The 65,413-nt window shown below is 37.7% G+C and overlaps 4 protein-coding genes and 1 long non-coding RNA gene across 5 annotated transcripts; 1 reads left to right on the top strand and 4 right to left on the bottom strand.

The window, feature by feature from the left end:
* Window positions 1-13,885: 13,885 nt before the first annotated feature.
* Window positions 13,886-16,748, bottom strand: LOC114309464 (uncharacterized). The gene is made up of 2 exons (XM_082908876.1): window positions 15,564-16,748; window positions 13,886-15,464 (listed from the first exon to the last, which is right to left on the bottom strand). The coding sequence occupies exons 1-2, from the start codon at window positions 16,108-16,110 to the stop codon at window positions 15,394-15,396; spliced, it is 618 nt and encodes a 205-aa protein (XP_082765002.1). The 5' UTR covers window positions 16,111-16,748; the 3' UTR covers window positions 13,886-15,393.
* Window positions 14,417-15,156, bottom strand: LOC145812883 (uncharacterized). Its single transcript, XM_082908109.1, has 2 exons — window positions 14,809-15,156; window positions 14,417-14,767 (listed from the first exon to the last, which is right to left on the bottom strand). Exons 1-2 carry the CDS (start codon window positions 15,154-15,156, stop codon window positions 14,417-14,419), a joined length of 699 nt encoding a protein of 232 aa, XP_082764235.1.
* Window positions 16,749-18,907: 2,159 nt separating the features above from the next.
* On the bottom strand, window positions 18,908-36,091 carry LOC114307038 (uncharacterized). The gene is made up of 12 exons (XM_082908108.1): window positions 35,894-36,091; window positions 35,695-35,829; window positions 34,133-34,222; window positions 30,173-30,244; window positions 29,710-29,960; window positions 29,363-29,478; window positions 22,711-23,685; window positions 22,562-22,630; window positions 22,378-22,488; window positions 21,554-21,616; window positions 20,030-20,214; window positions 18,908-19,087 (listed from the first exon to the last, which is right to left on the bottom strand). Exons 1-5 carry the CDS (start codon window positions 36,089-36,091, stop codon window positions 29,805-29,807), a joined length of 651 nt encoding a protein of 216 aa, XP_082764234.1. The 3' UTR covers window positions 18,908-19,087; window positions 20,030-20,214; window positions 21,554-21,616; window positions 22,378-22,488; window positions 22,562-22,630; window positions 22,711-23,685; window positions 29,363-29,478; window positions 29,710-29,804.
* Window positions 36,092-42,443: 6,352 nt separating this feature from the next.
* On the top strand, window positions 42,444-44,513 carry LOC114282963 (uncharacterized). The gene is made up of 6 exons (XR_003636450.2): window positions 42,444-42,572; window positions 42,704-42,794; window positions 42,916-43,011; window positions 43,670-43,887; window positions 43,992-44,119; window positions 44,205-44,513. It is a non-coding gene; the product is annotated as an uncharacterized LOC114282963 (long non-coding RNA).
* A 1,737-nt stretch (window positions 44,514-46,250) lies between these two features.
* LOC145813659 (uncharacterized) lies at window positions 46,251-49,321 on the bottom strand. The gene is made up of 3 exons (XM_082909408.1): window positions 49,073-49,321; window positions 47,272-48,340; window positions 46,251-46,776 (listed from the first exon to the last, which is right to left on the bottom strand). The coding sequence occupies exons 1-3, from the start codon at window positions 49,079-49,081 to the stop codon at window positions 46,376-46,378; spliced, it is 1,479 nt and encodes a 492-aa protein (XP_082765534.1). The 5' UTR covers window positions 49,082-49,321; the 3' UTR covers window positions 46,251-46,375.
* Between the last annotated feature and the right edge of the window lie 16,092 nt (window positions 49,322-65,413).

Below are 65,413 nucleotides of genomic sequence, written 5' to 3'. Positions count from 1 at the left end.
AAACAAAATATGAGAGAGAGGAAGAAGAGACCAAAAGGGTTTGAGATCAAAACTTGAGGTTGGAAGGAATTTGTTAGAGAATTAAAGGGAATTGACTTGGAAGCTTAAAGATATAACAATCTAGAGCCTAATTAAAGAGTTTATGTAAGGATTTAAGCCTTTACTTGTGTAATTGAGACTTAACACATGAATTCAAGAGGAATTAGAACAAGAATTAAGCTTTGAAAGGTGAATTAGAAGTTAAATCATACATGTATGTTCATTTCCTCATATGTTGAGTTGATTTCTAAGAAATTCTCTCATGCATGCGATTGTTCTCACTTAGTTTTGGGAATTCATCTTACTCTACACCATTTTATCTAAATTGATCATGGTTTGGACAAGTTTGAGTTCATAGCATTGCACACGTGTCATATACATATAAGTTTCAAAGTGGTTTGAATAATTGACTTTCTTTTGGGCTTTGATTTTGCGAAATGATTTTAAATTCACAATGTTGTACAAGTTTACACACGTTTCTTCAAGTTTTTGGCCCCAAAGAATATGTTTTGCAGCTTTGAATTTGAGTTTTGAACTTAGGAGTGCAATTTGAAAATTCTAGAATTATGCTTCTTCGCTTGAGTGACAAAACCTGCGCTCGAGCGACCACTTTTTACTTGGCACTTCTGCTCGAGCGACCAAAAGTTGGCTTAAGTGTAAAATGCATGCTCCCAGAAGTTTACAAGTTTTGCAGACCACTCGAGCGACCAAAGTTGCGCTTGAGCGAAGACTTCGGTCTTACACTCGAGCAACCGTCGAGCATGCGTCAGGCAGAAAAATCTAGCAACCAGTAATTTTGCAGAGTTTACAGACTGCTTGAGCGACCAAAGTTGCGTTGAAACGACCACTCTTATTTTTAACTCTCTGCTCGAGCGAAGAAAACTACGCTTAAGTGAGGACCTTTTTTCCAGCAAATTTGACCAAGTGTTTTGAATCACATTTTGGCATCCTCATTGCATCCTAGGCATTCTTAAGCCCTAATTAAGATATCATAATGAGGATAAGGCTTAAGAAACACACTAAGAACGAAAAGAATTAAGTTCAGTGCCTTCCGAATGTATGTTTCAATATGTATCTGCTATGTGTTTGTGTAGGTCACGCGCCATAGACTTTCTGAATTGCCCGCTTTCTCTGTTTTGCTACAGGAGCCATCTGTGAGTAATAACTCTGTAAAGTTATGTTTGACTTCAATTATTTTCTAATGATATGAAATAATCAGTTTTCTGAAATGCTATGTTTTATATAAATGAATGATTGTCCAAGTTTCTGAAATGTATTCATGGCATCCTTAGCATCATATTATATGCATCCTTTTATGGGTCCTCGGAATGCCTTTATGGGTCATCAGAAACGTCTCTAAGCATATGAGTCATTAGAATGCCTTCATAGCCATCCCTCTATGGGTCATTGGATTTGTTAATGCTAATGGATGTACTACGCATGATCATGAGAAATGTATGAATTGTGAATATGAATATGAATCTATTTTTGATTTGAAATCTGATTATGTATAAGACTCTATTTCTATTACAAATCTATTACGGACATCATTCATTAAAACCTTTACTCTGTTATTATTCACTGGGCTCCAGCTCACTGTATTATTTATATATGTAGGTGAGTAGGCGCATGACTAGGCCTAAGCTGCCGCTTGAAAAGTCTTGTTTTTGTCAACCAACCACAGTACCTCCCGAGGAGGTACCGTTTTTGTGAAGTGGTCAAGTTTTGTGAATCAGTTATAAGTTCTAGACTTTTGTTGTTTTAAGGGAACAGTTCTTTGTGTTGTGTGTTAACGATGATGTGAGATGGATATGTGTATGACGTCACATGCAAGTTATGTGTATGAAAGTTTTAAATTTTCTGTCCCATGTATGTCTACACAACTCAATGGACTATGTATGTTTTTATATGTATGCTTTTGCTAGCCCCTTAATATGTGATAGTTTGTTCAGAGGCCTTTGGTGATCCCAGGATTACTAGCAGGTTACGATGCTAAACCTATAGGACGGGTTTGGGTCGTGACAGTGTTAGATCACTGGCTACATAGTTATGAGATTATGGTTCATAGTAGTGAACAGATTACTGAACACATGTCAAGATATGATGGTTCTTAGTAGTGGAGAGGCTATTGACCATATGTCAAGAAATTATGATTTCTAGTAATAAAAAAGTCTACTGATCCTATGTCAGGACGTTGTGATTTCTAGTAGTAAAGTAACTACTGGTCACAAGTCAAAACATTGGGATTCTTAGTAGTAGAAAGTCTACAGACCACATGCTGTGAAATTAGTGATTTCTAGTGATATACTGGCTATGTTATGAAGTTGTAAATAATAGACTATTGAACACTGGGTTTGTGTTTCCTAATAGTAAGACTATTGGCTTCAGAGTGATAGGTTGGGCCAAATATGTTTGGTGCCTTGAATTCGGAAAAGACCTAATTCGGTTAATGATGATCTGTGAACATGTTTTATGTGATATGATTTTGAGAGTTTCATAATCATTGTGACATAAGGAATTGTTTAAAAACCATGTATGAATTTTGGAGAGGCCGAAAGCCTTCGTATAAATTCTACAAATGTGGTAACACCTAAACCCAAGAGGGTTAGAATAAGCCTAAAAATTTGTCGATTTTGTATTCAACAATTATGCACAATATAGTAGTGCATATCGATTTTTTTGTGGACAAATCTGATATTCAGATTTACACAAGAATATTATCATGAAATTGAGGAAGTGATTTTCATGAAAAAATAGATGAGCCTAGAAGATGTTAACATGTTAGGACTTTAAAGTTCTTCTATTTAAATCTTTTTAAACCTATATGGTGGCTAGTGAGGCTAAAAGCTTCTTTGAAGCTGTGATTTCTCTAGAAAGAAGTTATTAGTTTAGTTTTATCTTTCATAGGTAGTAAGCCTTGGGATGCAAGTAAATGAAAGCCGATGAGATAGGTCTGTTATTAAAGGATACCAGCAAAGACAAGGCCTAGATTACTTTGGTACATGATCACCAGGTTATGGTGGGTGTAATCGCAGTTGTGCGAAATTTGGAGTTACATCAAATGGGTGTTAAAGACAACTTTCCTAAATTAAGATTTAGATAATGGAACAACCTAAAGGGTTTTTCATTTTGAGGATAAGGAAAGTTTGTAAGCTTGAGAATCATTTATGATTTGAAATAAGCACCGAAATAATGGTATGAGAAATTTGACAACACAATGTTGTCAAGAGGGTTTTAAATAAACAAGGATTGACAAATATGTATATGTCAAAGACACTGACAAATAGATATGTCAATTTGTGTCTGTACGATTGGTAATTATGAGATGTTCAGAATTATCAAGAAGTTGTTAAATTCTAAGTTTGACATGAAAGATATGGGCTTTATAGATGTGATTACTAGAACATCTAGTAGTATTGTACTTTCTCAATCTTATTATGTTGATAAGATATTTGAGAAATTTAGTAAATTAGATACAAGTGTATCGAGAACACCAGTAGACTTGAGTTTACATTTGGCCAAAAATAATGGTGAGAGTGTATTTCAACTAGAATATTCTTGGGTCATTAGAAATTTAAAGTATCTGATGAGATGTACAAGGCCATGTATAGCCTACTCAGTAAGCAAGCTCAGTAGATACACGAGTAATTCTAATGTCTATCTTTAGAAGGCATTTGTGCGGGTACTAAAGTACTTAAAATGAAGCCGAGATTATAGGTTGCATTATCCTAGATATCTGGTTGTACTAGAAGGGTACATTGACGTCACCTGGATATTTGATATAAAGATTACAAATCTATTAGTGGATTTGTTTTCACTATTAGAGGTGCAACTATGTCTTAGAAATCTTCCAAGCAAATGTGTGTTATGAGATCAATGATGGAATCAGAATTCAGTGATTTAGATAAAGCTACTGAAGTAGTTGAAAGACTTCGTCGTTTTCTTGAGGATATTCCATGTTGATTGAAATTTGTGCTAGCAATTTTGTATACTTTACGACAACTAATCTAGTATTGGTAAGGCATAGAGTAATAGTGTAATGGAAGGTCTAGACATTTTTAGCGAAGACATAATTTCATACGACGACTACTCTCGTATGTTGTCATTATAGGCTATATACAGTTTAAGAACAATATTATGAATCCGTTAACTTAAGGGTTAAATTGAGAGTTAGTAAGAAGTCGTCAAGAAGAATGGGGTTAAGGCCTTTAACGAATGTTCCCAGAACGGAAAACCCAACCTAGTTGACTGAAGATCCCAAGATCTAGGTTCAAAGAGACAACCTAATTGTGTGTAATGAATGAGTCACTGTGGAGGTAAATCCTCCTGCCCATTCCTTTAAATAGTGATACCCTGCGAGATGGAAGGTTAAGCTGATGTTTTTAATGACCTATGTGCTGTGAATAGTCAACTATGGTATAGTGAAAATACCTTATGTAAGTCACAAGGCTGGATTCTGTAAAAACACTCATTGAACGAGGCTAGTGTTCCAGGGCCAAATCGGACACACCAGTGAGAACAAGAATAATGGTTAGAATAACTTCTGCGTAAGGTTTATTGTCTCGGTTTACAAAAACGTCAGAATAATTCAAGACATCATGTTCGCTGGTCAGCCAGTAAATCTAATAAGCTTTCACTACGAAAGGTTCAAGGTCAACAACTACTTTTTCTAATGCAAGGTTATTTTGTGTGCTCTCTCTTTGAGTCATTGTTGTTAAGCATTGTCCATTTTTCTTTATTCAACCAATTTTATTCATGTGGGGGATTGTTGAAAAATAATGGTTTTTTGACAACTTTAATTTGAAATTAAAGTGGGACCCAACCGCCCGTTGAGATGGGTCTGAGTGGTTTTGTATTCTCTTAAATGAAAAGTTTGCAATACAGAAATAATGAGCCGAAATCATTAAGTTGTGAATGAGAATTGTTTCATAAAATGGGCATCAATAAAGTTGGGTTTAGATTTGGACTTAGTCTTGATTTGGACTGGGCCTAGACTTGTACTTGTGTATGTGCTAGGTTTGGTCTTAGACTTGGACTTAGACCTAGTCATGAGCTTTGGGCTGAGTTGTGTTGGGCTTAGTTTGTGCATGTGTTTGAGATTGGGCTTGGATTGGGTTGTGACCCAACACCCATATCCAATTTTCAACTCATCTAGTTTAATTATCAAAACTTATGCATGATATACACATTATGATTTATATAATTGTGGGTGCTGATTTCCGACCACACTGCCAAACAGGAACTCAGCAGAAGAACACAAACAGAATAGATTACGCCCGAACAACCTGTCAAGAAAGATAAGACTCCGGCGGTGGTTCGTCCACCCAGGGGCACTCCGACGATCGAGTCAGTACTCAGTTATCTCTCAAGGATAACAAAAAGTGCTTAACTCACAAGTCAGAATACAAAAAGCGTACCTTAGACCCATGGTGTCTCACTTTTATAACCAGCACTAACCTGATCCCTGTAGAAGCCTAGCTTCAACGAACTCTAGTTCAATGCTCATCTTGGACTTAGCCAGATAGAGATAAACTCCCTAACAGCCTTATCTTTATCTAGACTAAGGTCCTCTCCCATTCTAGGACTCTTGTTCCTTATCTGTTCATCTCAGATTCCAGTATCTCTGTAGACAACCTCGGCACCATGACCAAGACACGTGGCACCTCGGCTGACACTTTGGTGTCACCTTGGCCACGTGTTGTCATTCACAAAATATGCCCCCACAATAATGATTTTAGAGTTTTGAACCTTTGTAACTCTAGCCCTAATGTCTAGAGTTGATGATATTTGATGGCCCTATTGATGTTAGCATTTATGGCTAAGGTTCTCCTCTACTAATATAAGTAGAGACCTTTCTCCTCCAACTTAGTAGGTTGGTTTTAGAGAGGTTTTGTGATAGAAAATGTGATGGTATTTTGAGATAAAAAGTTGGAGATGATTTTTTACACCAAAGAAATTTTTTTTTATCTTCTTTTGTTAGTCTCTTCTTTGGTCTTTATTAGAGAGAATGCATCTATTGTCAAGTTCGCCGAAGCTATTTAGAAGGTGCTTCTGCATTAGTTGGTTTCGATCGTCGTATTATGGGAGACAGACGTCGGCGTCCTTCCAGCATCCATTAGGAGGCGGTGAATCTGTTTTAAGGAAACTATTTAGTGCAGGCTTTGGTTTGCTTCTGTTCTTATAATTTGTTCTTAAATTTTTCAATATTTAGTTTACAAGGATGAGTTCTAATCTTTAGTTATCCATGTTAATAATTTGTTCTATTAATAACGTAATCTGATTCATTTTTTTTAATTGTGTCGTTTATTCTGTATTTCATCCTTTTAGTAAAAAAATTATTTTGTCATTTCTATTTAATTTATTTTATATATTTTTAATGTATTATTATAGAAAAATATCAACACTTCCGACTATCTCTCACCAACTGTAACCACCTTCAGCCACCATTTGTAATTTAAAATAAACCTTTGACGACTATCTTATGCAGCCATCCAGCCATCAACCATTGGCACTTACTTTCAATAACAACTACCTTCAGCCATAAAGGCTATTATCTTCAACTACCATTTTTAGCCATCAATAATTATCTTTCATAAGCCACTTATTTCACTTATTTTCAAAACACATGTATCCAATAGTCATTTTATTTTATTTTTATAAAAAAATAAAGGGTAAATTATAATTTAACCCCCTGTGGTTTACCCCAAAAACACGGAACCCCCCTTATAGTTTCATTTGTAACACTTAAACTCCTAGATTTTATACCATGTTGTAATTTTTTACGGACATAATAGAAGTACACAAAACGACGTCGTTTTGTGCACTGCCTAATAAAAAAAAATTAAAAAAAATAAGAGAGAGAGAGAGAGAGAGAGAGAGAGAGAGACAAACACTCACCCTTTTCCCTCTAATGGCCAAAAACCAACCCGACAATGCCTAAAATCACAAAAAACACTTTCTTGGTAAGTTGAGAGATGCCCCATCCTTTGAGAAAGTTAGAGGAAGGGAAGAAAGTAGGAGCTTCTCTCTAGAATCTAGAGAGAGAAAGCTCCCCCCCTTAGTGTAACAATGGTGTATTTGCTGTAATTAAGTGAATCTGAGAGTAAGGGTTGTTCGACTGATTATGTGAGATATCTGTTGATGTCTAGCACCTTAGTGAGTTTCGTAAGATTGAGTGTGGGAAAAAGATTTTGTTTAGTTTTTTGTGTTTATACCAGAAATTACAGATTATGTTTTGGGTAACAGACTGCTCTTGGTTTTGACTATTGGATGTTTAGTTGGTGAATACCATTCCTGTGTTATGGTTTTCGCTGGTTTGTCGTTGTTCAGGTGGGATTTAAAGCTCTGTCAAGTTGCTGATTCATCACATTTGCCGACGGGAATTAGATTGGCTGGGTTCATCATCTTGCTATGGTGGAGCTCCAATTATAAAGGTTGCTGGTGTGCTAATCCGATAATACAAGTATGTCTTCTCCGGCGTCAGCCATGTCAGGCGTCGAAAATGGGCTGGTTTCAGCCACTAGAGATAGGATGTGGAGGATGTTGCAAGTGTGTTACAGGTGTGTGTTGGGGGGGAGAGTGTTTTGTCTCTCTCTCTCTCTCTCTGTGTGTGTATGGTTGTAATCTCTCTCCCTTTCTCTCTCTTTCATTTTTTTTTATTTTTTTGTTTTATTTTTTATCAAGCGGTGCACAAAGTGCACTTCTATTACGTCTGTCAAAAATTACAACATGATATAAAGTCTAGGGGTTTAAGTGTTACAAATGAAACTATGAGGGGGTTTCGTGTTTTGGGGGTAAACCACAAGGGATTGAGTTATAATTTACCCAAAAATAAATATAAACACATTTAATATTTTTTATAAACTAAAAATAATAAATATAAACTTTACCAAACCAAACTACACCTATACTTGTTTTTCCAAGTATGACCCCCTTTCCCAGGCCCGGTCCTGAGATTTTCGGGCCCCAAAGCCGATAATCAACTGATAAATTTCTGGGGCCCTTCACATTTTTTTTTTCATTGAATGAATTTTTTTTTAAAGGTAAATGACAAAAGATTTGTGTCAAAATCACAAAAAATACTTAGTATTATATTACAACAACTAATAAGTATTGCTTGATTCTCACTCTTCTTACATTTTTAGAAGCAAATAAATCGATCATACTTGCATAATCTAGTTTTTTTTGCAAAATTATTTTCAATGGATAACAATGCTAATTATTTAAAATGGGCCTTTAAATTTTTTTAATAAGTCGATTTATTTTAAAGGGGAACTGACCCAAAGGTCCAAGCCCAACATATCATGCCCATTTAGGACCAAAACAAATTTAATATTTCATTAAGTCCTCAAATTATCAATCAGATGAAAATACCCACAATATATCATCCAATTTACACGCGCGCAACCATCCCCACGATCATCTCAGTCTGATCAGTACACTGTCATATCTCTGCCGCTTGAGATTGCATTCTCAGTCCTCCATCTCTTCTCCGTTCGACTTCATTCCCTCTGAAACCCTACCCTAATCACAAAACGAAACCGTTCATCTTCAACACAACACTAAGCCGTTTATATTCTCCAATCGACGACTCTTAACAACACGAAAAACCATCACCACTCTGAAGAAATTTCATAGTTCCTGACTTCTGATTCACAGAAATGCGGAAAAAAAAGTAACATCTCTCTTCACTTATCCATTATTTTTCATTCAAATTTGTACATTATTCTTTCATATTTCGTATGTACCGTTTCAATAACACTTTCATAAAAAAACCCTTGTAAAACACATTTTATATACTTCAAAATGTATAAACCCTCTTTTATATATAATCCTCCGTTTTAAAACATTCTAGTCCTCTGTTTTTAAACATTCTAATCCACTGTTTTTACACATAAATTCCTGTTTTTACACATTCAACACCTTATTCTCATTCTTGTTGTTCCTGCTTCTTATTGTTGTTCAATATTGGCTTTTCTTCTTCGTATTGTTGCTACATTTTGTTGAATACTTAATCTTCTCGTTGTTATTATTGATGTTTACAAAATACAATGAGTTGTTCTTATTGTTGATCCTGTTTATAAAAACTGTAACATCATACAGTTTCATTTCATCACTTTACAAGTAACATATCTAAATTTATTCAATCTGCAAATGAAACTGCAAAATTACATAGTTTAATCACTATTCAAAACAAATAGGTAACTTATTATAAAGTGCAAATCAAACTATCAAATTATACAGTTTTGTAACTATTAACAACAAATAGATACAACTTCATATTAAACTGCATATAAAACTGTAAAATTATACAATTTTGTCACTATATTACTCATGCCCTGCTGTCACTTTCATTTTTTCAGAAATAACTGTTGAAAGATATTGGAAGAAACAAACCCATATGCCCAAAAATCCAATTAGGGATTTAAGTATCTTCCCTTTTGATAGTCTTTCGCCTGTATCCACTAAAATGCCACCAACATCTCACCCTCCACAAAAAACCCTACCACCACAACCAAAAACAACCAAACACCACAGACCCCACCAAAAAACCCACAAAACAACCACACTGCCTACAAGAAAAAGCCCAAGAACTACACCACAGACCCCATCCACACAACAAACACCAACCACATCTCCAACCACAACAAAAACAAACAAAAGAAAGCCAACAAAAAAACAAGAAGCTCCTCCAACCAAAAAAAGAAAGCTCTAAGAAAGCTAATCAACTCCCAAAACAAAAACCAGGGCATCAAAAGGGAAAAAAGCAGCAGTCCCTGCAAAGAGAGTCCAAAAGTGTAATTACCGTTCCAACATCGGAACAGTAATCAAACTGTTGAAGGGGGTCAAATTCACAAAAGCCCAACAGACAGAGCTGGAAAAAATCATTTTTTGGCCCATTATAAATGCTCTCTCCTCAACACAACTGAAGGCCTCTTGGTGCAGATTCTACAATTTCATTGTAGCAGAAATGACAACACTCTACAACAAAAGAAAAAGAGCATTTATACTTGGCAAAAAGGAAATGAAACTCAGAAACAGTGATGTCAAGCTCATTTTTGGTATCGACTGTGGAGAAGACAGCATCATCACCAAATCCTATGCAAGACCAAAGGATTTTGAGCTTGCATTTTACAAATGAAGATGCAAATCAGTAAAGAGATTGGATGCCAAGTCTTTGACCAAAATGTTTCAACCAAAAAAAAAAAAAAAATCAACTAATGATCGTCAAGATCTTGCAAGGGTCATCACCCTTTACTTGTGCTTGAAACTTCTCATGCCTACAGCAGGCCATACACTCAGTTGGAGTTTCCTTAACTATCTTGACAATCTCAACAACATCAAGAAGTACAATTGGGTTGAGGCAATAAAAGACACACTGATGAATTCAATGGCAAATGCAAATAACAACCCAAGGCATGTCACTGGATGCGTCATGTTACTCTTGGTAAACACACTACTCAATTACTTCACACAAAAATATCAAACATCCACCTATTTCTAACTATCTAACATATTTCAATTTTTTTTTTTACAGTACTGGTGCTGTGAGTACAGTAAACTCCTCCGACCATCCAACAAAGAAGGCTTCCCAAGGTTTATGAAATGGAACCTTGGAAAAATGTACTCAAAGTGAAAACACATCAGCCTTGCTCACTTTGAAAAGATATTCAAACTCTTCTATACTATCATAGCACAAATCTATTCAACACTCCTTTCATAGTCATTATAGTTAAAATCATGTTTTGAAATTGTCAAATTCTTTAGTTTTGAACAACATATATTCAACACTTAACTCACATTTTTCACAGTACAAATCATATTATGAAACTGTAAAAGTTTGCAGTTTCAAAGCACACACTTATTTAACATCACTCATGTTATGAAACTGCAAAAGTTTACAGTTTAAACGCACAAATCTATTTAACATCACTCATATTATGAAACTGTAAAATTTTTCAGTTTCAAACAACATATTTCGACACTTAACGTACATTACTCACAGTACAACTCATCTTATGAAACTAACCAATTTTACAGTATTACTGATATATGCCACATTGTTCCAATACAGGTTGACCAAAGTGCTTTAATCCTAACTGAACAAGAAATACAGTTATTGCATATCAATCAAAGTATATCAACAGACTCTTCAGCAAAGAAACATGACCATAAAAAGGACAATAAGTGGAAAAAAAAAAAACAAAAGCAACAAAAAAAAAGAAGACTTCTAGACAGTGATGAGGATGACTTTCTCGAAAAAGAGCATCAATCAGAATCAGAATCAGAATCAGAATCAGAATCAGAGTAAGAATCAGAAGATCAACAAAAAAAAGAAAGAAAAGAAAGCAAAAACCACAAGAAGAACCAGAAAGTGATGAATAAGAAGAAGAGAGTGATGATGAAAAAAAACAAGTGACTGATGAAGAAGAAGAAGTTGATGAACAAGAAGACAATGATGAAGCAGAAGAAAGAGAAGAAGAAAAAGTTGATCAACAAGAAGACACTGATGAAGAAGAAGGCCAACAAGAAGAACAACAAACAAACTAACAACAAGAAGTCAATGAACAAGAACTGACAGACCAACAACAACAACATAAAAAAAGAGAACAAAGGACAGAACAACAAGAAGAACTCCAAAGAAATCTGACACATTTCATGCACAAGGTAAACTCTTGTGTAATACTGAAGCAAACTGCAAAATTTAATTAAACTAACCAAAACACAATCCAACATTTTTATATGTCATGACCAAGCACAAACATCAACCAAAGAGGACAACAAGGACAAGCTCATATTAGCTATGAGAGCACAAATGTAAGAAATAGAACAAAAATTCATGGTTGAATTGCGTAAAAAAGAAGATCAATTAAAGGAAATGTCCGCCAAAAAAAACTGGCAGTCCCCAACAAAGATCAATGGTCAAGAAAATCAAACAAAAGTCAAGAAAACAAGCATATGACCCAGATTTTGAATATCAACCAATGACAAAAGCCAAAAAAGATACAAGGAACAAGACAGAAACTGCTGCTGATGTACCCAAACCAACAGAGGGTACCGATGAAGAAAAAGAGAAGAAGAATGAAAAGAAAGAAGAAGAAATCCAAGCAGAGAAAGAACCTGCTACTGAACCCGAGCAAAACGAGGTGCTCATGAAGCAAAACAACAACAGAAAGAAAAGATGCAAAAAGATATTGGCCAAGAGAAAGAAGTTGATGCTGAAACCAACCCAAAAGAGGATGCCAATCAAGAGAAGACACAACTTCAAGTATTGGAAAGCGATGATGATTTCAAGGAAGCATCAATTCAAAACAAGCCACTCGCCATTTCATGGGGCAAAACAAAAAAGGTTTGGCATAGCCTATCCAGAAAAGACCAAGACCAAATTCAACTCATCAACAACACACAATCAAGTGCTTGTGTCTGGTCTGGCAGCGAAGGTGAAAATTGCGTATACTTTTCAGATATATGTAGATTGACCAACAGGGAACCCTTATATGGGAATGTAGGTCTCCAACTGTACAATTTTATATTTTCTGTTCATATTCAATAACCTATTCCACAAACCTAACACATTCTCATATATAACATGTTTTAGGTCATTAATGCCTTCTCAGAAATGAAATTGGCACTCCAACCATCCATTGAAGAATTTGAGAAACATGATCTAGCCTTTGCAAGAAATCCATACGCGGGAAGATCTTACGTTTTCTCGACACTCATCAATGTAAGCAAAACTTAACATACCTTTCAATATTATTCAAACTGTAAAATTTTCTACTTTCTTAACATCTCTTACTACATAGTTTTATAGCATATTTCAAACATATATATAAATTACAGACTCCACTACAAAACCAAGATCAAGCATTGAGAGAAAAAATGATGGACAACCATTTTCCAGAAGCAATAAAAAACAGATATATCCATTTCTCAATCAATCACGACAACTATTGGACAATTGTGGTCTTTGACAATGCTGATGGGATATGGAGGCACTATGACTCTTTGAGACCAGCAAAAGATTGCCACAACAAGCACTTTGAAATTGTAAAGGAAATTGTAAGTTAAATAAAATTTCCTACTTAGTTCCATTCTTTTCAAAACATCTTAACTCATCACTATAACTAAAAAAAATACACACTAACTATTTTGTAGCAACAACATCAACTAGGATGGAATAAAGCATTATTCAGCAATCAAGGAAACATGTTATCATCTCAAGAGTGCGAGACAGTAATTGTATCAATTAAGGAATGTCCACAACAAACCCCACACTCGTAAGATACAAAATCAATAAATTAATGTTCCAATATGCTAAATTTTGCAGTTTTACCTAACTAATTAACTTCATCTAAAACTTTGCAGGAATGATTGTGCAGTCGTTGTCTGCAATGTTATCAACCAATATATCAACTGGCAACCTGTGCAGAAATCACTTCGACCAACTGAGTGGGTCAAATTTCGAATAACAATCATCAGTTAATTCCTCAATGATGAGAACCGATCTTGGAAACTCGAGCACTACCAAATGTTGACAAAACATACCAAACCATAGAAACAATGAACAAACTTCTTGACAATACAAATATTCAAGTAAACATATTTTTGTACTTTTTTTTTTTTTAACATGTGACATGTGACAAGTACTTTATATGTTTTTGGGAATGATCTTCTTCTGGTTATTATGGTGAAAATGATTGTTGTCATTGATGTTGTTGTTGCTCTTCTTCTTGTTATTATTATTGTGGTTGTTCTTCTGATTGTTTGTGTACTTGTTTGTGGTTGCATATATTTTCATACAGTAAAGGTTGTTTCTAATAATTCTTCAACCTGCAAAAATATGCAGTTTTATCAAGTTGTTTCTAATCATTCTTAAAACTGCAAAATTATGTAGTGTCATCAGGCTGTTTTTCATAATTCTTAAAACTGCAAAATTATACAGTTTTATTACTCAAACAAAAGTTATGCTACACAATTATGCATCCAATTTCATGACCCAACAAATAGATGAACTGCATTTCAAAATTGCAAATAAAATTGTAAAATTTTACAGTTTCGTCACTACGAAATATGAAATAAATAAATCATGTAATAAAACTGCATTTCAATATTATACAGTTTCAATAAGAAATTTTCAACAACCTTCTCAGTATTCCATAAAAATAAAACCAACCAAATCCACAAAAAAATAAAAATAAAAAACAAAACAAAATTGTTACAAAACAACTTCACTAACTAAAGAACACATCAAAAAACAAAAAACAATTCAACCAACTTTATTCATTACTTCCATAATACCAAGTATCACATTTTTTATTATCATAATTCCTCAAATTCAAATACAAATACAAATCACAAAGAATAGATTGTGGCCTCAAATAGCAGCCTTGCACGCCTTTTTATTGTGATTCCTATATTTCAAGCACCTTCCACACTTGATTTGCTTCACATTCTCACTCCTAGAAGGTATCCTCTTCTTCTTGTTCGGCCCGGGCTGCTTCTTCGTTATAGGAGGTTTGATAATTGAACTACCGGCACCATCAAAGTCAAATCTTTCACTTGAAGGCACTGGATAAACAGATTCCTTGTATGACTCTCTAAAACAATTTACATGAAAAAAGGAATGAATGAAATCAAACACATCCCTACTACTACTACTACGCAAAGCATGCACAACATGACAACAAGGAAAACCATTCAATTGCCATTTATGGCAAGAACAAGTCTGTCTACCAATATCAACATAAAAAAAATAGAAGAATGAACCTCAAGCACAGTATCACTAGCAATAATCACATCCCAAGACTTAGCTAGCTTCAAAGAGTCTGCCAACTTCTTTTCCATAATTGAACACAATTTTGTAGTCCATCTTTTAGATTCAGCTCTTCTATTAGACAAATGAGTCATGATTTGAACCCTAATCATATTAACCATACAAGTAATAGGCAACTCACAGGCCCCACCAATCCAATTATTATAAGACTCGGCAGCATTAGATGACATCTCACCATATCGTTTCCCTCTAAAAAATGCATTGACCCACGTATCATTTTGCAAACCATCCAACATACTATCAACTCTACCATTCCCAGCAATACGCCTCAATTTCTCCATATAATGTTGGAAAGAAGCAACAGTTGACACATAAGCACATTTAACTAATATTTTCATCAAACTCAGCTTATAGTTGGTATGAAGTCCCACCAATTTGTCAATCAAATTTCTCTTCAAATAATTCAAGCAATATGCATGATGTGCATTGGGAAAAACCACTGAAAGAGCGTCTAGCAATCCATGTTGACGGTCAAACTTAAAGGTTAATCTCCGGCCTGAACCAATAGCCTTTAACAACTAACTTAAGAACCACATCCAATTATCTTGATTTTCAACGTCAATAATCGCAAAAGCCAAAGGAAACAGACCTGCAAACAAAATAACATGAAACTGCAAAAACTAGCAGACTCACAATACAATAACACACTGACAAACCAAACCTATACTAACTGCAAATAAATACATACCTTGATTACCATCATTTGATGTTGCTGCAAGCAAATGCCCATTGTAACGCCCCTTTAAGAATGTACCATCAACAAACAACGGACGACAAAATTGAAAGCCATACAAACATTCATGAAATGCCACAAACAACCTCCGAAAACAGCCACTACTTTCATCCACATCTAATTCAAACACACTTCCTAGATTTGTTCTTATAGCCGTCTCAAGGTACCATCGAAGTTGGTCAAAAGAAGTTGCAAAATCACCAAACAACCCACCTCTTGCCTTATCAACTCCTAACCATGCAACCCGATAAGAAACATCTATACCATATTGCTTCTTCAACTTTTTTTTAACTTCAATAGGACGAGTCAATGGATTATCACTAATATCATTATGCACAATATCAGATACAAGTCTAGAACCAACCATTTTGTTACAAGATTTACGAGCGACAACCCCATAAGTATGCACATTATCCAGCTTCATTATAAAAAAAATACTGGAATTCATCAACACCCTTCTATGCACAAACCATTTACAACCCGTGACAACTTCATCATACATTCAGTAGTTACTCTTGTTGCATCGTTCTTCAAATAATTCACTGCAAAAGCACACTCAACTGCATACTTAGCCAATGCAATGCGGAACGCCGGCACTACACCTTCAAATTCTTGACCAACACTATATATAATCCCCTTCCAACTAGCAGACAACAAAACTTTCTCTGGTTCTAGATAAAAACTAGACAACAAACCACCAAAGTCATCACAATCGTTTATCAAAGAACTCTCACAAATTACAGAATCAATTCTACAAGAATTATCATCATCAACTTCCACAATTCTCTTATCACCCACAACAACATCAACAACATGAGAACCACTACAACCTACTATTGACAGCATATTCCTCAAATCATTATCACATTCAACAATACAATTAGAATATCCAGGAATGGAGAAAAACAAACAAAAGTTACCAACACTCAACGATTTGAACTTCGCAGATATTTTTTCAACAACTTCATGAAAATACATCCCTCACTAATCTTAATAGCAGCACAAGAATTACTGTATTTGCACATTAACATGAAACATCCCTCCATACTACAAAATCACAAACCAACAAACAATTGTTCACAATTCCAAATTGTAAAATTATACAGTTACAACATATCAGTACCAACAATGCACAATTCACAATTCACAATTCACAATTCCAAACTGTAAAATTATACAGTTACAACATATCAGTATCAAAACATCAAAATTTACAATTTCAAACTACAACTTCAAAACACATTACACTATACAACAAACAAAATCAACAAAATCAAAATCATTACACTATATTACATACAAAAATTACAAAATAAGTATCAAACAAACAAAATTTATCACAAAACAAAGAACCACTACTACAAAAATAGATAAAGATCATACTTTTTTGTGTGATGTATATTATTTAATCACACCTTTTAAGCTTTATTAAAGTGTGATCTTTGGGAGTGTGATTAAAAATGGTCATTTTTAATCACACTTTTTTTGTGTGATGTATGCTATTTAATCACACCTTTTAAGTTTTATTAAAGTGTGATCTTTGGGAGTGTGATTAAAAATGATCATTTTTAATCACACTTTTTAAGTGTGCTTAATAACATTTAGTTCACACCTTTTAAGAGTGATTAAAAATATTTAGATCACATCTTTTAGGTGTGATTAATAACATTTAGATCACATCTTTTAAGTGTGATTAATAACATTTAGATCACACATTTTAAAATCACAAACCAGCAAACAATTGTTCACAATTCCAAACTGTAAAATTATACAGTTACAACATATCAGTACCAACAATGCACAATTCACAATTCACAATTCCAAACTGTAAAATTATACAGTTACAACATATCAGTATCAAAACATCAGAATGTACAATTTCAAACTACAACTTCAAAACACATTACACTATACAACAAACAAAATCAACAAAATCAAAATTATTACACTATATCACATACAAAAATTACAAAATAAGTATCAAACAAACAAAATTTATCACAAAACAAAGAACCACTACTACAAAAATAGATAAAGATCACACTTTTTTGTGTGATGTATGTTATTTAATCACACCTTTTAAGTTTTATTAAAGTGTGATCTTTAGGAGTGTGATTAAAAATAGTCATTTTTAATCACACTTTTTAAGTGTGCTTAATAACATTTAGATCACACCTTTTAAGAGTGATTAAAAATATTTAGATCACATCTTTTAAGTGTGATTAATAACATTTAGATCACATCTTTTAGGTGTGATTAATAACATTTAGATCACATCTTTTAAGTGTGATTAATAACATTTAGATCACACATTTTAAAATCAAAAACCAACAAACAATTGTTCACAATTCCAAACTGTAAAATTATACAGTTACAACATATCAGCACCAACAATGCACAATTCACAATTCCAAACTGTAAAATTATACAGTTACAACATATCAGTATCAAAACATCAGAATTTACAATTCCAAACTACAACTTCAAAACACATTACACTATACAACAAACAAAATCAACAAAATCAAAATCATTACACTATATCACATATAAAAATTACAAAATAAGTATCAAACAAACAAAATTTATCACAAAACAAAGAATCACTACTACAAAAATAGATAAAGATCACACTTTTTTGTGTGATGTATGTTATTTAATCACACCTTTTAAGTTTTATTAAAGTATGATCTTTGGGAGTGTGAATTTTTAATCACACTTTTTTTGTGTGATATATGTTATTTAATCACACCTTTTAAGTTTTATTAAAGTATGATCTTTGGGAGTGTGATTAAAAATGGTCATTTTTAATCACACTTTTTAAGTGTGATTAATAACATTTAGATCACACATTTTAAGAGTAATTAAAAATATTTAGATCACATCTTTTAAGTGTGATTAATAACATTTAGATCACATCTTTTAAGTGTGATTAATAACATTTAAATCACACATTTTAAGTGTGATTAAAAATTTTTAGATCACATTTTTTAAGTGTGATTAAAAACATTTAGATCACATCTTTTAAGTGTGATTAATAACATTTAGATCACATCTTTTCGATGTGATTAATAACATTTAGATCACATATTTTAAGTGTGATTAAAAATATTTAGATCACATCTTTTAAGTATGATTAATAACATTTAGATCACATCTTTTAAGTGTGATTAATAACTAATAAAATCTGTAATAAAAATAGGGTTCAACATATTGAAAAATAATCAATATTATTTTTGTATGCACATTTGCATAATGTAATACACACTATATACTATACTTTGAATCATAACCACATATTGAATGGAATAACGTTATATATTTCATAAATGAAATTAAATGTTCAAAAGTATATACAAAAGAATTAAATAAATAAAAAATTAATTGTTCTTACATATATTAAAAAATGAAAAAACTTAAAAAACTAAATTCTTTAATTCTTTGACCCATATTTTGCATCTCTCCAAAAAATTTCTAACCTGAAAAATGAAAACACTAATTAATTCAGAAACCGCAGAAGCATATGAATAAACTAATTATTTATAAAGACTATTTTAATCTTACAAAAGATACAGTTGGACTTTTTCTCATCACACTGACTTTTCATCTCATGCTTCAATAGAAAAAGAATAACCACTTTGATTGAATAATCAATTCTCATGAAAAAAATGAACCAAATAGCTTAAGATAGCTGAGTATGAACTATGAGGGCAACAATGCTCAGGAGTAGGAATAGGGTTATGCAAACATTTTATCTGTGCCCTTAAATATAGGAAAACTCATGTGTTAAAAGATTTCAGTAGTTAACTCATCATCAGACATGAGCATGCAGACAAATTAATAGCCAGAAGAGAGTTGTATAGTTAATAAAACCTTATACAGCTAAGGAAATAAAAGTATCAAGCTGTTAATAAAACCTTATGCTCAAATATAAACCAAATCTACATGTTCATATGTATGGTTAGGTATTTCCATCTGACTTATGATGGTGTGAGTTCAGCACAATATTGACACCTATAAATGGTTGCCTCATAGGATGGGGTATATACCCAAAAGAAAAGAATCCACACAGACCAGGAAGAGGGACAGACAAGCAAATCCGATAAATATACCAAAATGAAAAGGGGAAAAAAAAAAAACTAATATGCAACTTACTAAGTGCAACTATAGCAAGCGCTAATGCATTACTTTCTTTTACTTCAACAGCTTTAGGATTTATTTCATTTAAACCCTACACTCAAAATGTGCAAGAATCATGAATATACTAATCAGAACAACAAACACAATTGCAATTAGAGCAAAAGGAAGCTCCCATTGCTGTGAATCCAAATTTGATCCAATTAGAAAATCCAATTCAACCCAAATACAACAGTTACCAGTTTTAAGGAGATTACACAATAATTAATTTTAAAGTCACTTACCAACAGATCCTCATTTTGGTCAGTTGATATCAACGGTGGAACTTCCTCCTCCTTAGGCTCAGGCTCAGGCTCAGTCTCCTGTTGTGTATCTACCAATGTTTCTTTATCTTCAGCTTCTTCAACTTCTTGTTGTTCACTTTTTTCAAGGCAGCTTGCTCAGGTTCTTCACTTGTGTCCTCATACTCCTATGTTGTTGTTAACAACCGAATCAACACAAATATTCCACAAATAAACAATGTCAATACCGTGCTCATTCTGACATCAACATTCAACTTACACAAAATTTACAAATCAACCATACAAACTAGGCCTCATTTTAACACAAATACTTTGGACTAGGAAGGACAAGCAAAAAAAAAAAACATTACAAATTGGTCAATAACATATTGTAAACAACTGTGCTTCATAATACCCACATCCATGGTAACAAACAAAAAATTCTGAGCACATGGTGCCAGCACTTGAAATATTGGAACATTATATGTTGAAATGTAGTTTTATGTAAAAATAAAATAAAACTAATAGAATTACATTACATAGTGCTTGAACTAACAATTTGCCAACAAATTCTACCAGTTGATGTCTGAACATTGAAATATCATAGGAAATCAAACCTAAATGCTCCAGTTTATTTTACAAGTTTATTATTAATTTGGGTCACTCTAATCCAAGGTCTTAACAAAACATGAAATAGTTCATATTCATCTAATGCAAAGTGGATATACAAGAGACCAACACATTTTAAAATAATGAAGACCTTGACAAAGCTAACATATAAAAGTCAAGTTGACTACTTTTTGGTCACATAAATCAATGAATTATATAAAAATAAATAAAAAATAAAAATCAAACAAAATATTTTCAAGGATCATAGAAATCTAAGTTTGGCTTAGGCAGTTAAGAAACCAATCACATATCAATAAAGAATCACCGTGAAGATTGATAAAAAATTATAATAACTCGGCAACTAACATTAGTAAGATAAAAAATAAAAAATAAAAAAAAAAGCCCCATTTGCTAGAGCTAAAATGGTTCCAACTTTCAAGATAAATTGATTTCCTTTACTCTTATTTCTCAAAGAATCAATATATGAAAAGACTTAGAAGAGATTAAACATTCAAAATAAACTTTCTATTTTCAGATTATGAAAATTGAAAACAAAACCAAGTTGAGTATCAAACCTTCCTTCATTTATGGAATTTTAAGATATACACCAAGTAATAATTTATTCCCATGGTATGTAGGGGGTTGCATCAACATGTTTAGACTTTAGATAGCACCAGGAAAAGTTTGATGATCTATTCTGACATTTTCACATTGTCATTTAGTTATATATAACAACCCTTAAAAGAATAACAAAAAATAAAGTGAGAAATATAAAATGCACCTAAAAGAGAGGGCCAAAATGAAAGTGATGGCAGGAACAAGATTGGTCATGGCAATAGCAAAGGTTGTTAAGGTTAAAACCATACTACCCATGTCAGATTACCGTAATTGCTTTATTATAGAATAAATGCAGCTTACCCAAGTAATCCACAAAGAAATGCTTGGCAAGCTGCTACCCATGTCAGCTTTGACATACTTTTCCTGTAATAAAAAAAATTCAAATAACTGTCAAAATGAAATTTTAAATCAATACATTACCCACCCATATATATATATATATATGAATTGTAGATAATCTTAACACCTATATTTGTCCTCTTATTATAATTTTCTTCCCTAGACCACTGGTTTTTCCTATTCTTGAGATGAACTGTCAAGGAGCCCAGAGAAATAGGAATATGATTTACTAAACTACCTTCTCACCCAAAAAATTAAACCAATCAAACAATTTTTCAAGAACACATGATATCAAAATTTTCCTTCTTCATCATCATTAAATAGGCCAATGTACAATAGAATTTATTACTCTAACATATACTGTAATTTAGTTGACAGTATGTAAAGACCAAAAGCTAAGCTCATGAGCTTCCTGATTTACAAAATCATTACTTCACTCAGGTATGCATAAGAAATAAAAGAAGGTTCTAGCCATATCTTTATATACAGGTTTGAAGCAATTAAAGAATGCAAAAGAAACACTATGCACCTACAAGAATGGCTTTGAAAGCATTGCAACAAGAAGTTTACTAAGAATCTGCAAGACTTGATTTCTGATATACTATGATTAGAAACCCATCAAAAGTAAAACCAATATAATGAAAAATAATGATCGACCATTTAATTTTAGCTTCCATGATATATAAAATTATATGAAATCTATCCAAAAGTAAAGCAGTAGAATGAAAAATAATGATTGAAAACTATATGTTAGATGCTTTGCCTTTGGAAATTTGAATACATACCAAAGCAGCATGTTCCTCCTATATGCGCATCAAATACTGTCGTGATTCTCCCTTGCATTCTGCAAGCTTTTGGTCACATTTGCTTTCCATTTCTTGAACAGCTTTATCAGCCTGAAGGTGAAGCATGCAAGCAACATGATTCACAACAAAAAGAAATTGCAACTAACGAAGATTATGACCATACCTTTTCTTTCTCAATATTGACACCCTCCAGCTTCCCAACTTCAAACCTCTTGCGGATATCATTAATGGCCTGATGGAAACTCCACCAGAGTCAATCAAAGAAGCTCGCTCATTGTTTACAAATATAAAGTACACAGTGAAGGGTGGCACCTGGTCATTTTTCTGAGATAATTCTTTCAAATGCCTTGACAATTCTAATTGTTTACTTTCTAGCATCAGATCGTATTGCTTCTTTGCATCTGCAAGTTGCTTCCAAATGCTTGATCATAGCATCTATGTGAAAAACAAGAAGCAAGTCTACTAATAAAAATTTAGATACCAGAAAGGAGTAGAAACTTACCATAACAAACCGCAGCTAAATCAGGAAATTTGTAATTGATAAGTGAAAACTTTCCTAAAACAGAAAATACACAAAATTGACAGCCTAAACAAATGCATTTGCGCAAAAGCCAACTTAGGTCACAACAAAGTTGTGTGTTGTTCGTTGGGACATTTTCAGTCAACAACCTCCATAAAATTGCATAAATATGGTTTAAAGTTAAGTTCCCATAAGAACTGTTATGGACAAAGATATAGAAAACAAGATTTTATGTCAAGTCAATATTATGTTGAGTATCTCAATGAGAACCAGCTTGAGTCATGACAAACTATTAAATTGATCAAACTTCAGTGTACTTATCTGGAGCAAAAAGAATACAAACCAAAAGATGGTCCCCAATTCCCAAATCAATCTTTTTGGGAGCATAATAGCTGGAGATAACCAATACATCAAAATCAAGTTATATTGTAAGATCATATTTAGAAATACAATCCAAATGAAAAGTAAACCATAGATGACACCCTGGATTCGAAAGATGCGTTACTAGGGAAGATAGCCATAACCTCTAGAGAAGTATACTCATCTTGTTGACAATTAGCATCCATGTTCATTCCATGTGTAAAATCCATATTCTCCCTTCCTGCATATGTGGCATGTAATAATGAAATTTTAAGGATAAATTGATCATTTGAGTGGAAGAAGTTTATTATGATATGAATCAGAACTGCATCACCACTTGGAGAATCAGTACTCTTGCAGCCGACATTTATTATTCTTCTGAACTTCTCGTCTCACATCCATATAACCTGTAGAAATTTAATGTATAAAGAGAAATAGAGAATTGTATTATTGATTGATATAATGTTGTATATATTACAATGATTCATGATTCCTATATATAGAAGAGGGTGAGTGTGTAGTAGGTAAGGAGTAGGTGAAGTGGAGGTGGTAGTGGTGTAGTGGGTTAGGTTTAGTGGAGTAGGTGAGGTGGTAGTGGTGTAGTGGGTTAGGTTTAGTGGAGTAGGTTTAAGTGGGTGAAGTAGGTGATAGGTTTTAACAGCCCCCCGCAAACCCAAGGGGGATAGGAACTAACCAACTTGAGTTTGGAGAGAGTTACAAAACAAGAAAATACATAAAAATAAAAGAGGATAGGTGACACTGTATGGTCGTGTCAGACCATTGGTGAAGACACTGGATGGTGGTGTCATAACGTTGTAGAGGACACGGTATGGGGGTGTCATAACGTTGTAGAGGACACTGTATGGGGGTGTCATAACGTTGTAGAAGACAGTTTATGGGGTCATGTCGGACCGTTGAAGCAGACAATGTTGTGACAGTTGTTGTGACAGTTTACAGAGTCTTGCTGGACCCTTGTAGAAACTAACCGGAATCAATGTCGGGACAGTTTACAGAGTCTTGTCGGACCCATAAAGGAGCTAACCGGAATCAATGTCGGGACAGTTTACAGAGTCTTGTCGGACCCATAAAGGAGCTAACCGGAATCAATGTCGGGACAGTTTACAGAGTCTTATCGGACCCCTAAAAAGTCGCACCCTCAAAAGGTGTTGTGACAGTTGTTGTGACAGTTTACGGAGTCTTGCTGGACCCTTGTAGAAACTAACCGGAATCAATGTCGGGACAGTTTACTGAGTCTTGTCGGACCCTTGAAGGAGCTAACCGGAATCAATGTCGGGACAGTTTATAGAGTCTTGTCGGACCCCTAAAAAGTCGCACCCTCAAAAGGTGTGCCCAATCTTTCAAAAGGCGTGTCATCAAAAGGCGTGCCCAATCCATAAAAAGACGTGCCATCAAAATGCGTGCCCAATCCATAAAAAGACGTGCCATCAAAAGTTACGCCCTCAAAAGGCGCGCCCACTTCATCAAAAGTCGTGCCCGACAGAAAGCGTCGAGCCATCAAAAGGTGAGCCGGAGACGCGGCGAGGCACGTGAGCGACAGAGCGGCGTGTCGGCCGCGTCGTTAGTGTCAATATAAACCAATGCGGAGGCGGAGGAAACCAAACCAGACTGAAACCTCTGAACTTGTCATTCTGAAACAATCTGTAAATACTCTGTATCCAACCCTTCTCGGAAACACTCAGCAACCCAAAAAAACATGGCCTCTTCTTCCTGTTCAACTACCCAGAACATGGCCTCATCTTCCCGTGGTCTGCTCACTCTCTTTCCCGACCTCAACGAGTCAACAAGAGAGATAACTGGTGCGGTGGCACTGGAACCTCAACCAAGCGCCCCGGAGTTTGCTCCGTTGAACTTTCCGATGCGGTCTGTGGAGCAGAGAATGGCAGTGCAGTCGGATGTGGAGGCCAATCAGTATACCTTGAAGTCATGTGTGGAAACCATGACTGCGGTTACAAATTTGTCGAACCGGCTGCAGAGTAGGACAAATGAGGTGCAGCAGTTAAACGCCCAACTGGCTCTGCTCCAGCGCATGTATAAGGATGCGCGAGCAGAGATAAGTGTGCTAAAGGCAGAAAATAAGAAGCTGAAGCGGAAGGCCACCGTGATGTTCCGATTTGGAGGGCCGCCATATGCTGCAGTGGAGGAGCAGGGTGGAGTGATCGTGCCCAGTGGAGTGGGAAACACGGAGGCAACACCGTCAAGGGCCGCCCAGGACGGAGGCAAGAAGAAAAGACCTGCAGCAGAGTAGAGAAGAAAATCCTGCCTGTGGATGTGGTTGTTTTTTTTTGTTTTTGTTTTTTTTTTTTTGGTGTAAAATTGTGATCGGGGTTGATCCCCTGATATGAATAAAATGAGTTTGGTGTGCAGTTTCGTCTTCTTCCGGTTTTTTTTTTTTTTTTTTTGTGTAAAAATAAAAATAAAAGGAAAGAAAACAAGGGATAAAGGAAATAGATAAAAAGAATTGGTAGATGGATTATATGAAAAACATCAGTGTGGGAAATGAAATAAAATAAAATAAAGAGTTGAAAAAAGCAGAGGTGGGTGAATAATATAAAAATAAAAAGAAATGAAAAGAGGGGGACAAAAGTTGGTGTCTGGTGTGATGATAAAGATATTAAAAATGTTCTCCTCATAAGAAAAGGAAGTGAGTGGGTCTAGTGTGTCTTTACCTTTCAAAACTCAAAGCTTCCGAAAAAAAAAGAGAGAGTCAGTGCATAGAGAGAGAGAGAGGTTCGTAGCCCCTCTCCATTTGTGCTGGGTTTGCTGAGAGAGAGAAGAGAGAAAATCAGTTTGTGTACTTTAGACACAAGATGTTGATGCTAATGGTCAGGCTTAGCTTCCAGATCCATTTGGAATATTCTCTTCTTGTTTCATGGTTGCAACCAGTAGACAGAATCACTATCATCACTGCCAAACCAGCGCATGCTGCGTTCTCAATCAGTGACTCTACTCCGTTGTATTTCTGGTTCACGATTGGTCCTCCTGTTGCCGCGAATATCAGTATGAATGTCCCCACGAACTCTGCTCCCAGCTTCCGGGTGAGCGAGACATCGGGAGCAGGGAAATCTAAGAGGCAGGTGTGAGGAGCACCCCAGGAAGGAGCTTCAACGGGCAAGCACTTGCATCCCGGCCTTAACTTCCGATCACTATACGATAGCGAGTCCACTCGGATCGACGATATCAATGGTCCACCCGGCGTCCCTGGTGTTGCCGTGTCGTCACCTTTGTCAATGTTCAGAATGTGTAGAAAAGAAACGGAATAGGTTAAGGTCCGGCGGACGGCTAAGGTGAGGTTGCCGCCCGCCGGTGAAGCGAAAATATTAGGTTCTAAACCTGCTCTGATACCATGTAGAAATTTAATGTATAAAGAGAAATAGAGAATTGTATTATTGATTGATATAATGTTGTATATATTACAATGATTCATGATTCCTATATATAGAAGAGGGTGAGTGTGTAGTAGGTAAGGAGTAGGTGAAGTGGAGGTGGTAGTGGTGTAGTGGGTTAGGTTTAGTGGAGTAGGTGAGGTGGTAGTGGTGTAGTGGGTTAGGTTTAGTGGAGTAGGTTTAAGTGGGTGAAGTAGGTGATAGGTTTTAACAGAACCTATTCCTGTACAGTTGGCATGGAGATATGAATTATATTTACTGATACCATTTTTGCATAAACTTCAAAGTGATGCTCTTAATAATCCTCTTACAATGTCTTACAATTTTGTTGCCCTGACATGCATTCTGGTTGCTTATTCTATGTCTAGAATGACTATCAGTTTATGAGTCCTATGAACTATCTATCACTACAATATGGTCCTATGAACTATCTATCACTACAATATGGTCTAGATAAAAACTGATACATCGTCAATATTATTTTAAAATGTCTTCCCAAAGCTTATAAGAATAATATACTGATATGAGACCATTCCATATTTACTCTGTTAAATTTCGTTAAATTTTTTAAATGTACATAAGAAATTCAATTTTTAAAGTTATGGGCAAAATTCTGGTGTTGTGTTCTGGGTTTGTAGACCCACTCAAAAATAATTGCATGAGAACAATCCTGTTCAATATATGTTAGCTCCTCTTAATGCCTTTTTCATATCATAGGCCTTTTTTGGCAAAGAGGTTAAAAGTAATATTTTTTAAAAGTCAAAAAATTAGTTTTTAATCTACTTCCCAGAACAAATATATATATATATTAATTTTAATTTTCATTGGCAAAGGAAATTGAAATTCTAATATTAGAAAATAATAAAAACAAACGGATTACAAGGAATGGAACACCAAGAACCAAGCTAAGGGAGAGTAGCTCCATCATAGCTTAGCAAACACATCTCAACCAGATTGATATCCAAAACCAAACGAAATCATATGGGAATTTCTAGATTTTTGTACTGACATTTTCATTTCTAGTTAACAAACAAACAAAAAATTTGGGTGGGGAATCTTATCGTGCATGCTCTGCTTTTAATGGAATCTCTTCCCCATAAACTACCAAACATTACTAATACATCCCCCTCTCCTCTTTAATATCTCTATATGGCAAAAAGGTTGACCAAATGATAATTTAAGATTGTAGTTTTGGGTGATTAATTTAACTATTGTCATCATCATCATTGGTAGGTAAAATTGGCTCTCGTTTTCTTGAGAACCTCTACCTACCTTATGTGCTCTATGCAAAGTAGTATCATGTAATTCAGGTTCAGTTGTTTGTTGAATCAGTTGGCCTCAGTTTGTTCTAGTCTGGTTTGGTGTGATGATGCAAACTCAATTTCCAAATTAAACTACTAATCCAGTCTAGTTGTAGGGTATTGGTGGCTCCAACACTGCTTTGAACCCCTACCCCCACCACACCACACCACACCACACCACTTACAAAAAGCAATAGAGGAGGTTATTTGGTGGTCTTACCACATTGCTACTAGGGTTCAAAAAACTAACAAAAATAAAAGTGATAGGGTTTAACTATTTATTTTAAACCAATAAAAATCCCAAGTTAGAGTGCCACATGCCAAATCAATTAATGAGGATTCATCCATTCTGTGCTAAAAAACACAATTTAGGACAGACAAATCAATTAGGTTGGATAACTTGTTATAGTTTCCATGGAGAGCAAAGCTAGACGAGCAAGCGACAGAAAGGCAAAGTTGAAGGTACCGGCTCTTAGGTTTTGCTGGCATAGAGGCTGCATTCCTTCCACTACACTCCTAAATGTGAAGTCATACCTTAGTTTACCCAGAATAAGTGACATTCGGAACTTTGATCGCCAGTGTCATTAAGTCTAACCTTTTTAGTATTCATTTTTTTTCCAACTCTTTCTTGTTCTCCATGGATATATATATATATATATACACACACTTCTCCAATTGTGCTCAAGTCAAAAAAGTTTTTTCCAAAATCAAAACCTCATCATACTTGACCATAGAATAGAGAAACAACAGATATCAAACACTAATCATGAATAGAAACACCAGGAAAAAAAATTGTAAATGCAAGAATGTGAATTAGATCAAACAAAATCCTTTTCATGGACACATCCAAATGAGCCAGAAATAGTAACAGACAATACCATGCCAAAACAATAAAAATTACACCAATAAAGTGTTTGAATCAATGAAAAGTTGAATAATTATCATATAGTCATAAATGAAATGCTTAGCAAAAACATCACAAGTTGATCAAACCTACACCAGGAACACATGTAGCTGATGATGAGAATTTGGGTCAACTGTATTAGGAACCATTAGGTATGTTAACCTCAAAGTGTTTTCATGCAGCTTTTTTGGTCAAATCTATCATCCTAGCACGCAGGAAATTCAGAAAGGCGGCAAAGATGAGATGTTTTGAAGCAAATTCATGCAGGATGATGTGAAAATTCTTAAATGAAGAAATCGTATAGACACATTTTAACCTCTTTGGGGTTAAGGATCTATTTTCAATGAATTCATATTTAAGTTCTAAACCTGTTTCCTTCCAACAAGAGAGAAATTTGACCGAAAAATTTAAAATTCTGAAATACTGATGACAAATTGAGTAAAATGATATCAGTGAACTAGTTTTCAGAGGTTACTTCATATTAGGAAGATCAACGAGCAATTGTAGGGCACCAGAATCCCCACAGGCCTCCCATGTTACAGCTCGAACTTCTCCATTAGATGGTTGCTTCTCTCCATCAGAACTAACAAGCTTTAGAGAAAAAACAAAAAATTTGATTAGGATTCAACAACAAAGAAATTAAATAGCTGAAGCAAACGAATTATAAAAGTAACTAATAAGAACCCCTTTATCAAAGAAATGTTCACATCCAACCAACTGAATACAAGAATTACTGAGACACAACTGAATACAAAAAGCAAAAGGCAACATAAACATCCAACCATAGATGAGAATAGGTACTGCTTAAGAAGCCACACACACCTCTTGCAGCAATGATGAAACTTGATAAATTTCATCTTCCTGCTTGGCTATTGTCCTCAAGTTAGTGAAGAAATCTTTAGGGAAAACAAGCTTTTTTACGTAAGAAGGCATCTTGCGCTGCCCACACCAACTATAGTTGCAAAATCGATCAATGGCGCATTTATCATTACTTTCTTTCTGTGGTGAGGATGGTGGAAAAAAAAATCATGATCCATCAAGCTTCTAGGTAAAAGACACCTCAGTTCAGCCTTCTGCAGAAACAATCAAGTTTGTTAATGAAGCAAATATTCATATGTACAAACAGATATATACACATAATATGCTGATGCATTAACATACTCATATACAAAACTTGCATCACTTTACTATAGGAATCAAAATAATCCTCAAAAAGGCATATATTATTGAAAAAATTACAAAAGAAAAATACAGAGAATAAGTTAAGATTGTTTAAACAGTTAACCTCTGCTTCAAGAAGCTGTACTTTGGATTCAGAAAAGGGGACACTCTCAATAGCCTGTAAAGGATAATGAACCTGTAGTTCATTTATGTCAATAAGATTTAAATCAACTAATTATAAGTAAAAAATAAAGTAACAGTTTACACAAATAAATAAATAAATAATACATCTGAGATATAAATAAATAAATAAATAAGTCAAAAATCCTTCTGATCTCCGTAGCAAATTAGAACAAACCCATCAAACTTTTCAGTGTTTTAATCAGAAAAAAAGGGTACCAAATTAGAACATACCCATCAAACTTTTCAATGTTTTAATCAGAAAAAAAAATCAAAAAAAATGCAAAATTTACAGTACCTTTTGGGAAAAACACAACAGATTTATTCTTTTGAAGAAGCTTTCTATCAAAACAACCTTCATATTTCTAGTATTATTTTCTATCATTCTTTCTTATGAACTAAACAGAAAATCATATACATATATAGAAGAGTAAGAGCATATATGTATATGTTACCAAGTGAAGTTCCATCAAAGCCATAGAGCTCATTCATTATCGTCGACTTCCCTACCCTAGGTAGTCCGATCACCCCAATCACCGTGAAATCAGTATTATCTGTCAGAAACTATAACCAATCTCAAATTTCTCAGATTTTTATAGAAATAGAAAACCCTAGAATTGGAAAGAGAACTATTAGTCTCTGAAGTAACCTAGCCAGTCTCTATACATTCAGATAAGTTAAGAGAGAGAGAGAGAGATTACGGGAAGGATGCGATCGGCGTGGAAGTCCCAGGAATCAGAAATTAGGTTGAGAGAAGCGATGGAGGGGAGACGAGAGAGGATGGAGACGGAATCATCATCGGTGAAGGCTCCATGGAACACAAGAATTGGTGGCCGCTCTTCTCCAGCGTTACCACGATCTCCGCCAGTCGAGGTGGATAGAAGCACCCTACGTTTCTGAGGTAGACGAACACCACCGTCTCATCCTACTCTTCCCCATTTAGGCATCGCCGATGAGGTTAGGGTAGTGAGACATAATGATGAGGCTTTGGAGAGTGGTAGAGGAGCTCAAGGTTAGGGTTTCGATGAAGGCTCAGGTTGAGATGAAAATCTGTGAGACTGAGACAATGATCTGCGAGGCTGAGACGGTTTGGAGAGAGAGAGAGTGTGTGACATACAAGTGTTTAGAAAGAGAGCTACGCCCAATTCGAAGAGTGTTTCATTCGAAGATTCTTTCATTTTACCATTTGGCGCCAAACTATTTCATTTCGGTGCCTATATTTATTTTGGGTGATTATTGAGACACCTCCGATCACCACCCCACACACACGTGGTGGGTGGTGATTGGAGAAGAAGGAAAAAAAAAAAAATGACCAATTAGGTGAAGAGGAGGTCAAGGGGTGGGAAAAAAATGGGATCCAAGTCATTATGGATTTATTTTGGTCATATTATTTACGACATAAATTGCGTTTCATGAAAAATAAAATATTTTTAACGGTTAGCATATGTGCGTCATGGAAAGTGTACTTTCTAACGGTTGATTTTTTGTACGTCGTAAAAAGTGCGATATTTTTAATGGCTGACTTTTGGTGCGCCGTGAAATATTCAATATTTTTAATGGCTGGTGTATGTATGTCGTGTATGGTTGATGTATTAACGGCATGCCATATGCACGTCATAAAAAGTTTTATTATTTACGGCTAACATCGCAAGCTGTAAAAAAATCATCATTATTAGAATTTACGACCTACTCAATAGACACGCCGTAGTTAATAAATTATTTACGACATGCAAAAAAAGTAACTAGTAAAAGTGAGAAACCACGCCTTGCATTTACTGTATGTCGTTAATGTGGAGACATAAAAACTTTGTTTTGTTGTAGTGCCATCTCCTTCTCCCTCTTTCTCTCTCTCTCTCTCTCTCTATGTGCCTTTTGATGAACCCTAGCCTTATACTTTCCTTTTAATTAGAAGCAGCCAAAGAGTTAAGGGTGTGTTTGGTAATGTTTACGTTTTCAATTTATATTTATAAAAATTTTATAAACTGATTTTTGTTTATTTTTTGAAAAACATAAACTGCAAACACGTTTGGTAATTGACAAAATTTTTAAAAAATTTTAAAAATATAAAAAAAAAGTGAGAAATGGCAAGTGGTGGCAAGTGCGGCAGAAGACGGTAGTAGAAAGCGGTGACGGTGGGTGGCGGGCGGGTGGGTGACGGTGGCGGGTGGTGGGTGGTAGCGAGTGGGTGGTGGTGGTGGTGGGTGGTGGGTAGTAGTGGCAAGTGGGTGGCAGATGACGGGTGGTGATGGGTGGTGGCGGGTGGGTGGTGGTGGCGGATAGGTGGCAGGTGGTGGTGGTGGGTAGGTGGGTGATGGTGGTGGGTGGTGGTGGCAGGTGGGTGGCGGATGACGGGTGGTGGCGGGTAGGTAAAGGGTGGTGATGGTAGGTGGGTGGGTGACGGCGGTGGGTAGTGGTGGTGGTGGTGATGGCGGGTGGTGGTGGGTAGTGGTGACAGGTGGGTGGCGGATGGCGGGTGGTGGTGGGTGGGTGGGTGGGTGGGTGATGGTGGCAGGTGGTAGATGGTAGCGAGTGGGTGGTGGTGGTGATGATGGTGGTGGTGGTGGTAAAGATGAGTGGTGGGTGGTGGTGGCAGGTGGGTGGCGGGTGATTGTGGTGGTGGTGTTGGTGCTGGTGTTGGTGGGTGGTGGTGGCGGGTGAGTGGCAGGTGGCTGGTGGTGGTGGGTGAGTGGCAGGTGGCTGGTGGTGGTGGGTGGCTGGTGGTAACAGGTGGTGGATGGTAGAAGCAGGTGGCTGGTGAATGGTAGTGGCAAGTAGGTGGCGGGTGGTGGGTGGTGGTGGTGAGTGGGTGGTGGCTAGTAGTGGCGGGTGGTGGGTGGTAGTGGCAGATGGGTGGTGAGTGGTGGCGGCGGTGGTGAGGGGTGGGTGGTGGGTGGTGGTGGCGGAAGACGGTGGTGGAAAATGATGGGGGGTGGTGACTAGTGTTGGGTGGTAAAAAAAAACTGAAAACTCAAAACGGAAACACATTTTTTATGTTTTCATTTTTTGGTCAAATTTATAAACTGAGACCACTGATTTATAAATAAAATTTTTTACCAAATAAGTTTTTATTTGAGTTTTTAAAATTTTTGTAAATATAAATAGAAAACTGAAAACGTAAAAGTGTTACCAAACGACACCTAAATGTATTTTGGGGCTTTTTTAAAAAAAAAATAATTTGGGAATTGTATATTTTATATAAAAATCAAATTGGAATATTTTATACAATTACAGTTATTTAGGGAGTGTGATTAAAAAGTAGTAATGTATATATAATTACACTTTAATTAGAATATGTGATTAAAAAGTAGTAGTGTATATATATATAATCACACTTTAATTAGAAGGTGTGATTAAAAATATATAAATAATCACACTTTAATTAGAATGTTTGATTAAAAAATATATATATAATCACACTTATTTAAAAAGTGTGATTAAAAAGTAGTAGTGTATATATAATCGCACTTTAATTGGAATGTGTGATTAAAAAAAAATATATATAATCACACTTAATTGAAAAGTGACATAAAAAATAAATATAATCACACTCAATCAACTTAAGTGTGATTAAAATATCAATCTAATTTTTTTATCACACTTCCAATAAAAGTGAGATTTTTTTTTTTTTTGTCAAAGTGTGATCTTTAACTATTTTTGTAGTAGTAAACTAAAACAACATTGCCAAACACAAATCCGATATCACGCAAATTTGCTTATCTATATATACATACATATATGTATTGACAGATACATACGCAGATACAAACCAGGTACACACACACACAGATATATATATATATGTATATGTATGTATCGACAGATACATACATATATGTATCGACATATACAAACTAGATACACGCACATACATATACAGAGAGAGAGAGAGATAGAGAGAACGTACGCAGAGATCGCCTATACACAGAGATTCAGATCGCACAACCAGATCCACCTCACAGCACAATGAGATCGACCACACAGCACAATGAGATCGCTATAACGAAGAGAAATCGAGATTGTACAGGCAAATATTTGATTTTCTTTTTTAAACAGAGCAAATATTTGATTTTTCACGTATATATAGATCTCAAAACAAAGCGTAATACAGTCATTTAAAAAATAAGAAAATAAAAAACGGGACCTATGGGTATAAAACTTAAAAAACTGTGGACCTATTAATCTATTAAAAATATATTGGAATTAGTAGGGAAATAGATCCCCTACATAGGACTACATAGTAATTTTTCCTATTTTAAATTAGTTTGGGCCTTCTTTAATTTTTTTTGGACTTAAGACATACCTAATATATTACACTAAACTATAATAGGAGGGGGCCTCTTTTTTGGGTCTATTGTCAATGGATAACAATGCTAATTTTTTTGAATGGGCCTTTCAATTTTTGAATGAGTCAATTTATTTTAAGTTAGTTTGGGCCTTCTTCAATTTTTTTGAACTTAAAACATACCTAATATATTATACTAAATTATAATAGGAGGGAGTCCCTTTTTTGAGTCTATTTTAAGGGGGCTAGGCCATGGCTTGGTGGGTCTATGTCCAAGGCCGGCCCTGCCCTTTCCGGTGATAGGACCATATCGCAAGCAACAACGGGGACAAGCACTACTTTGGTTTCAAATTTTTTGAATTTAATTTTTTAAAAATATAATTTTTTATTTTTATTTTTAGTGAATATGTTTAAAATTTTAAGTAATTTTTTTTTATTTTTTTAAATGCATTTTATTTAGATGTATTTAAAAAATAAAATATTTATAAAAAATCAATAAATATACAAGAATACGAAAAATGTGCAGAATTTTCGTATTTTTTTATTTTATATTTTTGATATTTAGTGAAATTTCTAAAGATTTTTTTTTTACAAATATTATTATTTTTAAGTGTATTTATGTTAGGTGTATCTAAAAATCAAAAAAATTACTTAGAATATTAAAAAAATTCAGTGAAAACAAAAAAATATGAAAAATAAAAAATTTTAATTTTCTAAAAAGTGAATCCTGAAAATCTGAACCAAACAAGCTCACTTATTTAAAAAATTTATTCAAAAAAAAAAGTCTATAATTTTTAATTTAAGACAAAATCCATTTCAACTGTAAACCCATAATAAATGTAATTTAAACCATGCCGAAAACTTATATAAAAGAGTTTGTCAATCACATTTATTTGTTTGTTTGGAAAATGAAAATAGTAACAAAGCACAATCAAACAAAAAAAAATAGCTCCTTAAGAAGTGAGTTATTTTAAGAAGGAAAAAAAATAAAAAATAGTTTTCAATAACCATTCACAAACAATTTGCTATACTTTCTAGAAAATAAAACTAAAAACACAACCAAACAAATAAACAAAGAATAGACTCAACAGGTTGCTATACTAATAAAAAGACTGCCATACAAAGGGTTTGTTATCATATATTCAGCATATATGAAGGAGCAAGGTTTGGGTGAAGAACCACACCTTTAATAGGAAATTTATGAACTTGTTTGCCTCTAATGAAGCAACACCCTTCAACCCAATTCCATTCCCACCTACCTTTCTCCCAATCCTCCCTCCAAACCACCATCCCTGACCCAAGGTCCCTATACAGCCACACTTCCCCATCAATACCCACACATTTAGTCATACCCCAACTCCCATTTCCCCCTAAAAATCTCACCCCCAATTCAAAAGGCACTTTCCCAATCGAATTCCAAGCACCGTCCTCCCCCAGCTCCCAAACAAATGCATCACCTCTACACACGCCACCGATAAGTACCAATTTCTTGTTCCGAGGCACCAACGCCGCAAACTCGAGCCGGTCCGCCATCGGCACGCTCAATTCCCTCCAAATGTTTGTCCCAATCTCGAATCCCATTACGCTATAGGCTCGAGCCGAGGTCATCCAATATAATACCCCATTGGAGTAGACACTCTCATTAGGTGTCCAAACCGTTAGCCTCACTGCGAACTCCATTGGCATTGGTCCAATAACTTGCCAAGTGTTGTGTCTTGAATCGTACATTTCCAATGTGGCCTCGTACGAGGCGCCAGATGCTGGCGCCTCGGACATGCCTCCGGCCACGTAGACTAGAAAGTAAGGACACGAAACGTGTTGGGTTGGGCTTGGGGCCAACTCTATCAGGCCCACTGCTGGATTGGTGCGTGCGATGATTAGCATTGGTAGGGTCTTGTATTGCCTAGTGAATGGGTTGCATATGGCTAATTGGAGGGTTGTGGTGCTTGTGTGCCTCAAGAGTATAAGCCCACGAATTGGAGCAATGGGCCGAACCGGGTCAGGTACGAAGTCGAGCGGTAGAACGTGCCACTTGTCGATAATAGGATTGTGGGCATAGCAAAAGAGCCCACGGTGGCGCGTGGGCAAGGCCACCAACCACGGTAGTTGACGGCATGTCCCTAGCGGGGCGGTGTACGAGGCATTGGCACACGTGTTCCAATGCCGACAAGCTGACCTGGCGCGTGCCAACGTGTCCGGGGAGAGGAGGGAGAAGATGTTGGCTAGGAGATCAAAGGGGAGGTTGCTCCACATACTTAGAAATGGTGCAAGGTTCTTGCACTAAGGTAACCATGGAAGTATATATATACACACATATAAATTGAAGCTGATGGGTGGCTGAACAATTATTGGGAGTGAATTATTGGAGGGGAATTCTGCATAGGGATGGGTGACCCACATGATGAAATATCTGACCCACATGTGAATGCCAGATTTTTTTATGTCTCTTTGTACCTTTTTTTGTAGTTTGTGTATGTGAGATGGTTCTTGGAAGATCCCAAACGACAAGAGAGAAATGAATGAAACTCTTTTCATCTCTTTCTATCAAGGATTTTTTAATTTGGTAGAGAAAAGAAAATATTTTTTTTTTGATTTCTTCAATCCACCCTATCAGATTGAATAACCAAGGCTTTGGCTCGTTTAAATTTTTAGAATCTGAATTTAGAAAGGAAAAAAAATAAAAAATAAAAAATTAATTTGGTGAAAAAAATTTAAAAAATTAAAAAATACTCATTTTCATATGATTTTATCTTTTTAATATTTATTTTAATCAAATTAATTTTTATTTTTTTAAATTTCAAAATATTTTTTTTTGAAAATCAAACCAATCATGTCTGTAATTTTTTGCTCCAACGGGTTTGTTGAATGATTCTCTGAGTGGTAGGTTAGTTATCTTTATTGTTAACTGTAACTATCCTTATGACAAGTGGAGAGAGAGAGAGAGAGAGAGAGAGAGAGAGAGAGAGAGAGAGAGAGACGCATAGAATGCACCATATGCATCAATCTAGATATAGAAATGTGAGAAAACTTCACAACAATTTTACATGTTAGTGATAACTAATTTAGAATTTCAGTGTAAATAGAAAGGGTTAATTTCATGTGTAGAAAAATATTTTTAGATTAGTTATAAACTTTATAAATATTAAAAATTAAAATAATAAACTTGGGCCATTTTTTGATAAGTCCTATTTATAACTGTTTTGTTCCATAAAACCCAAACTGTTTCTGAATATTCCATTAGGTCCATTAATTGTTAAAGGACGAAATAACCCTCTCCGCCTCTCCTGCGTGAAACCGATTCTGCCAAAACCCATTCCTATTCGAAATATTCAATCCTCAAAATTTCCAAAACAAAAACTCAATCGACGAAACGATACTGATATTGCATCCAGTAACCCTAGATTCCTCTTCGTCTCCCCACTGCGAAGCTTCACATCGGAAGGACGGTGCTTCGTCGTTCGAAGATTCTTGTCGCCCCATTGAGTTTATTTTATCCACTGAGTGTGATCCATACCCACCAACCATGACGAACAAAAGTAAGGAATACCATTCCTCCTTCTGCTTCTCAATCATAATGTCATCAAACATAGATGTTTTCGGGATTAATTTTGTAAAAATATATGTAAACATTCACATTGGCCTCTAACTGTTGTAGTTTTCGGGATTTGTTTTTGCACACATGAATGATGTGAACATTCACATTACTATTGATTAGTTGGTAAATTTAGAGTAGTACACACTGATGTAAATGTGTTATTGGGTGTAGTTTGGCGCTGTTGGTTCCCTCCTTTGATTTTTAGAAAATTATAACATAATGTGATCACCCATGTAAGCATTCACATTGCCCAGTAACTGTTGTCGTGTTCGAAATTTATTTCTCAAACATGGATGATGTGAACATTCACATTACTATTGATTACTGGGTAAGTTTAGGGTAGTGCACACTGATGTGAACATTCACATCATGTGAATGTTCACATTAATATCAGAACCCCCAAACTTCACTCAATACTGTGATGGCGTATGATGTAAACATTCACATTGTGACATCAATGCCCAAGTTGTTTGTGTTATTGGGTGTAGTTTGGCGTTGTTGGTTCCCCCCTTTGATTTTTAGCAAATTATAACATAATGTGCACACCCATGTAAACATTCACATTGCCCAATAACTGTTGTCGTGTTCGAAATTTATTTCTCAAACATGGATGATGTGAACATTCACATTACTATTGATTACTGGGTAAGTTTAGGGTAGTGCACACTGATGTGAACATTCACATCATGTGAATGTTCACATTAATATCAGAACCCCCAAACTTCACTCAATACTGTGATGGCGTATGATGTAAACATTCACATTGTGACATCAATGCCCAAGTTGTTTGTGTTATTGGGTGTAGTTTGGCGTTGTTGGTTCCCCCCTTTGATTTTTAGCAAATTATAACATAATGTGCACACCCATGTAAACATTCACATTGCCCAACAACTGTTGTCGTGTTCGAAATTTATTTCTCAAACATGGATGATGTGAACATTCACATTACTATTGATTACTGGGTAAATTTAGAGTAGTGCACACTGATGTGAACATTCACATGATGTGAATGTTCACATTAATGTCAGAATCCCCAAACTTCACTCAATACTGTGATGGCGTATGATGTAAACATTCACATTGTGACATCAATGCCCAAGTTGTTTGTGTTATTGGGTAAATTTAGAGTAGTGCACACTGATGTGAACATTCACAACATGTGAATGTTCACATTAATGTCAGAAACCCCAAACTTCACTCAATACTGTGATGGCATATGATGTAAACATTCACATTGTGACATCAATGCCCAAGTTGTTTGTGTTATTGGGTGTAGTTTGGCACTGTTGGTTCCCCCCTTTGATTTTTAGAACATTATAACATAACGTGATCACCCATGTGCGCATTCACATTGCCCAGTAACTGTTGTCGTGTTCGAAATTTATTTCTCAAACATGGATGATGTGCACATTCACATTACTATTGATTACTGGGTAAGTTTAGAGTAGTACACACTGATGTGAACATTCACATCATGTGAATGTTCACATTAATGTCAGAAACCCCAAACTTCACTCAATACTGTGATGGCGTATGATGTAAACATTCACATTGTGACATCAATGCCCAAGTTGTTTGTGTTATTGGGTGTAGTTTGGCGTTGTTGGTTCCCCCCTTTGATTTTTAGCAAATTATAACATAATGTGATCACCCATGTAAACATTCACATTGCCCAATAACTGTTGTCGTTTTCCCAATTTATTTTTCCAACATGGATGATGTGAACATTCACATTACTATTGATTACTGTGTAAACTTACAGTAATAAACACTGATGTGAACATTCACATCACTGTATAATGATGTGAATGTTCCAATTACTGTCAACCAATTACATCCTCTGTGTTTCAACCAATTACATGTGCTCATTTGAACACACAGGTCTTCCCCATAAAGTTGATGGCAAGCGAAAGCGAGGGGAACCCCGTTTCAAAACCAAGCCTGATCAAACAGCTGTTCCTGAAGAAGTGAACATGAAAAAAGTGAACTACCGGTCAAATATAACTGGATTGGTCAAACTGTTAAAGGATACGAAATTTACAAGTGGCCAATTGAAGTGCCTTAGAAAAACACCATTCTGGCCATTATTTGATAGCTTGATCAGTAACGAAATTGACCTCAACCACTGCATGAAATATGATGATGTCATTGTGCGTATAGTACAAACATTCAAGCAATCTAGTGGAAGGTTTTACATTGGGGATAAGAACATCCAGATTTTTAGAAGCGACGTATCACTGATTTTTGGGGTGGACTGCGGCACCAAGTCGATGGACCTCTCTTATGGCGCAAAACCAACAACCGGCATCATACACCGAATGTGCAAGGATGTTAGTCGGTTAAGTGCTGCCAAAATACGAGAAATTCTGAGGGAAGCATTGAAGGGCACAAAAAAACATGACAATGAGGAGGTCGCACGATTAGTTTGCATGTATGCATGCGTCAAGCTATTCTTTTCTACATCCGGAGAAACAATTGGATGGGTTTTCTACTCATACATGGACCCATTACACAAGATGATCGAGTATGATTGGGCTGAGAGCATCCGGGCAACCTTGATGGGTTCATTGGGCCAGAACTGTGGAAAACCAGGACGAGTCACCGGATGTGTGATGTTGTTAATGGTAAATCAAATCTCATACAACTTATTCTATGTTTAATATGAACATATACGGGCTCTGAACACTCTGATGTGAATGTTCACATTTCTCAGCTTTGGTGTGGAAGTTGACAACATTGATGAAAACATTCGCATTATTGTTTCAGTAATGTACAAACACACATTAGTAGATACTGGTATAAACTTTCACATTAACAGATGTGAACATTCACATCAGTTGTACCACTCACATTACCAGATGTGAATATTCACATCAGTAACATCACTCACCATTAGCAAAATGTGAGCATTCACATAGTAATAACACTGACATGAACAGATGTGAACATTCACATCAGTATCATCCCCCACCATTAGCAAATGTGAACATTCACATCAGTAATAACACTGACACTAACAGTTGGGAACATTCAGGTCAGTAATATCACTCACATTAACAGTTGTGAACACTCACATCACTAGTATCACTCAACATTAGGAAATGTGAACATTCACATCAGTAACATTACTCCACATTAGCAGATGTAAACATTCACATCAACGGATGTGAACATTCACATCAGTTATAAGTGATGTAAACATTCACATTACTGGCCTAGTGGTGCACTGTGAACATTCACATTACTGCACCAGTGGTGTAAACATTCACATCAATGTTAATTCATATCCACATTCAAATTACTGATATTTGTTATTTGTTTCAGTAGTGGCTGTGTGAGCATACAACAATCTTACAACCCCGCAACCCCAATGCCATTCCACGATGCGTAAAATGGGACCTCACAGCCTTACATAGCAACATGAAGTCCATAACTCTGGCTAAGCTAGGTTTAAATGAGGTAGAAGTACAACCAAATATATTGTGCTTATTCACATAGTAAACGAGGAACTATCTAACTAACATACTGTCTTGAAATGCAGGTATATGGCGGCGAGCTAATGGCATCACCAACTGAAGCTAAGATGTATCGTCATACAAAATTGAATGTGGAGCCAAAACCTGAGATTTTGTCAAGTGCATTAGCAAAGAAAGATGAAAGCAATGAGGATCAAAGCAAAGACAGTCAACGCAGTGATGACAGCGATGCATTTTCTGTCGATGCAGTGGACCTGAATGATGTTGGACATTATATCAACCCCAGCTGTAGCACCCCCAATGCTGAGAAAGGAATCATCATAGCACAACCAACTGAGCCCGACATTGTGGAAGTACTCATGAAAGAAAACCAAAAAGCTTGGGCTCTTGTACGGCAATGGGAAGCGAAATACAAACAGTTGGAAGAATCATGGGAGTTGAGGGCAAGGGTGATTGCTGCCCTTGAAGCCAAACTATTTGACCAATCGGGCTCATCCAATATGGACATGGACATGAAGACTTGCATGGAGTGGAAAGATACAGAAATTCAGCGGCTGACAAAGTTGGTCATCAACTTGGAATGTGAAAAAACAATACTTCAAGACCTTTTTGATGATCAGTCCGTACACATCATCACTCAAGTTGAAGCACAAAAGGCTCATGACAGCCTTAACAACAATCCCACTGTAGCATTGGAACACATTATCAGCCCCCCATCAAGGGTAAAGCGCATAAAGCAGAAGGTAAGGAAAGAACACAGGTTGGACGAGTTTGAATACCCCAACCTGCCTGGTCAGAAGAAAGGGAAAGAGGGAGCCCAACAGAAATCACATGCAGTCCAAATTGCACAAGATTTAGACAAACAACCACCAAAAAAACAGCCAACAAAGTCCAAGAAGTTATCCTTGAACAACAAACTAAAGGTCTGGGCTAACATGAACAAACTCAACAAGCAAAAAGTCCAAAATTTGCACAAGAACGGCGGTGATGAGTAAGTGATCTTACATATCCCCAACTATTTTTTTTTCCATCATGTTCAGTTTACATACATACTTAATGAATTAGACCATTTCATAAGTGTGCAATGTTGACATTAACATTTTCTGTAATCACAATGCACAGGTTGCTAGTGTGGCGAGGGGACTCAAAGACTAAACATGTGTATTTTGATGACATCATACACCTCATCAAGGAAGAATCAATAACCAACAACGTATGGCAACTGTAAATGTGTACAAAACACACACACACACACACACACACACACACACACACACACACACATAGGGTAAAGACACTGTAAATAATGTACTGCCACCCCTCCGGTTCTGCAGGTGATAGATGCTTATGGTGAAATTCTACTTGAACTACAAGGGCTAGTCAACCCAAGTTTGGAAGATTCATCATTCATCTTTACAAGCACATGTTTGGTAACCACTAGACTTTAATTTTGATTATGTTTCAATACATGTGGATGTTATTCTCAGCATTACATGCTTACATTGTTAATTTAAATAATAGGCAGATGTGAATGTTAACAAAAACATAAAAAGACCTTTGAGAAGATTCACATTGACAGATGTGAACATTCACATCATTCGCATTGAATATTATATGCTTATTATGTTGATAAACTTAAATGATACACACATGTGAACATTCACATCAGTAATATAACTCATAGTAACAGATGTGAACATTCACATCAGCAGTATTACTCACATTAACAGATGTGAACATTCACATCAGTAACATCACCCACCATTAGCAAATGGGAACATTCACATCAGTAATAGCACTGACATTAACAGATGTGAACATTTACATCAGTAACATCACTCACACTAACAGATGTGAACATTCACATCAGTAGCATCACCCACCATTAGCAAATGGGAACATTCACACCAGTAATATCCCTGACATTAACAGATGTGAACATTCACATCAGTAGTTTCACTCACCATTAGGAAATGTGAACATTCACATCAGTAACATAACTCCCCATTAGCAGATGAACATTCAAATCATTAACACCAAACATCGATATAAATACTTGGTACATCATTGTATGCCCTTTGTGTGCAGAAAATCATTGAACAGTACCCCCCCACAAGAGGAATAAACTAATTGATGTACACATCAAGGAGTATCAAGGCCAAAGATTCTTAATCTTCCCAATACACGACAACTTTCACTGGACAATTGTTGTGTACGACGTGAAAGAGAATGTATGGAGGCATTATAACTCACTGCGCCCAAGAGAAGGCATACATGACCCACATATTGACAAAGCACAAATACTGGTAAGTGGCTGTCAAAAACAATACTTGTCGTGATGTGTAATATTTGAACTTGGACGTATGCCCTATGTTGGTTGGTGCCTAATATGAAATTTCATTGTTGGCAGAGGGACTACATCACAGCTTTGGTGCACAACATTGGACCGTCATCACCATTATGGACCAATTTATCAAGCCAAAATACTTCGAAAACAATCATATCAATGGACATCTGTCCTCAGCAAGCATCAAATTCGTAAGCCTAAAATCGATTTCTACACATGTTCCACAACATTTACCCACCTAAATTTCAAAATCTAACAAGAAGTTTGCATTTTCAGGGTGGATTGTGGGCCTGCAGTTTGTTACATCATGAGGGCGCATGTATATCGTGAAGACATTGTTGCCAGCCTAGATCGCTTTGAATGGTGTCAAATAAGAGACTCATTAGTACACCTTTTCCTGAACCATAGAAAGACAGTGCAATGTGAAAACCTATAGGTGGGGGGTGTCCACCTATCACTGTTACCCAAATCTGTTATCCACATTTAAGACAATTTAGTTTCAGTAGCTTAATTGTAAATGAAGTCTATATCACTGCTTGTACAGATACTTTTCAGTCAATATATGTATATGCATTTTCAGGCCTATTTTGCAATGGTCATGCACATTGAGATTGTATTTTCTTTTTTTTTTTTGGATACACATGACATGATGTCAATGTTCACATCACAGAATAATCGTACACTTTCTTCTATTTTAAACCATACTACATGGATGTGAATATTGCTTAAAGTGTTCATGTAACACAATATGACAGGTGTGATTATGATATTTCTTAACACAAGTCAATATTCACATCTAACAATTTGATGATGTGAATATTCACATCATAACTTCTGATTATGCGAATGACAATAATGATGTCATGAATATTCACATCTTATGAGTTGATGATGCGAATGGTTACATTGATGTAAACATTGCTGTGATTCACATCATGTGAATGTTCACATCATGTGAATGTTCACATCATGTGAATGTTCACATCATGTGAATTTAGAGTAGTGCACACTGATGTGAATGGTTACATTGATGTAAACAGTAACAACAATGTGAACATTCCCACCACAGAAATGTTTGAAAGTTGAACAATGTGAACATTCACATAATGTGAATGTTAACAGCATGCATTCATCCAAAACACAACCAACATAAATGTCAGATTGGTACCTTAAACAAGTAAAAATAAAACACAAATCAAACACTAATGCATTATTATGTTTGCCAACGCAACGTAATCTTATTGCCACCCAATGTTTCCCAACACAACACAATCTTATTTGAAAAATGAATATAAGAATCCAATGTAAAATACAATGTTGAAATGAAAAAAGGTACATCTTATATCGGCTCCGTGCATGATTTTCGATTATGGTTCCCCAACTTATCACATCTCCCGCACCTTATTTGCTTCAATTTCTCACCCCTTGATGGGATCCTATTCTTCTTCGGCCTTCCGGGTGGTCTTTTCACGGTAGGCGGGTATATAGTAAAGTCCGTGGGATCAAAAGGCGGCTCCTCCACTGATGGTATAGGGAATATGGCTCCCAAATAGGCTGCACGATATGTCTCTACATGAAAGTAATGTTCTACACAATCATTGAGATTGTAACGGCTCTTCTGAATGGCAATAACAGCATGGTCACACGGGAATCCGTTGATTTGCCATTTGAAGCATGAACATGTACGCCTCGCAACATCAACTGTAACCGATGGTATCGAATGAACTTCAAACACATCCTCGTTGGCTTTGCTAACTTGCCAAGACTTGCTGTCATTGAACGAATCCATAAGCCTTGTTTCGAATGTCGGACAAATAATCTCATTCCATTTGTTTGCTTGGTCACGCCGTGCAGACATTTGCCGCATCAACTGAGTACGAATTTTGTCCACCATTTGAGTGATAGGAAGATTACGTGCTTCTTTAATCCAGTTATTAAATGACTCCGCCGCATTGGATGTCATCTCCCCATACCGCATGCCCCTGCACAGTATATCACAAACATTGTACAATACGGAATTTAACAGGCCTTACCATTAATGTTGACAGATGTGAACGTTCACAGTACTGCCATTAGTATACACTGATGTGAACATTCACATCAGGGTATAATAATGTGAATGTTCACATCTGCTACCAGGTTATAATAATGTGAATGTTCACATTATATGCTTATTACGTTGTCAACTTAAATGATAGACAGATGTGAATGTTAACAACAACAACAAAATATGACACGTGTCAACATTCAAATCTGTAATACATTGCATGACTATTTGACAAATTAACAGATGTGAACATGACATCAGTCATCATTAGCAGATGTGAACATTCACATCATTTACATTGAAGATGAAACACAATTCGAAGATTGTCACCATTATAAACTGAAAATTCACATCACTACCATTCTAAACTTCAAAAATGGAACACCTTAGGAATCTATTATTACCTGAAGTATGAATTTGCCCAGTGCTCAGGTGCTAAGTCCTTGAAAAAATTATGAGCTCGTTGTTTACCCTCCTCTTTTAATTTTGCAAGCTTTTCATGGAACCCTACCACAGTTGGCTCGTAGGCACAGTCACCCAAACTCCTTACTAGGTGATCCCTGAATCCATTATCAATTCCTTTCATCCGGTCTCTTAAATTGCTCTTCAAGTGTTGTAAGCAATAACCGTGATGAGCCGATGGGAACACCTTTGGCATAGCTTCTAACAGACCAAGATTACGATCCGAAATAAAAGTAATATGGCGCTTCCCATCAACAACCTTCCCAAGTTCATGCAAGAACCACGACCAATTAGCCGTGGTCTCCGAATCAACAATTGCAAATGCAACAGGAAACAGACCTACAACACAACACCAATACACAACTGTTCACAATATTCCAAAGTGAATAGAAAAATAGTATAAACAAAACAGGTCATGTGAATGTTCATATGTACATTGCCCTCTTTACTATTGCTGTTTTTGGATTCAGGTTCGTAAACATCAACGATGTGAACATTCACATTAACGACCATTAATAATTCATTGTTGCTTGTTGAGTCACTGAAAATGTTAACATTCACAGTACTGTTCATTAATAGATCAACTAACATTAGTATACACTGATGTCAACATTCACATAAGTCTGTAATAAGTCTGATGTGAACATTCACATCAGTCTGATGTTAACATTTCTGTCATTAGCATACAAAGGTGTGAACATTCACATCAGTGCATACTAATGTCACTGATGTGAATGTTCACATTACTTATAATTTAGCAATCACTCTTTCGTCCAGACTATGCTGCTCAGAGCGAATATTGACATGAATAGACAGGTAAAAAAAACTTCTAACCATTGTTCCCGTCTTTCGCCGTTGCCGCAAGTAGCTGACCTTTGTACTTTCCTTTGAGGAATGTTCCATCCAGGAATAATAAAGGCCGACAAGCATTGAACCCAGAAATACACGCAGCGAATGACACAAAGAAGCGACAAAACTGTTGACTACTCGCATCATAGTCAATATTGACATAACTCCCCGGATTGTACCGCATCACAGCATCCAAATACCACCGCAACTGGTCAAACGATAACGAGTGATCTCCATGGATACCAGCCTTTGCTTTCTCCACACCCAACCATACAACATGGTAACTCACATCTAGCCCATAATCCCTCTTCAAAATAGTCACCACTTCACACGGCCGAGTCAACGGCTTGTCCCTCACAATTTCAGATATGGTACTCGACACCAAATCCGAACTAACTCGCGGATTCTTCGATGTTCGAACATCCGTACCACAAGTATGCACATCACTAAACCTCTTGATGTAGAAAAAATCATTTGCTCGTTGTGCTCTACAATGTATAGCCCACAAACACCCCCTCTCCTCCCGCATCGCACACACAGCAGTAACTCTTGTTGTCTCGTTCTTCACGTATGTGAACTTAAACCCACATTGGATGGCATACTTACATAAAACGTCACGAAATTCTTGTGCACCTCCAACAAACCGTTGTCCTACATGCGTAATACCATTTGCCCAAGGGGCTGACAACAACACCTTCTCCTTATGGTGGCAAAATCTCCGTAGTGCATCAATTTCATCCTCAACCCCCACACGCAGCAATCCCAAACTACTTGACTGACCAATATCACCCTTCAACTCAACCACAACTTCTACATGTTGTACCCCCATTGATTTAGCAAGCAGTACCATGTTCTGAAATTCTTCCTCATTGTCCAAATGACACTTATTAATCCCAGGTAGTTTACAGAACAATGAAATAGAACCAGCAGACAACTCATCCCATTTCTCACACAAACACTCCACCAAACGAGAATAACACATTGCGCGGGCAACATTTATTACAGTTGTACTACAACCATATGTACACACCAATAGCATAAAGGTATCCATCTCCTGTAAAAACACAAAAACACAACAATGAACAGTAATGAAAATCGATATGAAAATTCACATTGTGCAAAAAATAGATGACTACGTGTACATTTCAACTGCTAAATCCATAATTCACAATATGAAGATGTGAACATTCACATTACTATTAACAAGATGTCAACATTAAGCAAACATCAAAGTCCAATGACAACATCAACAACCTTCACATAATATAATGATGTGAACATTCACATCAGTGTATGATGATGTAAACATTCACATCAGTGTATAATCATGTGAACATTCACATCAGTTTATGATGATGTAAACATTCACATTGATATTAACAAGATGTTAACATTAAGCAAGCATCAAAGTAAAATGCGAACATTAACAATCTTCACACATGTGAACAATCTTCACAGAACCTCATTAAGCAAACATCAATTTAAAATGAGAACATCCACATTCTTCACATATTCCACATTCACAAAATGTGCAGATTGACATTGATATATATACTGATAATCAAATCATCCACACAGAGCCTCATTACGCATGCATCGAAGTCAAATGAGAACTACACAATCTTCACATAATACAAATGAACTCCCCTCCACATAACCACGTAAAATGCATATAATTGAAAAAACAGAGCATTCAATCCATATAAATCCAAAAACAGAGCATCTGATCCATTACACGAATGAAACCATAAACTGAACATGTATTCATAACCAAATTGATACTAACCTTGATCATGCAATCCTACAATCGTACAGAAAGTTGAAAAAAACTGATTTGAAGTAGTTATAATCCGGCAAATGTAACAACCGAACACCCTCCTCTTCGTCGTCTTCACTCGCAAACCACAGAACCAGACACCAACAACAAGGATGAAACCCTGGCACAACCAATCCTTGCAACGAGCATGCAAAACATAAACGTAACTCCCGGAATTGGATTGATGATGAAAAGCGTAAAATAGAAACTGCCAAACTGCATGAACGAAGAAACAGGCACCTATTACGTATTAACACTGTACATATATATATACAGGGGCAAAATAGTCCAAAAAATTATATTAAATTAGAAAAATGGACTTTATGGAATATCTAGAAAAGTTTATGGGACTAATTAGGTTATAATATACTTTAGTGGACCTAATGGGTTATAACAACTCTAAAATGGATTTATCAATAAAAATCTCAATAAAGTTCTCATAAATTTGTGTTATTTCCCCAAATGGAAGCACCAATATTTAATCAGGTTTGGCTTCCATTCAATCCTAGATTAGACTGGAGGGTATTGTTAGGCCCTTGAAAACTTACTACAGGTTTTGTTTCGATAATCTAAACCATTGAATGTGTAAAACTCGTCGAGTATTATATGTTTGTAAAAAATCACGTTAATCGGATATCGATAACTACGTGATTAAATTAGTTTTGTATAAAAAAATGGACAGTAAAAAAATAACGGTTGACGAAAATCTGATTTGATAAAATAACTATCGATATCCGATCAACGTGATTTTTTGCAGGCATATAGTATTCAATGAGTTCTACACATTGAATGGTTCGAATTATCGAAACGAGATCTGTAGTAGGTGCCACGGGCCCAACAGTACCATTCAGTCCGATCTGAGACTGGAGGGAAGCCAAACCGTTAATCAAAAAGTCTAAGTCTTTGTTTGGAGAGAGCTAAAATAGCCCCCTTTTTTTTTTTGGCTTTTTGGTCGTTTTAGACTGGCTTTTTTAGTCTCGTTTGATTTTTGTTTTTAGCTTTCTTTACTTTTGTGAGAGAAAAAATGTAACGATTATAGTTTGGATGCGACATTTTATCTTATTGACCTATGTAGCTAATTTTGCCTCCGTTTGGGAAGTGGGTTGGCTTTTTGGTTTTTTGGCTATTTTAGCCTAGGCTAAAAAGTTTGATTTGAGAATGACTTTTTGATTTTTTGGCTTTTTTGACTTTTTTGTGAGAGAAGAGTGCAATAATTATGGGTTGAATGTGATATTTTGTTTGTTGTAACTAAAATAACTTATTTTGTCTTTTGTAACTAAAATAGTCACAAACCAACTTGCCAAACGGACCTTTTGTCTTTTGTACTTTTTTTAGCCAAAAAGTTAAAACCAAACATAGTTTAAATGCCCAGAAAAAACCATCCTACAATTATCTAGATTGCAAATGTGTGGTGGAGATTGAATTAGTATTGTGTGGATTCATATATAGAATAAATTTAGACTATTGACGGATAATCAAATTATTCAAATTACAAATGTGTGGTGAAAATTAAATTAATATTGTGTGAATTTATATATAGAATAAATCTAGATCATTAACTGATAATTTTAGATAACTTTTTAGGTAAAATTTTGAAACTATAGTATTCCTAAGGGGTTGTTTGGGGTGTTCTAAATAAGTGCACTTTTTGACTTTTTAGACTAAAAAGTTGAGGAAAAAAATATGGATGTTTGTGTTAACTTTTTGACTTTTATGAAAAAATGTGTATTAAAAAATTGTATAAAGAAGTGTGTAGGAGAAGATTAGAGAGGTGTGTATGACAGTCGTATAATCTGTAAGGCGAATTGATGGTAAGAAATTAATGGAACTTTTCGGGCATTGCAGTGGACTGTTTTGTTCGGTCCGTGGGGGGTCATCACGGGTCCCATTTTGATAATCTGAACCATTCAATGTGTAGAACTCGTCGAGTACTATGTGTCTGTAAAAAATCACGTTGATCGGATATCGATAGCTATCTGATCAGATTTGTTTTTTTTCAATCGTTAATTATAACACCGTCCATTTTGTTAATATATAAAACTGATTTGATCATATAGTTATCGATATCCGATCAATGTGATTTTTTACAGACATATAGTACTCGGCGAGTTCTACACATTGAACGGTTCATATTATCAAAACGGGACCCGTGATGGACCCCCACGGACCGAACAATTGTGTGTAAAAATTATACCCAAACTGTGCAATTTTTGGGACAAACGCTGCACAGCGCCAGTTTTTCATCATTGCAGAGTTGTATAGATGTGTGAAAAAGTAATTTTTTAATATTTTTTTTAATAAAAAATAATAACTTTTTAACTTTTTAAATAATTTTTTAATTTTTAAAAAAGATGCAAAACTTAACCTTAATACTTACCAATGGAATCTCTTGCGCCACGCACCCTGTCTCTGTCTTATCATCTCAAGTCTCTTGTCGTGATGGATTATCAAAATGAATCACTATCCCACTAGGCTTTGAAAATTTGAGCCCTTCATTAGTAAGAATTTTGGCTTTTTGGCAATGAATACCAAGAATTTTTTGAGATTTTTTTGATAGACTTTAAACGATCGGTTAAGTGGCTTAAATCACCCAACCGCGCTGCATACCCCCAGTGGGGGTCGCGCCCCCAGTGACGTGGCGTGTTCTCACTGGCTGAAAATTTAAAAAAAAATAAAAAAAAACAGTTCTTTTTTTAGACCAATCCGGTGCCGACACCTCACTGGGGGTCGACCCCCAGTGGGGGTAGGAAGCATTAATCTAAATCACCTCTACTCTTTTTGTTTCCCTCTGAGTCCGTTTGGGAAGTGGGTTGATTTTTTAATTTTTTTTGACTATTTTAATTTGGGCTAAAAAATTTGGTTTGAGAAGGACTTTTGGCTTTTTTAATTTTTTTGTGAGAGAAAAAATGTAATGATTATGAATTAGATGTGATGTTTTGTCTTATTCGATTAAAAAGCCTATTTTATTTTTTGTAACTATTTTAGCAAAAAAAGCCCGCAAACCAACTTCTCAAATGGAGCTAACTCTCTTCTCTCTTGTCTCTCTCTCTCTCTCTCTCTTTTTTTTTAACACTTTATTTTATTTTGATAAATTATGCATAACCTTTAATATATAAATTCAATTTTTATAAAATTAGTAAGGTTGAAAAATATTATATCTTTAAAATAAAACTAATATTTAATATATAAATTTTAGATTTTAAAATTAAATAAAATTACATAACTTAGATGAAATGTCTGATCGAAGTTGATATGAATAAAAAATTATGGTATGAAAAATAAAATTATCTAAATTTACTTCAATGACCAAGTAAAAATGTAGAGATTAAAGAAAATGCAATTGCGTTGGGTGTAAGTGAAAGGTGTGCTCCCGTGCAAGTCACAATCATCTTGCTTGTTTTCATTTTTCAGAAAATATTTTTCATAAAATTTTATTTTTTTTTTATTTTTTGTATTTTTTTATTTTTACTGAATTTTTTAAAAAATTTTAAACAATTTTTTTACTTTTTAGATATACTTAACATAAATACACCTAAAAAGTAAAAAATTGTAAAAAAAATCTTTTAAAAATTTTCTAAATAGTAAAAATATAAGAATTCAGTATATTTTTTGTATTTTTATGTATTTATTAAGTTTTTAAAATATTTTTTCACAAATTTTTTACTTTTTAAATACATCTAACTAAGGTGCATCTAAAAAAGTAAAAAAAAATGTTTAAAATTTAAAAAATATTCACTAAACACAAAAAAATATGAAAATCAAAAAACTCAATTTTCAAAAAATTTAATCCAAAAAATTCAAACCAAACATACTGAATTGTATCCGGTGTAAGTGTTATTTGTACGGCAAGTTCGACCTGTACATGGTGAAAGTGCAAACTATGTAGATTCACAAATTTGTTTTTTTGTATATTTTTTTTTTCAAAAACCTAAAAACTAGTTTAGTGATTAAAATGAATAGAAAAAAAAAAAAAGAAGTCATTTTGATATGGTTCTCTCTTTTTTGGAATGAAAGAAAATTTTCAATAAACAAGACCTCAAAGAGTCATCCTAATCAAATAACTAAACAAAAACAAACAATAAAAAACAAAAATAAATCTGCCAAAATAATTTAGTTACGAGTTAGGAAAAATCACCGATCTTCTCAAAGATGTGGTTTGGAAAGTAGGATCTACTTGAAAGTCCGTTGTCCCCGTCGACATTGTCCCCCTCACTGTTGCCCAACTCTGTCGCTGCCGGACATTAAATCCGCCAGAAGCTAGAGTTGAGAAAGAAGGACACCTACAATGGTACGGGGGAAGGCTTAAGAGAGGAGGAAACTATTGTGAGTGTCGAAAATTCAAAAATCTATACCGAAATCGAATGAGAAAACTCTCAAAACTCCTATTTCAAACATAAAAAGTCCAAATCTATACTCTAAGAATGTAGATCTATATTTTAAAAGTGTAAAATGAGTCGCCGAAATATCGCCGGAGTACTGCCGGAAATCACCTAGAGAGAGAATCTCTCTAGTCTGGAGAAAAAAATATCTCTTCATCTATTTTGCAATCCCCCAACCCTTTCATCCGCCCTATGCTGCCACTTACTCTACCTTTCGTTGCTACCTCAACCATTTTTAGCCCTTTCGCCGCCCATTCCTCCCCTACCCTTTCCTACGCTCCTCCACTTCTCCCAAACCTTTCTGACACTTCTTCACCCACCATTGCCACATCTACCCACTATTTTACATTATCCTATTCAATATGGCTTAATATATTTTTTTTATTTTTAAAATTTGTATGGATATATTTAATGTTGTGGGAGCCAGAAAAAAAAAAATCAACTTATTGGGCTAATCCAAGCAAGACCTGTCAAGGGCCTAACTATTGGGCTTATTCGGCCCACCTCCATCTATAAAAGAAAGGCACCTCAAGGCATTTGGTAAGATCTCTTTTCTGCTCCACACAGCATACAAATACACTTTACTGTTCTTGATTCTTGCCTATTCTTGATTTTTCATTCATGGATTCTAACTTCATCATCGGAGTGTCCCCGGCCGGTAACCCCGGTTGGGTGGCATCAACTAGATTTGTTTCTTGCAGGTTGATGGAGCTGTCTTCGTTGAATCTCACCAACAATTCATGTGAGAGGATATTTCATGGTCTCACAATTGGCGCCGTCTGTGGGAACGACTGAATGAGATCAACGAAGAACACAACAAACATGTTCTTCATGGACAACTTGTTTGGCTCTATGATCTCGACATAAAACTAGCACCGCGACTTACCGAAATCCACATCTAACAACACAAGAGGATTCGCGTCGACTTAGGGAGTCCAAAGCCACTAATTAGAGGAACAAAAAAGCAACCGATGCTTGCCGATAGTTACGCAAAAGCCCATATTTTCAAAACCTGCAATTTTCAACATTGTCGAAATCAAGTTTTGATTACACTAATGTAAAGTACTTATCAAGACGAGTCCAACACAAAAAATGGCATCAAAATCGGAGCTAAAATGAAGTCGTATGAGCCAATTGAAATTTGGCCAGAAAATCACATATATTACCGAAGAAGACGACCCAGGAGTTGGCAAAACGTAAGAAATTATTCGGTGGATTGCAGCTAAGTTACATCTTGTAATAACCAAATAATTAGGTTCAAATATATATAATGCACAAAATATGTACACAAGGCATGTCATGGCAGAGTGGTTTAGTGTTAATCTTTTATCACAAGAGTGCAGGTTCAACTCTTGCTAGCCACACCAATTTTCTTTTATTTTTTGCAATATAAAACCAATTATCCAGTGGATCGCACAGCACCAGTCTCCATCTATCTGAGTCGTCAAAATCATTTTGGCTACAACTACGCCATCAGGAGTTCGATTACAGCGATCCCATTGTCGTTTTCCAACTATTTGGAGCATTCTGAACACATCCGTACGGTCTGATTTTTCAAATTCCATACCCAAAATTTGTAGATTTTACATGCAATGCCACATATTGCAGCTCAAACAATACTTTTTGCCGCCAAGCCTGGCATTTGATCAATGCCGCATTCAACAATTTTGGCGTCTTCCCGCCACTATAACAACCCGCATCATTCGGCAATTTTGGCTCAAGTCTATTCCGAATTCCTTCTGAATAACCACTGTCATTCGTAAGCAATAGGCTAATGTTATTCGGAAGGAATAGGGCAACTATACTTTGTTCTCGGCTTACTTCTTGGCAATGTTGGCCACCGTCCAATCTGAATTTCTTCCGAATACCTAACGTCATTCGCAAGCAATGGGGCAACGGCGATCCGATGTTACATATTCACAAAAATGGAAGCAATTTTCTAACAAATTCCATGAAAATGGTACAATTTAATTGGCTTAAACGCTTATCGCCGAACTCACTGAACAACTGTTACACTCACTTGGCGCTTTCAATTCGGCCACTTGGTAGTTCAACTGACCGGCATGCAATTTCAGCAACAGGATCTTGGGGCGAGGATATAATCCTCCGTCTTCCCTAATCATTCATTGTGTTACCCGTATTACCTTGGCCATTTATTAGCCGATCATCATCTCAGTACCTCTCTTGTGCATGCATACTCGGCCAACTTGGTATAAACATTGCAATGAATTTTACTTTAGTTGCAAACTCCAGCTCCTTTTCACACCGCTCCAGACAAGCGCCAGTTTTGGGGCAATACATTACACACTTGGCAGTCGACCGTTCGTATTTAGCAATCGGCAGGTCGCATATTTTTGCACGCCGTCATTTTACTAAAGCCGAATCTATCCCACCACATAGGGCAATGGGACAACTCCAATCTGCATTCCTTCCGACTAACGCCTGTCATTTGAAAGCACTGGGGCAAATCTACATTGGGCTAAACGCAAATCGAGCAATGCTAATTGGCCCAAAATTTATTCGGCAATTAAATAGTGGGCCTAATATCTATTTGGCCATTCCTTACAAGTGGAGCAATATTCTTTGTGATTAACATGACTACCTCATTCGGTACTGGCCATCACTGACACATGATGCATTATTCAAAGTCCTTGCCATATTGGTACTTGGTCGCCACTTAAAATCAGTAAAGTCTCTGAGTACAGTGTAATCTTCGCACTCAGCACGGAGCGCCATCAACAAAGGCCTACACCCATGCTCGGGGTTTATAATATCGCGGTCTACACCCTTGCCCGAGGTTATAATACAGCAGCCTATACCTATGCCCGGGGGTTGGAATACCACGGCCTACACCTACGCCCGGAGGTTAGAATACCGCGGCCTACACCCTTACCCGGGGGTTATAATACCACAAGTCTACACCCTCACCCGGGGGTAATAATACCGTGGTCCATTTTTTGGCTAATATATCTACTTTATTTAATCTGTCTTATTTGGTTCAGGCAATCATTTTCGTGCTCGACATATAGAAATATTTCTAACTCGGCACGAAAGTCCATATTTGGAAGCAATCTTTGCACTCAACAATATATTACACCCTTGCCCGGGGTTATAATACTGCGGCCTACACCCTTACCCGGGGGTTATAATACCATGACCCATCGTTATAGAGATAGTATCGTTCACTGGGCTTTAGCTCACCTCTCTCCTCTATATACATATATTTGTACACACATTTATACATACATGCATTCATCCAGCCATTCATTCATTTATGTTATTCATTTATCAAATGTATTTTTTGTCAAAGGACCTAACATCTATTTGAATAGCATAACTCGGCAATAAAAACTTTAATTCCTTCTACCAAAGACAATGAAAGTTTTGGGGCAATTGTGGGAGCTAGAAAAAAATATATATCAACTTATTGGACTAATCCAAACAAGGCCTGTCAAGGGCCTAACTATTGGGCTTATTCGGTCCACCCCGTCTATAAAAGAAAGGCACCTCAAGGCATTTGGTAAGATCTCTTTTCTGCTCCACACAGCATACAAATACACTTTACTATTCTTGATTCTTGACTATTCTTGATTCTTCATTCATGGATTCTAACTTCATCATCGGAGTGTCCCGGGCCGGTAACCCCAGTTGGGTGGCATCAACTAGATTTGTTTCTTGCAGGTTTATGGAGCTGTCTTCGTTGAATCTCACCAACAATCTATGTGAGAGGATATTTCATGGTCTCACAAATGTAATTTTTATTTATAGTTTATGAGTCAAAAATAACTTACTAGAACTAGAAAGAAATCATTAAAAAGTTGGGAGATGATTACTTTCTATAAAAATTTACATTAATATAGAAACACTAAGAGAGATGTATACTGAAACTATTCAGTATGGCTTAATCTACTGAAACCATAGGAGGTTGCTGTGATTTGCTCACAGCAGCATCCTGAAATCCTACTATTTCATTCTTTTTTTTGTTGGAACTACTATAAATAGAGATTAATTGACATAAGAGTATAATATCAAACAAAACAAAAATGATATAGCTTGAATAATTATTTTACAACTGACATAACCATAGATAGATAGCAAACTGGTTTTATTAACCTATAAAAGGATGTGTCCGACCAGCTCAATTCATAAGTCTGTCTTTTATTTTTTTGTCAGAAAAATTGCAGTTCAGGTTTCTCCATTTCCACAATGGCCCTTTCTTTCTCGAGTTTGGCTCTAGCTTTGACTTTGACTTTGCTTTCATGTGGAGTTAAAGGTGCCTATCCTGCTTTGATGCGGTTGTAGATGTTACAAAGTTTAGTGCTAAGCCGGATGGCGAGTCTAATAGTGCTATGGTGAGCTTGAACACAATGAAAATATGATTTTTTTTTTTGCTTCAATGATTAATCTTTTAAGTTTTTGTCTAAATTATGTGTGTGCATCACAGGCATTCATACAGGCATGTAATGCAGCATGCAAATCATCAACAGGACCATCAAACCTTGTGATTCCACCAGGGCGATTTATGGTAGGGAAGACAATCTTTAAAGGGCCATACTCATTGAGAGGGAGATTTATGATCTGGAATTGGGCCGAGACAACGGCCGAGCAAGTTGAGAGCCTAATGGTGCATAAGGCCGAGATGACCGGCGATCCGCCCGGAGATGGGCTGCCAGGAGTTGGGCCGGGCAGGAGTTGGGCCAAGCATGTGCCGCCCCAGACCGTAAAGAAGCTGCTCAGCAAGGCAGTGCTCAGTTAGACCGAGCTGCTTGATCAGGAGATGGTGGAGCTAGTCAAGCTGAGTGACCGGCGCCCGGAAATGCGTGGTCAGCCGAGGTAATCGTTTGATCGGCAGGAAGGCCGACCACAGGAGGTGCCCCGGGCTAGGCTTTGCCGAGATGCCGCCTAGCCCGGTCCTCCTTGGGCTTAGCCAGTGAAGTGCTTGGGTATGAAGCACAGCACGGCCGTGGATAGAGCAGCTCGGCTGCCGAGCTCCAGCTGAGAAGGCAGGCAGTTGAGATTAGGTGATGTTCAGCAAGGTTTATGCTGACAGATGGGATAGCGGAGCCACGTGTCAGGAGATGACTGTGAGTGGATATGGGGCGCAGAGGGTATATAAGCATGTCTGTGCCCCCCATATGCGGACGGATGAACATTCGGTAAGGAAATTCTCACACTCAAACACTCCTCTCTCTCTTCCTATCCTAAGGTGTGCGCTAACTTGATCGTCGGAGGGTTTTTTTGGCCACACACCACCGGGCAGCTCACCGTTATTTGCTCGCAAGTGATCGGACGTAAACGGAGCCTGGAAGAAAGGAGTACGGGCTTGCCGGAATATTTGCTCCCCGTACAATTGGCGCCGTTTGTGGGAAGTTGACAGACAAAACCTTGTCTTCCAGGTTCATCTGATCGCCGTCCATGGCGAACAACGACGAGTTTCTGTTGTCTGCCATAGACGGAGCCACCCCGGAGTTCACCCGAAGGAGAGAAGGTCCTCCCGCCATCCATCCAATGGCGGACTTGGGGACGCCCACCGGAGGACAGTCAGGAGACGCGCGGGATAAGCGCGGAAGAAGTCATGGTCATTCACGGAGTCCAGACGGTAGGAATAGCAACGGGGCGGGGCGGGGCGGGGCAGGGGACTACTCCCCCCGTCCCCGATCCCTGAAATTTATATGCGCCTCGTCCCCGTCCCCGATCCCCGATCCCCGACGGGGACCCATAGCCCGGCCCCATCCCCGCCCCCGATCAGGGATCGGGGATCCCCGACCCCGAAAATCCCCGGTGGCGTTTTTTTTTTTTTTTTTTTAATGTAAAAATCTGTAAATAGATTAAAAAACATCCTGAACTCATGAACTATTCATCTATCTTTGCCCAAAATATTTACAGATCTATACACTCAGATCTAAACTCAAATATACAAAATATTTACAGATCTAAACTCAAATATACAAAATATTTACAGATCTATACACTCAGATGTAAATACTAAACACTCAGATATATATATATATATATATAATATATATACATATATGTAAACCCTAGAGAGAGAGAGATAGAGAGAGAGAGAGAGATACCTAAACAGAGAGAGCCGGAGGAGCGGCGGTAAGGGACGATCGGAGGATCGCCGGTGAGGAGGGAGGCTCGGCGGTGACAGATGAAAGAGAGAGGGAGAGACCAGTGGCGAGCGAGAGAGAGAGAGAGAGAGACCAGTGGTGAGCGAGAGAGAGAGAGAGAGGCGCCGTGGGTGAGTGAGAGGCTCGGTGGTGAATCTGGTGATGGAGGATCGCCGGTGAGGAGGGAGAGACCAGTGGCGCCACTGGCGAGCTGCGAGAAAGGGAGAGAAGCGCCGTGTGTGAGAGGGAGTTTGGTGTCTGAAAGTGAACCCTAATCAAATACAAGCATATATGATATATATATATACAAGGACAAAAAGGTAATTTCATCTTGGGGAATAAGCGGGGCGGGGCCGGGGCCGGGCTGGGTTCGGGTATGAAACATCTATCCCCGTCCCCGGCCCGGATATCATCGGGGATGAAATTTTGAATACCGTCCCCGGCCCGTAGGGGATATTTTTTGGTGAATAACCATTAAATTCGGGGACGGGGGGTCGGGTCACCGTCGGGCCGGTTTCAGATTGCCATCTCTACCAGACGGTCACCGGCGGAGTAGAGACTCACACGCCAGACGACTGGAAAGTAAGTTGAGGGACCAAGACGTTGTCATCCGGCGAATGGTGGCGGAGATGGAGGATCTGAAGCGGCATGTCAAAGGGAAAGGTGTAGCAGGAGTGGGAGACCACAGTGAGCGCACCCCATCCCGCCGTTCAGGCGGTCAGAGTCAGTGACGTACTCAGTCCATATCTATTACCAGAAGTTACCAGGTTGGTGATTCCGACGCACATGCAGAAAAGTCTAGCGCGTAAGACAGCACCTACAAACCCTCACGTCCGGCGACGACGTCGAGGTACTCTTATTCCGCTTATTCAGAGGATTTGCGGGCGGTCTTAAAGGAGCGGGCTCGCCAGCGCGAAGCTCAGAGAATACCGGCTTTCCAGCGGCTATCTTACGGGGTTCACGCCAGCGAGGAGGTCGGAATGCCTCCACCCCGCCAAGCAGTGCCACTCTTTGAAGATACGGACTTGGCCAGGCTGAGCGCCACCCCTTTTTCCCTGGAAATAGAAACAACATCGCTTCCGGCAGGCTTCCACCAGCCTAAGTTCACACTCTACGACGGAAAAACCGATCCTTACATGCATGTGAGCCACTTCCGACAGGTTATGGCCGGACATAGGCGACATGACGGACTTATGTGCCTAATCTTCCCGTCAAGTTTAGGTGAGCTGGGCTTAAAGTGGTTCGAGAGGTTGCCGGAAGGGAGCATACAAAGGTGGCATCAGTTGGCCGAGGCGTTTGTTACACGCTTCAAAACCAACACAAAAACACCAAAGGAAGTCGATCACTTGCTAAGTGTCAAGATGGAACCATGCAACACACTGAAGGCATACAACTCAAGGTACTGGGAAACCTTTAACGAGATCTTGGACTGCCCGGTCAACCTCGCAATCACGCAATATAAGCGTGGTCTCCCGGTCGGCCATAGATTACGGGACTCGCTGACCATGCACCAACCGACCTCCATGGGCCAGCTCATGCAGCGCATCAATGAGCACATCCGAGTAAAGGATGACGCGTCAGCTTCTACCGTGAAGGCAACTCCAGTAGCAACAGACAAGAAGACAACAGGCAAAGTGCACGCGGTTGGGCAAGAGTCCAGCCGCTCAAGTGACAGAGCGGAGGAATCAGACCGTGGCTCGAACCGAAAGAACCGGAGTAGAGGACGTCGGCACAACCGGGATGACTACACCCGAGATGATGATGCGGATGCCAACAAAAGATTGAAGGCAAGGACTGGCATCACCACGGTCTTCAAGATTCCAATTTATCGCATACTTAGTGAAATCCGAGACGAGGCGTATGTCCGGTTTCCTGCTAAGTTGGGTGATGGACAGAAAGACTACAATCCGCAGTATCGTTGCACATTCCACCGGAAGAGAGGCTACCGGACTGAGGATTGTTTGCCTTTGAGGCAACATTTAGAAGAGCTGGTCGCGGCCGGGCACCTAGACCTTTACATTGATGGCGGCGTGAAGCCGAATCAGGCTCCGGTCGATCCCAGGGGACAGGATGACCGAGACGCACCACCACAGGGAGTTGTTAATGTTATCCACGGCATCGTGGAACCGGAGCGTGTTTGTGAACTCCGGGGCATGATAAAAAAGGCAGAGCATATGAGAGAGGTTTTATCGGTACAGCCTGCCATCAAAAGGGGGAAGACAGAAGAAAAAGACGTGATTAGTTTCACCTCAAAGGATCTAGAGCGTATCCAGACGCCGCACAACGATGCCCTAGTAGTAACACTACGCGTCAAGGAATTTGATGTTAAACGGATCTTGATCGATTAGGGAAGCTCGGTCGAGATCATGTATTATGATGCGTTCAAGCAGCTCAAACTCCGGGAGACAGACTTGGCTCCGGCAACTTCGCCACTGGTTGGTTTCAACTCGCAGCCGGAGTGGCCCTTGGGAAATATTATCCTGCCGGTCAAAGCGGGATCCGTGGTCAAGCAAGTGGAGTTTTGGGTGCTACAAGTTCCTTCGACGTACAACCTAATCCTTGGAAGGGGATGGCTTCACGCTATGCAAGCTGTAGCGTCAACCTACCACCAGGTGATGAGATTCCCCTCGGCTATGGGGGCATTCGAGGAGATTTGGGGCGATCAGGTCATGTCCAAGCAGTGCTTCGTGGCGGTCAACGGAAGCCGGGCTGCCAAAGGATTCGTTCAAATGATCGAGGGACCGGAGGACCAGGGTGTCTTGGATGATGTGGGCACCGCGGCCGAAGACAAGGTTGTTGAGGAATTGGTTGAGGTGCGAATTGATACAGAACAGCCGGACAAGTTCTTCTTGCTCGGCTCAAGTCTCACGGCCATAGAGAGGACCGAGATGGTTGAGTTTTTGATAGCCAACATCGAAGTCTTCGCGTGGTCGCCTTACGACATGCCAGGCCTCGATCCAAGTTTTATCTGCCATCACCTCAATGTTTTCCCTGGAGCAAAGCCAGTCATCCAGCGAACAAGGAGGTCGGCACTGCATCACGCCGAGGTAGTTGCAGAGGAGGTGAAGAGCTTGCTTGAGGCACGAGCAATTCAGGAAGTGCACTACCCTCGGTGGATTTCCAACACAGTAATGGTGCCCAAGAAGAATGGAAAGTGGCGAGTTTGTGTCGACTATAAGACAGTCAACCGAGCTTGTCCCAAAGATAGCTTCCCTTTGCCGCGAATTGACCAGCTTGTGGACTTGACGGCTGGACATAATAGGCTCAGTTTCTTGGATGCCTACCGCGGCTACCATCAGATCGCCATGCATGGGCCTGACCGAGAGATCACCTCTTTCACAACTCCAAGGGGACTCTTCTGCTACCGAGTCATGCCTGTTGGTTTGAAGAACGCCGGGGCAACCTTTCAGAGGATGGTGACCAAAATGTTTGCTCCTTTGCTCGGCCGTACAATGGAGGCTTACATCGATGATATGGTGGTAAAGAGCCGACATGAGGCAAACCATTTGTCCGACTTAGCCGAGATGTTTGCCATTTTAAAGAAGCACCAGCTGCGCTTGAATGCATCAAAGTGTGCCTTTGGCGTGGGATCCGAAAAATTTTTGGGGTTCCTAGTCACGAACCGAGGCATCGAAGCAGACCCTACCCAGATCAGAGCTGTGCAAGAGTTGAAGCAGCCCAGCTCGGCTAAGGACGTGTAGCATCTGGCCGGGATGGCCGCCACGCTTAACCGGTTTATAAGCCGGTCATCAGATCGCTGCCGCCCTTTCTTTCAGGCTTTGAAGTCAAAGTTCTCGTGGGACGAGGAGTGTGACTGAGCTTTGGCCGAGCTCAAGGAATATCTGTCTTCCCGCCACTGTTGGTTACGCCTAAGCCGGGTGAGGAACTCTACCTTTACCTTGCCGTCTCCCAGCACGCAGTCAGTGCGGTGCTAGTCCGCGCTGAAGGAATCAAGCACCTCCCAATTTTTTATGTCAGTAAGACCTTGCTGCCGGCTGAGACAAGGTACTTGCCGCTGGAAAAGCTTGCGTTGGCGTTGATGATGGCTTCAAGGAAGTTGGCGTATTATTTTCACGCCCATACCATCGTCGTACTGACCGAGTTTCCCCTCAAGGCCTTGTTTGAACGGGCGGACTTTTCAGGCCGAATTCTTAAGTGGGCGGTCGAGTTGGGACAGTTTGATGTGAAGTTCCAGCCGTGCACTGCTATCAAAGCCCAGACTTTGGCAGACTTCGTCGCCGAGTTCTCACCTGGCACTCATCCGGTATGCCCGGTCGATATTACCATGGCAGATGGTGAGATGCACGCAAGACCATCCGAGATACAACCAGTTGGTGGAGGTAACGACGCGGAGTTTGCGCGCACCATTGAAGCCCCCTCAGTTTGCACGGTTTTACTACCCGGTGATGCGATGACGGAGTTGAGTATCACCAACCCATCTGCTTTGTCCGGTCCCCCATCACCAAGGGGGGAAGAAATGGAACCACACAGCTCAGAACCTGCGGCCGGCATAGCATCGCAACCTGATGATTCGCCTACGGACTTGAGCATTACAGACCGACTTGCTGAGTCCGGTGCCGAATCACCAAGGGGAGATGGAGTGGAACCAATTAACATGGAACTTGAACCCAAACAGCCAAGAAACCGTGATCCCATTGCCCTTCGCAATTCTCAAGACCCATCAGACTGCTGGAAGCTTTTTGTGGGGGAAATGTGGAAGCTTTTTGTTGATGGAGCGTCCAACTGTCATGGTGCCGGCCTAGGTATCGTTCTTATCTCCCCGGATGGCCTAACCATTGAACATTCTATCACGCTTGGCTTCCCAGCATCTAACAACGAGGCTGAGTACGAGGCCCTTCTCGCCGGGCTCAAGAGCGCTATTCAAATGAAGGCTGCCGAGCTATTAGTGTACAGTGATTCCCAGCTTGTGGTTAACCAAGTATCTGGGATTTATGAAGCAAAGGACGACAGAATGGCGAAGTACCAAGCTCTGGTCAGGGCGCACATTAAGCAGTTTCAGGCAATCAGAGTCCAACAGATTGGCCGTGAAGAAAACAACCGAGCTGATGAGTTGGCCGGCCTCGCTTCGATGGTAGATAGTACGTCTCCAAACCCCCTGTTAATTGACTTTCTTCCACGGCCAAGCATTGAAGACGCCGGGCAGATGGATGTACTCTGCGCCGCGCTAGGTCCTTCCTGGATGGACCCCTTAATCTTGTTCCTCAGAGACCGGACTCTACCAACTGACAAGAAAGAAGCACACAAAGTCCAGGTGAAGTCAGAGCGGTTTTGGCTCTCTCCATTTGGTGCGTTGTATAAAAAGTCCTTCACTGGTCTTTATCTAAAGTGCGTGCACCCGAGTAGTGTGGAGGCCTTCTTGTACGAAGTTCACGAAGGCATTTGTGGCAGCCACATAGGGGGCAGGTCCTTGGCCTACTGAGCTATTTCACAGGGATACTGGTGGCTGTACATGCAGGCCGATGCACAAAAGTACGTCCGCAAGTGCGCAAAATGCCAGAAATTCGCCCATCAGATCCATCAGCCTGCTAGGGAACTTCTTCCCCTCACCAGTCCTTGGCCCTTCGCCATGTGGGGGCTAGATATAGTGGGGCCACTGCCAACAGCACCGGGCAACCGGAAATTCTTCATTGCGGCCACAGATTACTTCACGAAATGGGTTGAAGCTGAGCCCTTGGCAACAATCAAAGAGAAGGACGTGAAGCGGTTTGTCTGGCAGAACGTGGTCACGCGGTTTGGCGTCCCCAAGATCTTGATCTCTGACAACGGCACCCAGTTTGACGGTCGCCTGTTCCGAG

Source organism: Camellia sinensis, chromosome 15 (assembly GCF_055761805.1).
Source record: "Camellia sinensis isolate YWXY chromosome 15, ASM5576180v1, whole genome shotgun sequence".
NCBI lineage: Eukaryota > Viridiplantae > Streptophyta > Magnoliopsida > Ericales > Theaceae > Camellia > Camellia sinensis.
The sequence above is the reverse complement of the archived record's forward strand: the minus strand, read 5'-3'. Positions and strand labels throughout refer to the sequence as shown.

What these genes read in the sequence shown, in the direction of transcription:
- LOC145812883 (XM_082908109.1), bottom strand. Translation starts at nt 15,156, where the DNA reads ATGGAGAAATTGAGGCGTATTGCTGGGAATGGTAGAGTTGATAGTATG. An exon ending in CTAGTGATACTGTGCTTGAG is followed by an intron (nt 14,768 to 14,808) that starts GTTCATTCTTCT and finishes ATTGGTAGACAG; the next exon opens with ACTTGTTCTTGCCATAAATG.
- LOC114309464 (XM_082908876.1), bottom strand. Translation starts at nt 16,110, where the DNA reads ATGTATGATGAAGTTGTCACGGGTTGTAAATGGTTTGTGCATAGAAGG. An exon ending in ATCAAATGATGGTAATCAAG is followed by an intron (nt 15,465 to 15,563) that starts GTATGTATTTAT and finishes TTTTGTTTGCAG; the next exon opens with GTCTGTTTCCTTTGGCTTTT.
- LOC114307038 (XM_082908108.1), bottom strand. Translation starts at nt 36,091, where the DNA reads ATGGGATTCGAGATTGGGACAAACATTTGGAGGGAATTGAGCGTGCCG. An exon ending in AAGTGCCTTTTGAATTGGGG is followed by an intron (nt 35,830 to 35,893) that starts GTGAGATTTTTA and finishes TTGATGGGGAAG; the next exon opens with TGTGGCTGTATAGGGACCTT. An exon ending in TGTGTATAGGCGATCTCTGC is followed by an intron (nt 30,245 to 34,132) that starts GTACGTTCTCTC and finishes AATGAACTACAG; the next exon opens with GTTCATTATCCTTTACAGGC.
- LOC145813659 (XM_082909408.1), bottom strand. An exon ending in GGCGAAAGACGGGAACAATG is followed by an intron (nt 46,777 to 47,271) that starts GTTAGAAGTTTT and finishes GTTGTGTTGTAG; the next exon opens with GTCTGTTTCCTGTTGCATTT.